Here is a 72,089-nt window from a genome sequence, read left to right as displayed (position 1 = left end):
AAACATTCTGGAAAAATTAGCAAACAGAACTGTTCTCAAAATTTCAGCTGAAAAAACAAAATTCATGACAAATAAAAAAAATGCACCAAAATACATAGAAACACAAATAGGTAAAATACAGCGAGTAAATAAATTTAAATATCTTGGAGAAACTATACAACAGAATGGACTAGAAAAATCTGCAATATATGTAAGAATTAACAAACTGGAAAGAGCATATGGTTTGACCAAAAATATTTACAACAAGAAATGTATATCTAGAAAAACAAAACTAAAACACTACACCACAATGGTACGACCAGAATATTTATATGGATCTGAATGCCTAATGATGAACTATAGGATGGACAAACTGGAGGAAAGAAGGATTATTAGAAAAATAATGGGTGCAATGAAAACTGCAGATGGTTGGGAAATAAGAAGTAATGAGGAGACCTACAGAAAAATAGAGAAAATATCTGAAGTAATGGTCAAACGAAGATTAACCTTTTTTGGACATTTCTACCGAATGGATGGAAACAGAATAACAAAACAAATACTCCTATATTTCTGGAAGAAGAAATCGAGAATAGCATGGATTACAGAAGTAAGAAAAGATCTGAAAAAAAAACAACATCAAAGAATCAGAAATTGCCGAAGGAAACTGTTTTAAAAACAAAATACTAAATTTGGAAGGCTTTCAAAGCAGAAGAAATAAAAAATCGGGAACAACATGGACAGCAGAAAGGAAGAGATTTCATGGGGAGAAAATGAGGGAATACTGGAAAAATAGGAAACAGCAACAAAGGAAGAAGAGGAACTGAAGTTCTTAATGTGATCCTAGTTGGTCAATACAATTGTAAAAAAAAAAAAAGATAATGAATGATAATAAACGATAATAAATGACAATGAATGATAATGAATGTTCATAAATGATAATGAATAATAATGAATAATGAACTAAAGTAAGGTTTTGCATCTTTTTTGTGTTGGAATTTGAATTTGGAGGGAATTTTCTACTGGACACAGGTCAATAATAACAAATAATAGTGAATGATAGTAAATAATAATAAATGGTAACAAATAATGATAAATGATAATGAATGTTAATAAATGATAATCAATAATAATAAAGACAAGTACGGTTTTTGCATGCATCATCCTGTTGGAATTCAAACTTCCCGCCATTTTTTCTTCTGAAGGCTTAGGTTAGTGGACATAGCCCAATTGGGCTATTTTCCCATCAAATTTCAAAACTGACGCCATTTTTTTTTGGAGATTAGGTTAGTGGATGTATCACAATTGGCCTATTTTCCCGCCAAAATTCAAACTTCCCGCCATTTTTTCTTGAGGTTAGGTTAGTGGACATAGCACAATTGGCCTCTTTTCCCGCCAAAAGCCGCCATCTTGGATGATGTCATGCGCTGTTGCTAAGTCTACATACCGCCATCTTGGATGACGTCATCGCCGCCATCTTGAATGAATTTGGCAACAATGCAGAGTGACCTGACACGAACCTTGTCCCACTACTGCGCTTGTGTAGAGAAACAGATAGTCGACCCCAAACCTTGAGATACTGATGTAAATAACGTGGTCCCAGAGTCATTTACAGTCAGTTCCCAACTCGAGTTAATGCGGTATCTTGGCACCGGTTGATATGCAGACCCACGTTTATTGTAGCTTTTCAGCTAATTTGGGTCTCGACTTTCCACATGTGAATTATTGACCAACAACTCTGAAACACCCCCTAGAAAAGAACAGACCAAATGTCGCTCATGAATTGCATGAAGAAAGCACATAATATTCCAACATGATTACAAATATTACAAATGTATTGATAATAACTAAGCTTTACGCTATTTAAGGGGGGGAAATCTGGTGTGCTACACTATGCAGCACTGGTAGATCTCAGATTCCGTAATCTATAATTCTGGACTACACTACTACAACAATATACTACACAGCACTACACTACACAACACTACACTACTGTACTTCGTATTATAACCAAGCTGGATCTCTCATTTGTCTGGATGGTTTGCCCTCAGTTCGTCGAGGTGTAACTCGGACTCAACAGGGACTGTGCTGATGTGCCACCCAAGGTGAAGGGATTGGAAGATGGCTGTCAGGTCTCAGGAAGTCCATGCTGGTCCTCCCAGAGCCTCACTCCCTACTGCTTCCTGAATGTTTTTCTAGGTGGGTGTTTTGCCTTGGAGAGTCTCCTTATCATGATGTAAGGCCCCTTCTTGATTGTCTCTCAGCTATATAAGCTTGCCGTTCAATTAGCTGATATCCTAGCTGTAAGCGAGTTCTTCTAGTGCCACAGTCCTTCAGTCCTTATTGTATTATAGACTGTTGAATTTCCTAATCCATTCCTGCCCTGGTCTGTAACGTCTTGTCCAATGGCACACTCCCAGACGATGTGATCTGGGGTACCAATTGCTTCACATTCGCAAGTCCCTGTGGTGTGCTATCTTATTTTTAGTACATAGCTGGGATATGGACAACGTCCAGACTGCTAGTACTGCTAGTACTCTCTTGGTCGTAAGGAAGTATGTCATTCTTGTCTTTCTTTTATGTTAGGAAGGAACAGGAAGGTTCTCCTCCCTGTTCTGCCATGCTCCAGGTTTTTTGTCAATCTCTATGCATGATTTATTTCCTTATTCGATATGTATCTTGTGCCCATTATCTCCAATACTCTATCATATTCGCGCTTTTTGAGCAAATATTGTACACCTCTCTTACTGCTAGGTCTCCAGGTAGCAAGCCCAATATCACCAACAACGTCTTAGTTGGTGTTGTTTATACACCCCTGCCTAGCTCAGGACTATACTCCTTTGCGCTCGCAGTACAGCCTGTGCTGGTTTTATGAGCCCAAACGCTCGATCCGTAGCCCACAATAGCGTGTAAGATTGCGTTGTAGTACTTTATTACTGCACTTAATGCCACCTGAAAACTTCTTTGGCCAGTTGTTGCTATTTTCTTTAGGATTTTAATTCCTCTATGGCAGACGATTTCTACATGTGCATGGAAGTTTTGCTTTTCGTCGATGTTAATTCCAAAGTACCTATGTACTTCTTTTCTTCTCATATATTGTCATTTATTCCGATTGAGGGATTTCTCGTTCTTGTTGGTATTCCTTTTAATAAGATACAGACTGTTTTATTGTGCTGTTATCGTTAGTTTGTTTTCTGCGCACCAGATGCTTAGTCTTTCAAGAACTACCCTACTGATATTCTCTCATTTAGCCTTTGTGTTAGCAGATACTGTAATGAGCAGGTCGTCTGCATAGGCGATGTAGCCTCTAGTGTTTGTTATACTCTGAATCTGGTTCAGTAATGGCTCTATGCCAACATCTCAGAACACTGGAACACAAGCAGAACACTGGGGACCACCTCTGGTGAAGTCTTTCACAATTATGTTTCCAAGATATTCTAACTGCACCTGACTGTCTGTCCAGTAATCTCGTAGACTGTTACGGAGGCTCCTTGGACAGTCCATCTGTATCAGTATTTTGACCAGGGCAAGCCACCACAAAATATCATATGCCCCAGCAATATCGACCATTGTGCTACAACATACTTGTCGACGCAGGTGCACACGATATTCACTGCGTGATTCATCGCATACTCGGTGGCTTTCTCATTCTTGAAACCGTACATCGGCAGAGCATTTACCAAGCAAATTGGCCTGTAAGATTTCGGTTATCTTGGGTCTTTGTCTTCCCCCTTTTTTAGTATAATGATATTCGAGATTTTCCAAATTCTGGTCACTCGACCCAGCAAAACACATTCGTTTATTAGCACTGTTACAAGTGGCATAATTTCGTCGACTCGCTGATGCAACACCTCTGCCAGTACTCTAGCACGTCCTGGTGCTTTCTTCTTCTTTAACTTCATTATTGCCGGTCTCACTTCCTCCTGGGCAAATGGAATCACAACACGGTTATTCACATGCTTCTCTAGTAATTCAGAGCGACGATGCTTATGGAACTCTGTCTCTTCCATCGTTATATCGTCCGGCAACAAAGTTCTGAGCAGATACTGCACTGCCGTTTCACAGTCTGTCAGCATCATGCCGTTGAATCTTCTCACGGTTGATAATACAGTGTGTGATTGAACCTTATTTATTGTAAATTTGTATGGAAAACCCCAAACATCTGTTACCATTTGATTCTTAATGCAGACCTCCCATCTTTCTACTCTTGTTTGGTGTAGCAGTTCTGTTTTTGTTTGGCTGTTCGATAGAAAATCAGCCTTGTCCGTCGTCCTGTTTCCCCTAAAAATCTTTGGTAGTATCGCCTCGCCTGCCTTTCTTTACGCCTTAAAGACCATAGGGTGAGACTCGAGGGAATTTTCAACCCTTTTGACTTCCTAACAGATGTTGGGATCGCCTTGTCTTGTGTCATCTACAGCGCTCGCTCCAATTCGTCTACTCTGGCATCAGCATCAAATCCGCTTCCTTGAAGCGGTTGTATCTTGAATTATGGCTTTAAAAGTTCCTACTTCGCTCTGTGTACATTCGGTAGTCGCTCTGGCTGGATGTTAGTGTCTAAAACTACCGTATCTAAGATAATGACTTAGATAGGATTTACAGAGGAAATTGAGAAAATCCGAACAAGGGCAGCACGTTTCGTTATAGGTCCATTGAGTTAGTGCGAAAACATCACGGGGATGCTCAGCCAACTGCAGTAGTAGATGCCGCAAGAGAGACATTCTGCATCACGTTATGGTCTACCGTAAAAGTCTGAGAGTGTACATTCCTGGAAGATTCAACCAATATTCTACTTCCACGAACGTATATCTCGCGAAAAGCACCCGAGGAAAAAAAGGCAGAGATATTCGAGCTCGCACGGAGTCCTATCTGCAATCGTCCTTCCCGCAGATCATATGTGACTGTTACAGGAGAAGGGGTAAGTGAGAGTGATAAAAGAAGTATCTTCTGCCACACACTGTAAGGTAACATTCGAAGTGCAGTTATATGAGAGGTGCCCAGAAAGTAATACACCGCATTTTTTTCTTCAACAATTCTTTAATAAACATAATGAGAATTACACACACAAAAGAATGGTGTTTTATCTACACACCCTATTTTTTCACGGAATCTACATCCCGTTCTATGCCTTCCTCCAGTGCTGAGAAAGGGCGTATATGCCCTGTCGGTACCAATCCTTGTCCTGGTGGCGAAGCCAGTGCTTCACTGTCTGAACTCCCATTTCTGACAGGCAGATGCAGCGCCAGCTGCCTAATCGCAATGCGTCTGTCCTCGTGAATGACAACATCAGCTCACCGCCACGTGTCAGCTGCAAATCGTGGAGCTCCGCCGAACCGCCTTCTGATGACGTCACCCACCGTACCCAGCGACTAACTGCACTCCTGTCGACAACAGATGCCTCATAGACTTCACACAAGCGTTTGTGAATATTCCCCAAAGTTTCTTTCTCTGCAGTGAGAAATTCAATGACGGCACGTTGCTTATAACGTACATCACCTTCAGACGCCATTTTCAATCTGTCCTGCAGCTACGCTATCTGTTGAAAGTGACAGAAGCTTGGCGCGTTCACTCAGGAGACTTCAAATAATACATACGTAACGTTTTGCTTTCCTACCATTGTTTTCGGCTGAGAAAAAAAACTATGCATTACTTTCTGGGAAACCCTCCTAGATTTAGTGTATAACACAGATATGTTGGTATGATGATCAGTATTGCAGTTACTACCCAATGACAATTTATAGAAAATTGTTATGTAGACTATACTAAGGGTGCTCTTTGCCACTCTACAGCAGAGTGTGTGCTTTTCTGTTTTTAATTTATTGATGCATGATAACTATGCGCGAAACGTACTAGAACCACGTACCCTACCTTTCGCGGGTAACACACTAATTGGCTCGGATATGTGGTCACGATTGACGGAACGTGCTGCCTCTCGTCGACATTCAGATCGCTTAGACATTGACTTTAACGTAATTGTACTGCAGTATGTCCTAAAGGTACTTGCCACAAGGAAATACATACGAACCTGCTCCACGACGCACGGCCTAGTCTCCCCGTCAGTTAGGAGAGCTGAACCTGCGGCGACATTGTAGTAAATCGGGTCAGTATTTAAATCACCAATATTTACGTCGTAGAGGCACAAGCCAGCGGTGAGGAGCCACGACATAGTGATAACACACATACTGCAGACGTGAAATCCATTCCTCTCTAGTGAACCCATGAATGGGAATTCCTCGATTGTGGCTCCTTTGCCGCCGACGATCCGATATTTTGCGTTCTCCCATTCTTCATGAATCTTCCTTACCAGAGTAGGACGGTTCGTGAATTTCTTCAGACGTGTACTATGGCAGCATGAGAGGTTCGACAGCAGCATTCCTCTGGGGAACCCTTCGGAACCGGTCCTGTCGATTAAGCGTGACGTCACATTTCTGCGACGACCGTCTCCAGCCCCCCTACATCCACTGGGCGCAATGCCCAATGTAGTGGTGGCTACGATGGCTGCGCAGATGTGTGTGAACAACCTGTAAGAAGCAACCAACGTCTTTCCCAAACACTAGCTTATGATGTGAACTGCTAAGTATTGTTTTTAAGTATCATAACCTCACAATTAAATGAAATGACCACAGTGTCGCTTCATTTCCCAAACTGATACACTCATCAGCACCTGAACAATAAATATCTCACTAGAAACGTGTAGCACCCAAATTACAGGAACTACATTAGATAATATGGACCCCACGGGACACTAGATGCGTTGTGGAATCATCCTGATTCAAACACCGCCAATATTCCAAGGAACTGATCGAAGGTGGGCCGATCGCACGCACATCTCGCATTACGGCGTCTTATATAGCAAGACAGCAGTGGGCGTTTCAGATATAGTGGGCGTCGCTGATAAGATAAAGAGGGTATGAGGCTAACATCCGGTGTCAGGTTACCCGCTTACATTCAAGGCGATCCTTCACTTCCCCACCCCTCCCCGGGGAGAAGCACAAGGAATTGATGAGGGACATCCAGGGTAACCTACACTACTGGCCATTAAAATTGCTATACCAAGAAGAAATGAAGATGATAAACGGGCATTCATTGGACAAATATATTAAACTAGAACGGACAAGTTATTGCATTTTCACGCAATTTGGATGCATAGATCCTGAGAAATCGGATTGTTCTAACCACCCCTGGCATTAATAACGGCCTTGATACGCCTGGGCATTGAGTCAAACAGAGCTTGGATGGCATGTACAGGTACAGCTGCCCATGCAGCTTCAACACGTTACCACAGTTCATCAAGAGTAGTGAGTGGCATATTGTGACGAACCAGTTGCTCGGCCACCATTGACCAGACGTTTTCAGTTGGTAAGAATCTGGAGAATGTGATGGCCAGGGCAGCAGTCGAACATTTTCTGTATCCAGAAAGGCCCGTACAGGGCCTGCATCATGCGGTCGTGCATTATCCTGCTCAAATGTAGGGTTTCGCAGGGATCGAAGACTGGTAGAGACGCGGGTCGTAACACATCTGAAATGTAACGTTCACTGTTCAAAGTGCCGTCATGCGAACAAGAGGTGACCGAGACGTGTAACAAATGGCACCCCATACCATCACGCAAGGTGATACGCCAGTATGGCGATCACGAATACACGCTTCCAATATGCGTTCACCGCGATGTCGCCAAACACGGATGCGACCATCATGATGATGTAAACAGAACCTGCATTCATCCGAATAAATGACGTTTTGCCATTCGCGCACCCAGGTTCGTCGTTGAGTACACCATCGCAGGCGCTCCTGGCTGTGATGCAGCGTCAAGGGTAACCGCAGCCATAGTCTCCGAGCTGATAGTCCATGCTGCTGCAAATGTCGTCGAACTGTTCGTGCAGATGGTTGTTGTCTTGCAAACGTCCCCATCTGTTGACTCATGGATCGAGACGTGGCTGCACGATCCGTTACAGCCATGCGGATAAGATGCCTGTCATCTCGACTGATAGTGATACGAGGCCGTTGGGATCCAGCTCGGCGTTCCGTATTACCCTCCTGAACCCACTGATTCCATATTCTGATAACGTTCATTGGATCTCGACCAACGCGATCAGTAATGTTGCTATACGAAAACCGCAATCGCGATAGGCTACAATCCGACCTCTATCAAAGTCGGAAACTTGATGGTAGGCATTTCTCCTCCTTAGACGAGGCATCACAAAAACGTTTCACCAGGAAACGCCGGTCAACTGCTTATCGTGTATGAGAAATCGGTTGGAAACTTTCCTCATGTCAGTACGTTTTAGGTATCGCCACCGGCGCCAACCTTGCATATCACAGCATCTTCTTCCTGTCAGTTAAATTACGCGTCTGTAGCACGACGTCTTCATGGTGTAGCAATTTTAATGGCCAGTAGTATAAAATCCCTCCCCTCCTCCTCCTCGCCCTCAACCATCCCACCACTCTGGACGAACGAGATTCGAGCATCCTCTCCAAATCTTCATCTTTTATAGCTAGGTCACTAAAGTATGTGCGTTAACTCTGGAAGTTGGCACCAAGGGTCAGGTTGTAGCTGAGCATATTTATTAATAACAAATTACTTGAGTCATGCCGTCAGAGGTTTATTTGTTAATAAGGGTTTAGCATTAGGTCATTTCAGATACCAGCAAAGACAGCACTCATTTAGATTTGTAAGTACTCTCATTCTTCGACAATTTTATATATTTATCCATAGTTTCCACATTTTTGTATTTTTCCTAATTCCGTTATGTTTCATCCACTTTCGTATTTTTGCAGTACAATTTTATGTATTTATATTAGGTTTCCTATATTATATCTGTGACAATTTAGTGGGTGAGGTTCGGTTTGAAGGAGGGTTGCTCAGGTAGAGGATCAGATTGTGTCTGCTTCTTAGTGAGAAACTGCCTCAAGCATGTCATTTGATAATTATTTGTTAATAACAATATAATGTTTCATGATTCGAGGCACCACATAGAACACACAAAAGCTCGATCCCACTGTTCTCCATGTCGCTTCGACATCATAATGCCCTCACCCAATTACAATGCGGCATGTTGCCGAATTATTTATCATTGCTAAGGCACCACTACTTTACTAGTGTGCGTGCGCGTGTGTGTGTGTGTGTGTGTGTGTGTGTGTGTGTGTTTGTGTGTGTGTGTGTCTAGTGAATGCGTTTCCGTGGATAAGTGATATCATAGGGTTGTTGTTGTTGTGGTCCTCAGTCCTGAGACTGGTTTGATGCAGCTCTCCAAGATACTCTATCCTGTACAAGCTTCTTCATCTCCCAGTACCTACTGCAACTTACATCCTTTTGAATCGGCTTAGTGTATTCATCTCTTGGTCTCCCTCTACGATTTTTACCCTCCACGCTGCACTCCAATACTAAATTGGTGATACCTTGGTGCGTCATAACATGTCCTACCAGCCGATCCATTCTTCTTGTCAAGTTGTGCCACAAACTTCTCTTCTCTCCAATCCTACTCAATACCCATCTAATCTTCAACATTTTTCTATGGCACCACATTTCGAAAGCTTCTATTCTCTTCTTGTCCAAACTATTTATCGTCCATGTTTCACTTCCATACATGGCCACACTCCATACAAATACTTTCAGAAATGACTTCCTGACACTTAAATCTATATTCGATGTTAACTAATTTCTCTTCTTCAGAAACGCTTTCCTTGCCATTGCCAGTCTACATTTTATATCCTCTCTACTTCAGTTATTTTGCTCCCCAAATAGCAAAACTCCTTTACTATTTTAAGTGTCTCATTTCCTAATCTAATACCCTCAGCATCACCCAACTTAATTCGACTACATTCCATTACCCTCGTTTTGCTTCTGTTGATGTTCACCTTATATCCTCCTTTCAAACACTATCCATTCCGTTCAACTGCTCTTCCAAGTCCTATGCTGTCTCTGACAGAATTACAATGTCATCGGCAACCCTCAATATTCTTATTTTTTCCCCATGGATTTTAATACCTACTACGAATTTTTCTTTTGTTTCCTTTACTGTTTGCACAACATAAAGATGGAATAACATCGGGGATAGACTACAACCCTGCCTTACTCCCTTCCCAACCACTGCTTCCCTTTCATGTCCCTCGACTCTTAATACTGCCATCTGTTCTCTGTACAAATTGTAAATAGCCTTTCGCTCCATGTATTTTACTCCTGCCACCTTTAGAATTTGAAAGAGAGTATTCCAGTCAACATTGTCAAACGCTTTCTCTAAGTCTACAAATGCTAGAAACGTAGGTTTGCCTTTCCTTAATCTAGCTTCTAAGACAAGTCGTAGGGTCAGTATTGCCTCACGTGTTCCAATATTTCTACGGAATCCAAACAGATCTTCCCCGAGGTCGGCTTCTACCAGTTTTTCCATTCGTCTGTAAAGAATTCGCGTTAGTATTTTGCATGTGAGACTTATTAAACTGATTGTTCGGTAATTTTCACATCTGTCAACACCTGCTTTCTTTGGGATTGAAGTTATTATATTTTTCTTGAAGTATGAGGGTATTTCGCCTATCTCATACATCTTGCTCACCAGATGGTAGAGTTTTCTCAGACTGGCTCTCCCAAGGCCGTCAGTAGTTCTAATGGAATGTTGTCTACTCCCGGGGCCTTGTTTCGACTCAGATCTTTCAGTGCTCTGTCAAACTCTACATGCAGTATCATATCTCCCAGTTCATCTTCATCTACCTCCTCTTCCATTTCCATAACATTGTTCTCAAGTACATCGCCCTTGTATAGACCCTCTATATACTCCTTCCACCTTTCTGCTTTCCCTTCTTTGCTTAGAACTGGGTTTCCACGTGAGCTCTTGATATTCATACAAGTGGTTCTCTTTTCTCCGAAGGTCTCTTTAATTTTCCTGTATCTTACCCCTAGTGAGATAAGCCCCTACATCCTTACATTTGTCCTCTAGCCATTTTGCACTTCCTGTCAATCTCATTTTTGAGACGTTTGTATTCCTTTTTGCCTGCTTCATTTACTGCATTTTTATATTTTCTCCTTTCATCAATTAAAGTCAATATTTTTTCTGTTACCCAAGACGTTCTACTAGCCCTCGTCTTTTTACCTACTTGATCCTCTGCTGCCTTCACTACTTCATCTGCACAACCTCTGGTTTAGTCAGTTTAGTCAGGCCCCATCTCCTTAAATTCCCAACTTTTTGCAGTTTCTTCAGTTTTAATCTACAGTTCATAACCAATAGATTGTGGTCAGAGTCCACATCTGCCCCTGTAAATGTCTTACAATTTTAAACCTGGTTCCTAAATCTCTGTCTTACCACTATATAATCTATCTGAAACCTGTCAGTATCTCCAGGCTTCTTCCATGTATACAACCTTCTTTTATGATTCTTCAACCAAGTGTTAGCTATGATTAAGTTGTGCTCTGTGCAAAATTCTACCAGGCGGCTTCCTCTTTCATTTCTTAGCCCCAATCCACATTCACCTACTAAGTTTCCTTCTCTCCCTTTTCCTGTCACCCATGACTATTAAATTTTCGTCTCCCTTCACTATCTGAATAATTTCTTTTATTTCATCATACATTTCTTGAATTTCTTCGTCATCTTCAGTGCTAGTTGGCATATACACTTGTACTACTCTAGTAGGCGTGGTCTTCGTGTCTATCTTGGCCACAATAATGCGTTCACTATGCTGTTTGTAGTAGCTTACCCGCACTCCTATTTTCCTATTCATTATTAAAGCTACTCCTGCATTATCCCTATTTGATTTAGTATTTATGATCTCGTATTCGCCTGACCAAAAGTCATGTTCCTGCTGCCACCGAACTTCACTAATTCCCACTATATCTAACTTTAACCCATCCACTTCACTTTTTAAATTTTCTAACCTACCTGCCCGATTAAGGGATCTGACATTCCACGCTCCGACCCGTAGAACGCCAGTTTTCTTTCTCCTGATAACGACGTCCTCTTGAGTAGTCCTCACCCGGAGATCCGAATGGGGGACTATTTTACCTCCGGAATATTTTATCCAAGAAGACGTAATCATGATTTAACCATACAGTAAAGCTGCATGCCCTCAGCAAAAATTACGGCTGTAGTTTGCCCTTGCTTTCAGCCGTTCGCAGTACCAGTACAGCAAGGCCGTTTTGGTTAGTGTTACAAAGCCAGATCAGTCAATCATCCAGACTGTTGCCCCTGCAACTACTGAAAAGGCCGCTGCCCCTCTTCAGGAACCTCGCATTTGTCTGGCCTCTCAACAGATACCCCTCCATTGTGGTTGCACCTACGGTACGGCTATCTATATCGCTGAGGCACGCAAGCCTCCCCACTAACGGCAAGGTCCATTGTTCACGGGGGGTAGGTGTCAGAAATTAAGGGTTTGTATTAATGATGTCATAGCTAAGTCTATAAGCCCTAACAGTTTTCAACCAAAGGTATTGTATTTATAAGAAGCACCTCACCACGATGGATTATTTCGCTGCTAAGCCACCAACCACCTTACGAGACTGTGTGATATGATAGCAAGATTCTGATGCTTTCAACCAAAGATAATGTGTGTGTGTGCGCTGCACAGTGCTACAAAACGCACACCTAGAGATAGAGATGAAAAGTGTCTGCGAAAAGTTTGTCACCTATTGCATAGTAGTGAACACTTCTCCAACCCAGCAGTAGCTAATAAAGTTGCATTATTATAGTTGTACTGCATTCTGACCTGGTTGCAGGCACAAAAGGGAGTGCTGCTACATCAGTTAAACCTAAAAGTTGCAAGTATTGTAGAAAGAGATAAATTCTTAGCAGAACCGCTTTTACATAGTCTGTCTGACACGTCACTCTGGTGGCAACAAGGAAATTTAATATACCCTCACTTGCAAATAATTTCATTGAAAATGTTGTACTCACCAACTATACTTGCGAACCCTATTTTTCAATAGCAGGTCAAATAATGACTCAGAAAAAATAAAGGTTACACACAAACAAATTACCTAAAAAACTCTATGTACAATACAGTGGTTATAACTTTGCAGCGTGAAATAAGGTAAATAATTTATTAATACTAGTAATATAAGTTTTTCTCTGTCTCTAATAATTCTTTTTTCCCCTTATTACATAGTTTTATTGTTTGTAGGATCTTATGTACGCTGTACCTACACGTTTATTTCCCATATTAAGAATTAATTTTTGTGAACTATTTAATTGTAATTAGTTTCTCCTTTTTGTGGAACTTATTACTTAAGAAAAAGAGCTGGGAAGTAGATTAACGCCTTTGGTGACGATGATAATAACTTAATCTTTATTGCTTCCCTCTAAGCAGGTTCCGCAATAAAGGCGTGCGTTTAAAACTGAAAGCGCTCAGCGCTTTCTATTAAAGAAATTGAACAGATTGCATACACAAAAATGTTTTTACGTACATGTGCACGGCATTTGTTCCTAAGAATCATTCATTTTTGTAGGTAGTAACATTTTGGTTTCTAATTCACTCATTTAAGAGTGCTCCTATTTACTGGTCTTTAACATTAAAAATGAACTACGCACTTCGTTTGAAATAATCCCACCTGCAAATAATTTCATTGAAAAGTTGTACTTACCAACTATGCTTGTGGACCCTGTTTCACAAAAGCAGGTCAAATAATGACTCAGAAAAAATAAAGGTTACACACACACAAGTTACCTAAAATACTTTTGTACAATACAGTGGTTAGAACTATCTCAAAAGGAATCGCTCCATAAAAAGAACTACTTTGCCCACCTCTAGTACATACATCCACACAAGTCAACAGAATTCACTTTTAATTGTCAGAATGATGCCGATTTAGACCCCACGTCGGTCTCCCTCACCACTCGTTGGAATCCATCTCAACATGGCAATATCTCAACCAACAGTTAGTGCTTTTTTAATAATGACGATCATTCAATGTAGTAACAAAAAGAAAGTTTCTGGTGAAGGTCGTGATAACAACACTACTAGTAGTGTGGTCTTCTGGTCATACCTTGTGTATGTCATTGGACTTGTAGTCAAATTACACCAATTGTGTGTGTTACAACATGGATATACCAGGGCTATAGAGTGGGGAATGGGTCCAGCAATGACATGCCACATACACTCTACATGGCAGCACTTTCGGTCATACCCTCTAAGCACAGCTGTAATTACACTCTTTTATGTGGCAGGGGTAGGGTGAATGCGATTTTTTTTTCTGTATGTATGCTGTCACTCACAATCCGACATACCGCAACTGACAGACCGCAGGGCATCTGCAACCACAGGTCCTCTTCACTAAGGATATACCTCCCTCTGCTAAGTCACATACACGGAAGGAGATCCAGAAGTATACCTTCACACACCGGCTACTTACTGGAGCCACTGAAGCGGGACCTCTCCAACATCGCCTCTAAGACGTATTTTTGGCCTGCTGCTGCCTAGTATACTCCTTTCCTTCCAATACGAAACTTCGAGGGATTAATCTTTATGTCCATTCAACTTACTTAACTTCGTTGTTTTCTATTTGGAAACCAATCGATTTCTGTGAGAATTTTGCATTATGTTTGTAAAAAGAAGATTTTCCTTTAGCTAATATCCTGTTGCATTGAAATAAACCCTTCTCTTGTTGATTTAGAAGGTGTTGTTTCTTAGGCATCTTACTATGTGAGGTGTAGGAGTTCGGCGATGATGTTTTCTTTGGACCCAGGTAGTCTTGTATGTTTTCTTCTGTTCTTTACTCCCTTTACAACATCAGATTGCCAGATCATCTTGGTTCTCTATGACTGAACACCCAGTTCCTGAACCTGTTGACGTGACACAACAAATGTTGCTCTTCCTGTAAGATATGCAGCTTATCATGCAGGAGCTCGTAAACACGGTGGTGGATATAACTGTAGCATCTGTTGATGGATCGCAACGCTCTTCCCAAATGGACTTCGTGGATAAAAGCCTCGGTGAAGTTCCTTCACCGTTTCTGGGCTTTGAAAGGAAAGTGGACCCTTCAGCAAATTATATGACACACCTCGAGCATTTTCTAGAGTACGGTATCTTCTCGCCCACATTGGACTGAAGGTCTACTGCGCCTGCAGCAATTACAGCCTGAACTTGAACTGTATGCCCTGCCATATGAGGAACCGAAATTTTGCTGACAAGAATACTTTGACCCTCACGTACATGTTGCGACAGCATGGCTGAGATTCCTTAGCTACCTTAAGCAACATGTGCAGTAGCATTTGGAATATATCGCGATACTCGAAGGTCCCAAGGTCTCTCTTGGGAATGCCATATTCGGTATTCAAATGATAACTGTCCAGAGTTTATGCCATGTCGCTCGTCAGAGACATTATCTTAGTGCATGCCCCAGACCAGGGGCTTCAGACAGATTGACTGGAGCTGAAGATACCTGTGTTGGATTCTTATATTTCAATCATTCAGGCATTTGAGGAGTTCCTTCATGCTTCAGCATCCCTGCAAGATCAATCCCATATCTACACGGCCTATCCCACCTGCCACCCACCAACCCAGCAACTCCCCCATTCTGTGAAGTTTTCCCTCCCAGTAAACCATAATTCTCAGCCCATGCGCAGCAGTAGCCCTCTTGCATTCACTGCTTCGCTACGCAGCCTAGGCACCAAAGCCAGTTTCGACACACCAAATGTGCCTCCTATGGCAAAACAGGTCACAAAGCAGAGATCTACCGTACCTCCTCCAAGCTGCACGTGGATTAGACTCAGCTGGACCCCTTTCTAGTAGAGGAAGCTGATGTGGCAGACCCAGAGTCCTCCACATCCACATACGATATAGTAGTGGTCGAAGGACAGTTCACAGCCCTCATCCAATATTGTGTCACAACTGCTGGATAAGCCTACTAGTCATCAAAACTTCTGGGGTGAAAGACTTAATGGAAATTGATCCCTTCGACACTTTGGGGCTAAAGTGCGTGATGCAATGAATAACATCCAGCCAGGCATGGACAATTCTCACTTCCACCTTCTTCACTTGAACTATCGTGCAGTTTTCGAGCCTTCTCCTAAAGATATCATGGGATTTGAAGCCCACATCACCCTCCTACCAACGTTTTTTCAAGGATCAGAATGTCTCATTCGTCCTGTGGGATAAGTTATGGGAGGAACTGCAACGTTTGCAGGATATCAGAATCTTTATGGCTGTTTCCAACAGTCAATGATCAATATCCATCGTGCTGGTCGATAGACCAGATGGCTCCCTCTGCATATGTGGTGACTTCAAGAACACCATTAATGTACAGTCCATTGTTAATTATTACCCAATCTCAAAGACGAATGAGATTCTTGCTTGGCTTACTTAAGTACAGTCATGTCGAAAATTAATCTCAAGGACATCCAATGGAAGCTGTAAAGCTTCCATTGGATGTGGCATCATAAGACTTGCTGGTGATAAATATATCCTTCAGTCTCTTCAACTACAGCTGCTTGCCCCTTGAGATTGTGAGCGTCCTAGCGTTACATCAGAGGTATTTGGAACACTTACATGGGATGTGCCAGGTATAGAAAACTCTTTGGTGTGCCGTCACAAGCGCGTGACTGCGTGTGAGATCGCTCTCTAAGTTTTAATATATTTTTAGGTTTCAGATACATATTTTAACGGTTTTTGTGATAATATTTACTATACAAGTGACTTATTAGTGGTTTCTTCATTCACCTCCGCATTTCTTGTGTTGTGACCTGATATTCGTGAGTGATTCGTAACGAGCAACTTAACCTCTTACCTGTGTTTATATTCCGCGCTGACCAGTTGCAGCTGTAGCGGGGCATCGAAAGCGAAGTACTAATTTATTGTTTGTGTATAGTGGTTTATTTAGGAACTTTTGTAGTCTTCAACCGGTGTTCTTGGTGTTTTCTGGTGAGATAATTTCAGAAGATATTTTTGAGAACTGCTTTCAGTTTCGTTCCTGTGTCATTAGACGTTTGATTTTCTTTCTGTGTTAATCTTTTGTTATATTCCCATTTGCTGTTGATTAATACTGTTAACAATAGTAGTTACTTCCCTTGTAGAGTAAGTTTATGATTATTGTAGTCAGTTTTTACTCATCTTCTTATTGTACTAGCGGAACTTGTATAAAGTAGTTTTCTCGTTTCAATAACTGTAAAATTTTACCATGAGTTTGAAGTGTGGGCTTTGCCTTAGGCTCGTGAGTAGTGGATTGCAGTGTCAGACTTGTTCGAAGTATTTTCACTGGGGGGGGGGGGGGGGGGGGGAATGCAGTGGGAAAGCCAGAGGGCATTCTGGTGAGATCCTCTCCTGGAACTGCAGGTTATGTAGCAGCAGTAAGTTGATAGAGGAGCAGGGGCGTAAGACGTGTGCCCTTCAGGTGCAGTTGAAAAACGCACAGGAGGAGCTAGGTAGGATGAGGAGGGAGAAGGGGGTTGGGGAATGGGAGCTGACTGTTGGCAAGAGTTCTGCAAGGAGAAGGAGATTTTCAGATAGTTTTACTATTGGTGTTCGCAATAGATATGACCAACTGTCAAAGTTTAGTGGAGAGGAATCTCTAGTACATGTGGATGTAGGAAGTATGCAGCAGACCTCAGCAGTTACCGTGGCTAGGACTGTTGCAAAGTCTAAGAGAAAGAAGAAGGTTCTGCTGTTAGGTTGTTCTCGTGGTAGAGGTATAGGGCTGCAGTTTCAGGAAGCGTTGGGGAGTGAGTACCAGGTCACCAGCATTGTGAAGCCAAATGCAGGATTGGCTCAGGTGACTGTTAACATAGGGGGGGTTATATAGGCATTTTACTAAAGAGGGTCCGGTAGTGATTGTGGGTGGGGCTTGTAATAGTATTGATAGGGATGGGGAGTATGACATAGATGATGACCTGGAAAAGATAGCCACTCAGACTGGCAACACGAATGTGCATTTCGTGGAACTGTTTCAGCGTCACGATCGGCCTCATCTTAATACAGCCCTCAAGCGTAATAACATGAGACTTGGGGGTGGGCTGATAACAGAAGGCATGGGTTGGGGTTGGGTTGGGTTGTTTGGGGGAGGAGACCAGACAGAGAGGTCATCGATCTCCTTTCAAAGGAACCATCCCGGCATTTGCCTGGAGCGATTTAGGGAAATCACGGAAAACCTAAATCAGGATGGCCAGACGCGGGATTGAACCGTCGTCCTCCAGAATGCGAGTCCAGTGTGCTAGCCACTGCGCCACCTCGCTCGGTACAGAAGGCATGAGTCACATTTCAATGGTGTCGGTGGAGTCTATCACCAGAACGGATTTCACTATACATGGCCTGCACCTCAACAGGTATGGAAAGGGGAGGTTGGCAAAGCTTATAGGTGACAGCATAGGTGGGGGTGGTGGGATCACTCATGGGAAAATTCCTGTACTAGTGGGTGTTAGAGCTGCACCTTTTTTAGAAGTCAGCTGATAAGTATTCCTGCTAAAGGGAAGTCTCTCTAAGGAAGATACCACTTTCGACAAAGCTTAGGTATCCGAGTAATGAGGGAATTAGTAAATTTCATCAAAATATACAAGGTATTAGAGATAAAGTTAGTGAACCGCTTATAGATATTGACTCTGAAATTATTGGTATATCTAAACACTTCTTAAATAAGGAGATAATTCAGAGGCTTCCTTTACCAGGATACAGGTTGGCTGGCAGCTTTTCTAGGAGCTCTTTGCGGTGTGGAGGAGTAGCCATGTATGTGAAAAACGGTATCCCATTTGAGTCAATTGATGTTTCAAAGTACTGCACTGAAAAGGTGTTTGAATGTTGTGCAGGTGTGGTTAAATTTAGTGGAGTTAAACTTCTAACTGTTGTTATTTATAGATCCCCAGACTCCGATTTCACAACATTTTTGCTAAGGCTAGAGGAGGTTCTTGGTTCACTTTATAGGAAATACAAAAAGTTAGTTATATATGGTGACTTCAATATTAATTGTATAAGTGATTGTGCAAGGAATAGGATGCTGGTAGACCTCCTTAATTCATATAATCTTATGCAAACCGTATTCTTTCCAACGAGAGTGCAATGGAACAGTAGAACAACCATAGACAAAATTTTTGTTCATTCCTCATTACTGGAAGGGCATTCTGTTAGCAAAAAAGTGAATGGCCTTTCAGATCATGATGCACAAGTTTTAACTCTAAAAGATTTTTGTGCTGCGACACATGTTAAATACAGTTATCAACTTCTTAGGAAAGCTGATCCAGTTGCTGTAGAGACCTTTGTAAACCTTATCAAGGAACAAGAGTGGCAAGATGTTTATAGTGCTGATACAGTAGATGATAAATATAACGCTTTCCTCAAGACTTTTCTCGTGCTCTTTGAAAGTTGATTTCCGTTAGAACGTTCAAAACAGGTTACTAGCACAAAGAGGCATCCTGGGTGGCTGACTAGAGGGATAAGAATATCCTGTAGAACAAAGTGGCAATTATATCAAAACGTTAGAAACAGTCAAAATATAAGTGCAGCAGCCCATTACAAACAGTATTGTTGTCGTTGTTGTTGTTGTGGTCTTCAGTCCTGAGACTGGTTTGATGCAGCTCTCCATGCTACTCTATCCTGCGCAAGCTTCTTCATCTCCCAGTACCTACTGCAACCTACATCCTTCTGAATCTGCTTGGTGTATTTATCTCTTGGTCTCCCTCTACGATTTTTACCCTCCAAGCTGCCCTCCAATATTAAATTGGTGATCCCTTGATGCCTCAGAACATGTCCTACCAACCGGTCCCTTCTTGTTGTCAAGTTGTGCCACACACTTCTCTTCTCCTCAATCCTATTCAACACCTCCTCATTAGTTATGTGATCTACCCATCTAATCTACAGCATTCTTCTGTAGCACCACATTTCGAAAGCTTCTATTCTCTTCTTGTCTATACTATTTATCGTCCATGTTTCACTTCCATACATGGCTACACTCCATACAAATACTTTCAGAAACGACTTCCTGACACTTAAATCTCTACTCGATGTTAACAAATTTCTCTTCTTCGGAAACGCTTTCCTTTCCATTGCCAGTCTATATTTTATATCCTCTCTACTTCGACCATCATCAGTTATTTTGCTCCCCAAATAGCAATACCTCTTTACTACATTAAGTGTTTCATTTCCTAATCTAATACCCTCAGCATCACCCGACTTGATTCAATTACATTCCATTATCCTCGTTTTGATTTTGTTGATGTTCATCTTATATCCTCCTTTCGAGACACTGTCCATTCCATTCAACTGCTCTTCCAAGTCCTTTGCTGTCTCTGACAGAATTACAATGTTATCGGCGATCCTCAAAGTTTTTATTTCTTCTCCATGGATTTTAATACCTACTCCGAATTTTCCTTTTGTTTCCTTCACTGCTTGCTCAATATACAGATTGAATAACATTGGGGAGAGGCTACAACCCTGTATCACTCCCTTCCCAACCACTGCTTCCCTTTCATGTCCCTCAACTCTTCTAACTGCCATTTGGTTTCTATACAAATTGTAAATAGCCTTTCGCTCCCTATATTTTACCCCTGTAACCTTCAGAATTTGAAAGAGAGTATTCCAGTCAACATTGTCAAAACCTTTCTCTAAGTCTACAAACGCTACAAACGTAGGTTTGCCTTTCCTTAATCTAGCTTCTAAGATAAGTCGTAGGGTCAGTATTGCCTCACGTGTTCCAATATTTCTACGCAATCCAAACTGATCTTCCCCTAGGTCGGCTTCTACTAGTTTTTCCATTCGTCTGTAAAGAATTCGCGTTAGTATTTTGCAGCTGTGACTTATTAAACTGATAGTTCGATAATTTTCACATCTGTCAGCACGTGGTTTCTTGGGGGTTGTATTATATTCTTCTTGAAGTCTGAGGGTATTTCGCCTGTTTCATACGTCTTGCTCACCAGATGGTAGAGTTTTGTCAGGGCTGGCTCTCCCACGGCCGTCAGTAGTTCTAATGGAATGTTGTCTACTCCCAGGGCCTTGTATCGACACAGGTTTTTCAGTGCTCTATCAAACTCTTCACTTAGTATCGTATCTCCCATTTCATCTTCATCTACATCCTCTTCGATTTCCATAATATTGTCCTCAAGTACATTGCCCTTGTATAGACCCTCTACGTACTCCATCCACCTTTCTGCTTTCCCTTCCTTGCTTAGAACTGGGTTTCCATCTGAGCTCTTAATATTCATACAAGTGGTTCTCTAATCTCCAAAGGTCTCTTTAATTTTCCTGTAGGCAGTATCTATCTTACCCCTAGTGAGGTAAGCCTCTACATCCTTACATTTATCCTCTAGCCATCCCTGATTAGCCATTTTGCACTTCCTGTCGATCTCATTTTTGAGACGTTTGTATTCCTTCTTGCCTGTTTCAGTATTGTAAGGTGCTTAAAAAAGCTATTAGGAAGGCAAAAAGTATGTGGTATGCAGATAGAATAGCCAAGTCTCAGGATAAAATTAAAACCACATGGTCAGTCGTAAAGGAAGTGGCTGGTCTGCATAGACAGGTCGAGGATATAGAATCAGTCTGTAGTGGGAATGTCCATGTTACTGATAAGTCACATATGTGTACAGTATTTAATAATCACTTTCTCAATATAGCAGGTGAACTAAAGAGAAACCTTGTCCCAACAGGGAATCATATAGTGCTTGTAGAAAAAAGTGTTCCGAGACTGTTACCTGAAATGCTCCTCCATGATACTGACAAGAGGGAGATTGAGTTAATAATTAAATCACTAAAGACCAAGAACTCTCATGGATGTGTTGGGGTATCTAGCAGAATACTGAGGTATTGTTCTATGTATGTTAGCCCACTACTTAGCCATATCTGTAACTTTTCCTTTAGGAGTGGTCAGTTTTCTGACCGATTAAAGTACTCAGTAGTGAAGCCACTTTATAAAAAGGGAGACCGGGATAATGTTGACAATTACAGACCTATTTCTATGCCATCGGTGTTTGCTAAAGTTATCGAGAAAGTTGTATATACAAGGTTACTGGAGCATTTAAATTCACATAATTTGCTGTCAAATGTACAGTTTCGTTTTAGAAATGGTTTAACAACTGAAAATGCTATATTCTCTTTTCTCTGTGAGGTTTTGGATGGATTAAATAAAAGGTTGCGAACGCTAGGTGTTTTCTTTGATTTAACGAAGGCTTTTGACTGTGTTAACCACAAAATATTACTGCAGAAGTTGGACCATTATGGAGTAAGAGGAGAAGCTTACACTTGGTTCGCCTCTTACTTTAAGAACAGAAAGCAGAAGGTAATTCTCCACAATATTGAGAGTGGTAGTGATGTTCAGTCCCAATGGGGCACTGTTAAGTGGGGCATTCCCCAAGGGTCGGTGCTGGGGCCACTGCTGTTTCTTATTTATGTAAATGATATGCCTTCTAGTATTACAGGTGATTCAAAAATATTTCTGTTTGCTAATGACACCAGCTTGGTAGTGAAGGATCTTGTGTGTAATATTGAAACATTATCAAATAATGTAGTTCGTGGCTTGTGGAAAATAATTTGATGCTAAATCACAGTAAGACTCAGTTTTTACAGTTTCTAACTCACAATTCAACAAGAATTGATAGTTTGATCAGACAGAATGGGCATATTATAAGCGAGACGGAACAGTTCAAGTTCCTAGGCGTTCAGATAGATAGTAAGCTGTTGTGGAAAGCCCATGTTCAGGATCTTGTTCAGAAACTAAATGCTGCTTTATTTACCATTAGAACAGTATCTGAAATAAGTGACAGTTCAACACGAAAAGCAGTCTACTTCACATATTTTCATACGCTTATGTCATATGGTATTATTTTTTGGGGTAATTCTTCTGATTCAAAAAGGGTATTTTTGGCTTAAAAACGGGCTGTTCGAGCTATATGTGGTGTAAGTTCGAGAACCTCTTGTCGACCCCTATTCATTAGTCTGGGAATTCTGACATAGCCCTCACAATATATATTTTCTTTAATGTCGTTTGTTGTTAGCAATATTAGCTTATTCCCAAGAGTTAGCAGCTTTCACTCAGTTAATACTAGGCGGAAATCAAATATGCATGTGGAATGCACTTCCTTGATTCATGTGCAGAAAGGAGTGCACTATTCTGCTGCATCCATTTTCAATAATCTACCACAAGAACTCAAAAATTTTAGCAGTAGCCCAAACGCTTTTAAGTCTAAACTGGAGTGTTTCCTCATGGCTCACTCCTTCTATTCTGTCGAGGAGCTCCTGGAAGAGCTGAAAAATTAAGCAAATTCCAGTGTTACATTGCTGATTTTCTCTATTTAAATTTACGAATTGTCGCCTGAATACATTTCTAGTATTTCGTTTTATCTGTTTCTAATATCGTGTTATAATTTCATGTATTGACTCGTTCCATGACCATGGAGACTTCTCCTTAATTTGGTCCCACGGAACAATAAATAAATAAATAAATCTGGACGACATCATCGTTGCATGCTTACGCAACACCTGGTAAATAACCCAGATACCCTCTACGCCATTCCAAACGCAACTAATCTTAGTTATAACTTGGAGAAGTGCCCCTTTTCCCCCTAGTCGAATATATAGGACATATCCTCAGTGCCACAGGTATCCAGCCACTGCCACAATATGTCCACGCTATGCAGAACTTGCCACCTCCGATGACTGTGATGCAATTTCGGTTCGTCTTATGCCAACTGAATTGCTATTGTAAGTTTATCCCCCATGCTGCCACAATCGCGGAACCACTTCACCATCTCTTACGTAAAAATTTGGCACGGAATTGGAACATGGCATTTGACTGCCCATTCCAGGACCAGGGGTTGCTTTGGCCCACATGTTTGATGGCTTACAATCCGTTTCTCCCTGTCGTTGTCACAGTACATATATCCAAGTATGGATTAGGGGCTGACCTTTCTTACATTGTATACAGCATGGAATATCCCATTGCTTTTGTCAGGAAAAGATTGGCATCACCCCAGTGCAATTATGAATAGATCGTAAAGTAGGCTGTGGCCATATTCTTCGCTTTTAAAACATTCCAGGACTATGTGTATTGCTGCCATTACCCTGTTGATGGACCAAAGCTATTTCTGCCTTTATTTCGATTTGATGTGAACATTCCCACAAAATCAGCCCACTGCCTTCAACGATGGGTTTGTTTCTTACCAGTTAGTCCTATAAAATCCAGTACCATTCTACGTCTCACCATGCTAACACAGACTTACTTTCAAGATTGCCAGTGGGTCAGGACTCCTTTTGACTCTCATCCGTAAGTATTCTGCTACTTGGACTATCTGTCCATGCCAGACTGGTGGCTCAGCGCTCGGGAGAACCCCCATTCTTTGCGAGCTCCTCTGTCTGTTCCAGTGAGGATGGCCACTGGATAACCAGAAGGTGCTCAACCCGAAAATCACAGATATGAATTCTCTGCCATGAGTAGTGTCCTGCGGCTCCAGAGCGAAAATGGCTGGACTCAGGTCATCCTGCCATCCTCCCTTTAGCACCAGATCGTATACCTGCTTCATGATGGTCATTAGGGCTTTGTGCTAAAGAAACGCCCTGCACATCATCACATCTATTGGAAACTGATTGATGCTGATATTACCACCATGGTGGCAGCCTGCACATCAAGCCAAAGCAAGCAGTTGGCCCTACTGCATAGCTGTTTTCCTGGCTGGAGGCATCAAGACCATAGTCATAGCTCTATTTGGATTTCATGGGCACTTTCCTGGGCTACATCGTCGTGGACGCCAGATGTTCTTCCTATATCTTCCAGGTGCCCTCTACCTCCTCCATGCATGCGATCCAAGCCTTGACTTAGATATTTCCGACTGAAGGTCTTTCTGAGACAGTGCCATATATTACCAATATGCTTGACTGACTAGCAACCCTGCAGATGGAGAAGTACTGCCTAATGTATGCCTCCTAGGCGTCACCTCTCAGCACTTTAGCCACCGGTAACTGTCATACTGCAGCCAATGGACAGCTGGGCAAATTCAACCAAAGGTCCCCTTCGCTGGGGTCTACATACCTCTGCCATGTCACACATGTGGAAGTACATCCAGAAGTATACTTCTCTGCACATGCATGGCTATTTATAACGATGTACCTCCGCTCCTCGGCAGTTCTCCGCAGCGCTCTGAACCACCTCATGTGTGCTAATAGTAGCCCTTCAGTCAGAGGCCGATTCGAGTCATTGCAGAGGGACTACAGAACCCTCCAATGTCGCCCCCAAAACGTATCTCTGGGCAGCTGCTGCTAAATATATTCTCCTTCCTTTCAGTAGGAAACTTCATTGGATTACTCGTAGATTTTATGTCCCTTCAGCTTAATGGACTTCGTTATTTTCTAGTCGAATGCCTGACCGATTTTTGTGAGACTTTTGTTTGAAGTTTGTAAGAAGAAGTTTTTTTCAGCTAATTTCAGTTGTTTTCTAATAAACCTTTCTCTTGTTGATTTTGAACATATTGTTTCTCAGGCTTCTCACTATGTGAGACAGGGATGTACGACTGCAAAATATTAAATGGGGGACGGCAACGTCAGTTTACAGGCAGGGAGTCAGAACTGTCAATAACCCTGTGCAATTCAGCTGCGTGAGAAACGTAACTTACTACAAAGTGCAGATGAGATATGTAGTAGTATCTACACTGACTGCACCTTCGATTGTGTACCTCGTTAACATACATTCATTCTCCACCAAAATATTCAGTATTATATGTGTCGAAGGAAGTAAATTTCCCAATACTTATGCTACTGGACAGAACAGTCGAAAATTGTTAAATGTAGGATAAATCATTTTCAAAATTGGACAAATGATGAGCATCACTATTAGGTGCTAATCTACATCATGTTGATGAAAATGGATGCTGTCAATATTGTGCAAATGAACCTTTTCATTCTTCATGAGCTGACTTCTCGTGATTTCATCTACAGTAATGTCGAAGAGCGAAATGTACGAAAAATGTACAATTTTATACTATATCCAAAAAATTTTAAGACTCCAAATACACATGACTTGCAGCTTGCATGTATTGGATGGGAGGAGCGGGAGAGGGCAGAATGTTACAGGATTCAGAATAAAATAACATTACCCTTTCTACATGCTCATGTAACTAGCGAGAATACGTCTCTCTATCTCTCTCTCTTTCTCGTGTATTGCCTTTCCAGTACTAAGGCATATATTCATTGAAGTTCCTCTACAGCAATTAACCCGTCCATCCACGATTTTTGTTAATCCTGTTGGGATGTGTGATGCTATGTCTCTTCCTTAAACTGTATAAATAAGTAAATTCATATAATTTTTTTCCAGGTGGGACTGCGACCTGTGTCACAGATATGTCGGTCAGTATGAGAGCTGATGGTGCCGTGACTGTAACAGTTCTTTCTTCCTCCTAGCTCTCCAGGAAATTATCCAAGATATCTCCATACACTATGATCAAGCGTATACATCGCAAAATTTTCGATTACTTCCTAAATGTAAACACAGTTATCTCTTAGGACGATGTCATATATGGTTTTTACAGAGTTTCTGACATTTGCCACATTTTCCCATATTCTATACATAAATGTAAAAATGTATATACTTGCTTTTATTTCTTACATCACCATGTGTGGTTCTTTTTATGATGCATGTGTGTTACAAAGTTCCAAGCCAACCAGTGAACCTACAAGTTACACTTCTTCCTCAAGTTCCAAAGCCAATGCTAAAACATGAACACACATATAGATTTCTGTGGGGGTTGTGAGGTAATGGGCTAGTTGTGGCATCCTGAGAATATTCTAAGTTCGAAGTTGGCGTGGCCACAAGCGCCACTTGGCCAGCTAGGGCACATCAGCAAGTACGTGGTGCCGAACATTAGCTGTAACAAGAGGGGTAGCCCCAGGGCGTTGTCCAGGCCGAATGCGTGGCTGCGAATTCCATGCTGACGCTGTGTTGAGGACTGTGCTTTGTGTCGATGAAGGTGATTTGTATGCCAGGAGTGCCAGGATGGCGGACTTTCTCAAAACATAATGGCAGACATTTCACTGTTCATGTAGAAATTAATAATAGCCAGATGAATCATAACACCTTAAAAAGAAAGATGTACATTACCATTATCTGCACGATGATTCTGATGGTGTAATCAGATTTCCAATACCTTTATTCGTTTAAAGTTTAGTATCTGGCTGTAAATTATACAAGTAACACCCAGCAACAAATTTCCAAAATCTAAATGGTTCATCCGATTTTGTCGATTGGCATGTCTTTAGAAATTTATTAGTGTAAACCTAAACTGGTGTGAATTACAGGCACGTAACTTGAATAGTACGTGGGTTATTGGAGGTCAAAGTGGCCGATTACTATTGATAGCGTCAGGCCACTAGTATTCTACAGTTACGCGAAAAAACGGTAGCAGCATGCCTACTAACATATTTATTGGTTTATGTCTTTGTTTATATCCGATATATACTATTCACGAATAAAATTGGTCAAATATTTACTATGTTTTAGAAAGCACAGAGATATTAGGCTACTGGCCTACTTTTGTTTCTGTTCCTTTGATATATGTTTATTTGATTTGTTTATGTATTTAATAAAGTGTGTTAGAGCGTGTTTATAGTCCAGCCGTAGTAATATTTACGAGGTGCATTCAAGTTCTAAGGCCTCCAATTTTTTTTCTCCGGACTGGAAAGAGATAGAAACATGCACATTGTTTTAAAATGAGGCCGCGTTCATTGTCAATACGCCCCAGAAATGGCAGCACCGTACGGCAGATGGAATTTTACCGCCAGCGGTGAGAATGAGAACTGTTTTAAATACTTGAAATGGCGACGGTTTCCTTTCTTGAACAGCATGCTATCATTCGTTTTCTGATTTTGCGTGGTGTGAAACCAATTGAAATTCATTGACAGTTGAAGAAGACATGTGGTGATGGAGTTATGGATGTGTCGAAAGTGCGTTCATGGGTGCGACAGTTTAATGAAGGCAGAACATCATGTGACAACAAACCGAAACGACCTCGGGCTCGCACAAGTCGGTCTGACGACATGATCGAGAAAGTGGAGAGAATTGTTTTGGGGGATCTCCGAATGACTGTTGAACAGATCGCCTCCAGAGTTGGAATTTCTGTGGGTTCTGTGCACACAATCCTGCATGACGACCTGAAAATGCGAAAAGTGTCATCCAGGTGGGTGCCACAAATACTGACGGACGACCACATGGCTGCCCATGTGGTATGTTGCCAAGTAATGTTGACGCGCAACGACAGCATGAGTGGGACTTTCTTTTCGTCGGTTGTGACAATGGATGAGACATGGATGCCATTTTTCAATCCAGAAACAAAGCGCCAGTCAGCTCAATGGAAGCACACAGATTCACCACCACCAAAAAAATTTCGGGTAACCGCCAGTGCTGAAAAAATGATGGTGTCCATGTTCTGGGATAGCGAGGGCGTAATCCTTACCCATTGCGTTCCAAAGGGCACTACGGTAACAGGTGCATCCTACGAAAATGTTTTGAAGAACAAATTCCTTCCTGCACTGCAACAAAAACGTCCGTGAAGGCCTGTGTGTGTGCTGTTTCACCAAGACAATGCACCCGCACATCGAGCTAACGTTACGCAACAGTTTCTTCGTGATAACAACATTGAAGTGATTCCTCATGCTCCCTACTCACCTGACCTGGCTCCTAGTGACTTTTGGCTTTTTCCAACAATGCCAGACACTCTCCGTGACCGCACATTCACCAGCCGTGCTGCTATTGCCTCAGCGATTTTCCAGTTGTCAAAACAGACTCCTAAAGAAGCCTTCGCCGCTGCCATGGAATCATAGCCTCAGCGTTGTGAAAAATGTGTACGTCTGCAGGGCGATTACGTCGAGAAGTAACGCCAGTTTCATCGATTTCGGGTGAGTAGTTAATTAGAAAAAAAATCGGAGGCCTTATAACTTGAATGCACCTCGTATTTAATTTTAAGTTATTTAAATGTAAATCCAGTATTTCGTATGCGTTTCAATATGTTTGTGAGTGTATGTTGGCTTGGAGACATGGCGGGAGCGCTCTAGTCAATCACAGCGTTACTACGGTAGGAGAGATTGTACGGAAGTGGGGGAGGAGCATCAGGTCGCACGGCACGGGGGTGCTGGACGTGAAGACACGACAGGCGATCTCAGAAAATACTTGGAGAGTGTTGAGCAGTTTGCACATGGTCACGGAGATATTTCGTAGTGCCGACTTGTGCACTTGTGAGATCTCCGTGGCTTCTGCAGTGAAGACATAGTATGTGCTTAGAAGTGAATCTCTTGTGAGCTACGTTGTTGCTCACAACTAATTACGTGAAGTAGGAATCTATTGTTTCCCTGTTATTCAACTTATATTTTATTTAACTTCTGGGCCATCGACACTAGTAAGTATAAATGGCATTCTTAAAGGTACTTGTGCTATCGTACTCATCATTTAAAGTCGTTAAAATAGTTCCTGCAGATTTTATTTAATAGCAATCTTTCATTTATAAATATCTATCTTACATTCAAAATACATAATTACCGAGTGATAGGAAACTTAGACCATTCGATTCGTGTGTATATTCATATTGTATACTGTAGAATCGGCAGTATTTGACTTGTGATGCGGCAACTACGTGTCCCAGCCCTTAGACTACGAAACCAGCCAAAACTTTTAATATTTCAACTCTGAGTCTGAGGACGCGTAGTTAAGGGTCTCATTTTTATTTGAAAGCCAGCAGGGTTCAGTGTTGACATTATTTTGTTGTAAAAACACACACATACCAGAGTTACGCTATGCCATGTCTTAGCTTCCTGCAGGGGCGCCCTATCCCTGTTACCACCACCAGCAGAGCTGTTGTCAGGGGCAGAGGGGAAGGGGGCAGTGGCAGGCTGTGGGCTGGAAGCATACAGCCGCAGCAGCACCACACCTAGTGCAAGAAGATACACCTTCCAGACATTACCCTGGATAATACTTTGATGGATCAATGCTGAATGATATGCGGACATTGTTCTGCACATGGATCCACCCTAAACATTAACCCAGGTCACATGTGGTTGGACCCACACCAAATATTATCCAGGAATTGTTGCACAGACTGATTCCCACAAACCGTCATCCCAGAATTTTCACAGGTGGATCTGCCCAAAACAAAATTCTTGGAGACATTGCCTGGTGGATCTAACTTAAGTAATGTTCCCATTCATCGCACATTGTCAGTCCACCACTATAAACAATATAGTGAGTAAGGTCATTGTAACGGTTGCCACTAAGGTGTTGTTTGAGGTGGAGGAACAGATGGTATTGCTCGGCGCAAGATGAGGATTGTAGGGTGGGTGGTGTCCACCACCATAAACAATATAGTGAGTAAGGTCATTGTAACGGTTGCCACTAAGATGTTGTTTGAGGTGGAGGAACAGATGGTATCGCTCGGCGCAAGATGAGGATTGTGGGGTGGGTGGTCTAAAACTTCCCAGCAAAAACTGTCCAATAAATCGCGTGTGTGACCTGCAGTGTGAGGTCTTGCGTTGTCACGGAGAAGAACAATTCCCTTTGTCAGCATGCAACGTCTTTTGTTTGAATCGCTCTGCGTGGCTTTCTCAGGGTTTGGCAGAATGCTTCTACATTGATAGTGGTTCTTCGTTGCACGAAGTCGACCAACAAAACACCATGCCTATTCCAAAACACCCATGCCATGATTTTGCGCTGGGACAGTCTGTTTGGTCTTCCCCTTTACAGGCAGGTGTGTGTGTCTCCATTCCATGCTCTGTTGCTTCGATTAGGGCGTGATATGCGGAACCCACGTTTCGTCCCCAGTTACAATCTGACACCAGAAGCCATCAGCTTCTTAGTGATATCGAGTCAAGAACTTCATCGCGCCATCAAATCTTTGGTTTTTGTGGTCGTCTTTTAGGAGTTTCTGGACCCAACGGGAGCACAGTTTCCTAAACTATACGTGTTCAGAAACAATATTGTAAGGCACTGATCTCGACACGTCAGGAAACTCGTTTGAGAGACCAGTTATCGTGAAGTGCGTGTTCTCACGAATCCTCGCTTCAACTGAAGCCACCGAATCGTCTGTAATCAAAGAAGGGCGACCGGAGCGGTCCTCGTCATGGACGTTGTCACGGCCATCTTTGATTTTTCTCTTACCCACTTACGCACTTTGCTGTCACTCGTAACAGCTTCACCGTACACTTCGCAAATCTGTCCATGAATTTCTGCAGGTTCCTTGGTAACAAAAACCGTATTACTGAGCGAACCTCACACGCGGCGGGCGAGTTGGTAGTGTTAAGCAGAATGAGATTTTCACTCTGCAGCGGAGTGACTGCTTTTTATCTACCAAAGTTTTCATTTTTTCGAATAACATTACTGCCGCTTCAAAGCAGTTCCCTTCGGCTGTTACACCCCGGTGGAGTCGTTGTTCCCAGCCTCTGTAACAGCGCTGAAAGCCTTCAGCTGCCAGGGCCTTTAACGTTTGTGTCACATTCTTTCGGATGTTCTCCATAGCCTCAAAATAGCGTCCTTTCAACGAGTTATCAATTTCAGGAAAGAAAAAAGTCACCAGGACTCAGACCAGGTGAATAGGGGAGTCCGTGGAGCAACAGGAATGCTTTTGAAGTCGATAATTCCGTGATGGAAGTGGTCGTGTGACATGCGGCGTTGCTATGATGCAGCATCGACTTCTCTGCAGTGTTGGTTCTCACTCGATTCTCCCTTTTCCTTAGCTTTCAAGGGCGTCTATGTAAAACACGTGGATTACAATCTGTTCTGGAGGAACAATCTCACAAGAGCACGCACACTTTCAACGTTTTCGTTGTTTTTTGAAGCAGATGGTCTCCCTGAGCGAGTTTCATCGTCAACGTGTTCTCGGCCTTCCAGAAATGATTTTTACCTGCGAAATACTTGTGCTCTTGACAAAGTATGTTCCCCATACAACTGTTGGAACTTTTCAAAAGTCACACTCGTGGATTACCCAGGTTTATACCTGACGGCATAACTTTGCTCTAAATTCCACTGTTACAGTTTCGTAACACAGAGCTTCACTGGTGGCGCTCTCACACGATGGCTATACGGAGCTGAATCTAGGAGTGAGCATGTGGAAAGGAAAAACATCGATCTACACAAGTACAATAACACAGCATTGCCAGATCGCTGGCAGAGTTGTCAGTCTCATTATTTTTCTCACACATCTCGTATACATGGCATAGTAGACAACATCGGAAGTACCATGAAGCTTATCGCAGATGATTCTGTTGGATACACAGACGTCGTAAGGCTAGAAAATCGTTGCGAAAACGCAGGAACACCTGCAGAGGATCGAAGCTCGGTGCTAGTAGTGGCAACTGACTCTCAAAATAAACAAATGGAATGTAGTGTATTGCGTGTATACAGACAGGAAGATCCGTCACTGTATGTTACACCATTGCAGACCAATCACTGGAAGCAGTTGCTGCCATTAAATATTTGGAGCATGTGTATTGATCGATTTAAAATGGAAAGACTGAAAGGTCTCTGTTGGATTCCTTTCATGTTAATTTCTTAAATCTGTTGTCATTTACGGCATAATTTCCTCTTCTAAATTTACTGTGGTGTTTCTGACTATCTGGGAGGAGACTGAGCAGTGAAACGTGTTACTTTTACACATAAACAAGAACGATCTGTCACACTACTACACTTTAAAACACAGTTTATATGTAATTCATGTCACACAGTCTCATACGGAACCTACATCCGCTTTCTTTTATATACTGTATATGATAAGATACTGTCATCCCCCTTCCCTCCTCTGTGAGAGGATGAATGAGCAAATGTATTTCTAGTTGCATGCTTGATGGTAGCAGACAAGCCTGTCTGCTAGAGAACAGTAGCACCAACGTCGGAACAGGTAGCTACGCTTTCTAAAAGCAGAGAGGTTTCTATTCTTAGTATGGTCCTGTGCGTCCCTTGTCATGTTGGTATAGGAAGCTGCCTCTCTGGTCACTTCCTTTTGTATCTGTTAAGCACGCTCGGTAGGGGTCCTGGTCGGTCTGTCTGTGGCGAACGTCTGAAGTGGTAAGATCTCTGGCTAAGCGTGTGTCTGCTAAGTCCGTACGACAATGAATTTCTTAAGTTCAGCCTAACTGAAAATTTAATCACCTTTATTTCAGGTTTAGCTCTAAAATATCTAATGTTATCTTAAATTGCAACGCAGTGTAATTCGAGTGTGAAGTTCAGAATATCTTCCGGTAGTTGCTTTGTCAGTACTTTGTGAGTAAAGTGGAACCACGTGTTGATCAGTAACTCTAACTAAGATCATCAATCTTAAATGCGAATGTGCGTGAGATTATAACGTCTCGTCTTGACAATATTTTTCAATATAGCAACTTTTCTTTATGTTCAACCCACGTGGGGTGTACTTTGTGAGACCAGTTCCACGTACGTATACAATTGTTTGACCCATCAGGTTAATAGTAACACGATAGTAACCAGTTCGAGGTTTTTCTTTTGTAAATTGCGTTTCGATGTAATTTATTTTAATTATCAAAATTATTGTGGCGTTGCACTCTTTGTGTAAACCAAGTTGACCACGTGAAGCATGTGGTGTAAGCATCAAAGTAGCCCTCAGATATTCTTTTCGGGAAGATTTCACAGAGAGTTAGTATGAATTTAGTATACCAGTGTGTGGTAATTTCATGATGGACAGGATTGCGCTACGAATGTAACTTCTTTGGGTGAAAATTGAATCTGTTGGTTGTGGTTAATTTCCTCCTGCATATGTTTCAACGTTCTTTGTGTGTTATTTTATGAATGCAGTGTTGTATGTAGTCTCCCAATCTTGGCTCCCTATTTGATGTGTTCAGTAAGATTACAAACTCACATTTACACATTTCTAAATAAGGCACCAGTTTAGTTATGAATCAAGTTTGATATGCTGAAATTTTAACGGAACAATGATCAATGTTAAAATAAATGTCCAAATATAAACTGATTTATTTCTTTTTATTTAAATTGTCTTATATATATATATATATATATATATATATATATATATATATATATATATATATATATATATATATATCACCGGTCATCGTAAGATGAGTACTACAAGATTATAATTGATGTTAGTCTGGTTGGGAATTTGGTAAGCTAGACTGGATACCTGGTGAAATAGTTGCGCAGTAATGCAAGGTTAACTTCCTCAGATAGCTCACAGCTTTTAACCCACTTTTATGGTCTTGAATATCAGCACCGCTTTCAGAACAAATAAATGCAAAAACATTACAAGACTAAACAAAATTTATCGCGGACAAGGCAGATTCACTGGAAGAATCCTTAGGAAATGTAATCTGTCAACAAAAAGTGGCTTTTAAAAAACTCAGACGACCAAATCTTGAGTGCTGCTCGTCAGTCAGGGTTCCGTACAGGATAGGACTGATAAAGGAAATACAGAAGATCCAAAGAGGACCCGCACGTTTCGTTACAGGTTCATTCAGTAATCACGAAAGTTCACGGAGATAATCAACCAACCCCAGTAGCAGATGTTACAAGAGAGGCGTTCTGCGTCACGCTGCTCAAACGGAAGCTAAACGACAATCGTTCATCCCGCGAACAATTCCGCTCCCCCACATACTGTAAGGTGACTTGAGAAGTATAGATGTAGATGAAGACCACTGAGTATATTTACTACTACCTCATTAACTACTGCGGTTTTTCACCGCTCAGTCATGCTGGGTTTCAAAGATAACCATATAAAGACAGGAAACAACCATTTCAAAAGCGTTGCATATATAATACATTGAAAAGTCATCCTCAAACACGTATCTTTCTTCAATCGTAATTAACTGGGAAATAAATTACAACAGAGGCAGGAACATGGACACTGATAGGAGAGATCAGAAAAAGCTAGAAGCGTTTGAGAGGCTGATGTCGAGGAAAATGGGGAAGATAGGCTAGATGGAAAGAGTAAGTAACGAGAAAGGAAGAAAACTGGATAAGACGTTCGTCGAGAAGGGAGCGCTTGCTAACAGACGCTTTCGAAAATCTAGTTCGAAGGAGAAGACTGAGAAGAAGGAGGAAATACAACATATAGACGACATAAAGGGAAGCAGGAATTACTCGGACCTAAAGACAGTGGGAGAAGACAAGAGGGCATGAAGAGTTATCATGTGAAAACTTGATTTTTGGTAGAAAACTAACGATGATGATGACGATGATTATGCTGTAATATAAATGAATACACTAAAGCCGGTAAACATTATGATGACACATCTGGGAGGTTTATGTCCAACTCCAGTCAACCTCTACTCTGAGCATTGCAAAATCAACACGTCTGTCTACATTTCAGATGAGAATAATCAATTAATTAATGAGGATAATATTAATTCATTTCTGCCACAATATGCCCATGAATGGAAAGAAAATTAATATTACCTGTAGATTAAACTGCTCCCGCAAAAAGAGAGTTGACCACTAGAGAGTAAATTTAAGTATACAGTGGGTGCTCTTGATTTCAAATAAGTAATTACGGGAGTCTGCAGTATTCTCAATTGATCGCTGAGAAGTCTGTTTTCTATAGGAGACTGTACTCGCTAGGTAAGGAACAAAAAGTGGGAAAGAACAAGAAGAATTTTAGTCTCAAAGGGTCCATGTCAAACCCAAGACAAGGGTTGACCTCGAAACGTAGTAACTGTGTTGCGGAAGAACCAGAGAGCCAGACACTAACAAGAAGTCCTGATGCAGAAATCGTTATGAGTACCGAAAGCTAAAGCCATAGTTAAGTTCAAGCAAAATTTTTACAAAGTAACTAACTGTTCAGAAAGGATTGATTAAAAACAGTTGGCATACTACTATACTTGGTGGTGACTTCTATCTATCCTCGACAGCCGCGTGGGATTAGCCGTGCGGTCTAAGGCGCTGCAGTCATGGACTGTGCGGCTGTTCCCGACGGAGGTTCGATTCCTCCGTGGGGCGTGGGTGTGTGTGTTTGTCCTTAGGATAATTTAGATTACGTAGTATGTAAGCTTAGGGACTGATGACCTTAGCAGTTAAGTCCCATAAGATTTCACACACATTTGAACATTCTACCCTCGACATATTGCGAAAATACGCGTTTAAATTTAGTGGTAGGCATAAATGCCTTCTTCAAAACTTTCTTCAAAACTTAATTTGATCAATTAGTTCAGGATCTCATTCAAAGTGTAAATAGTTGCGAAATTATACTCTCATGCTCCACCTCTTAGCAACAAATAATCCCGAACAAACAAGAAGCATTATGACGGATCCAGGGATTAGTGACCACAAGGATGTTGTAGCGAGACTGAATATCGTAAGATCCAACCCACTCCCCCACTCCCACACGTAAACTGAAAATATGTCTACAGAGTGCTCTAAAATTCCCCTTACAGTCTTCTAGGACGTGTGGAGAGGACTGAGTAGACAATATTTTGAATAGGAACCCATGCCCGAAAACGTGTGGCCTCCGTGCCGCAGCCGTTTGAAAACATGTTTGCTAGGGCAGTCATTGTTGGAGCGTGCTTACGTCGGATAAGCTGATATCATTTGACGTCTGTCTACCTCTCTGGACTTGTTTAAGCCTCACTCACGTGTCTGTGAGTATTAGACTAACAGGGTTGAAAACACGTTTGTAGAAGACACCGACATGATCCTTCCGTATGGCGGCGTCACGGTAACAGAAGAGCTGCCCGTCGCCTTTATCAAGATCGTTATCCTCGAAGTCCGACTCCATTGTATACCCCTCCGACACAATCACGCAACGGTTTCGAGAAAGGAGTACCTTCGCTGTCACGAGAAGTGACCGCGGTGCTCTAAGGAGACGCCGTACACCCGAACAGATTAAGTTTCCTTTTTGTTTCTTTGGTTATTAAAAAGTAGACTTGTAAAACAGGTGATGTATTGGGTCACACATAATAAATTACACTACTGACCATTAAAATTGCTACACCAAGAAGAAATGCAGATTATAAACGGGTATTCATTGGACAAATACACTATATTAGAACTGACATATGATTACATTTTCACGCAATTTGGGTGCATAGATCCTGAGAAATCAGTACCCAGTACAACCACCTCTCGCCGTAATAACGGCCTTGATACGCCTGGGCATTGAGTCGATCAGACCTTGGATGGCGTGTACAGGTACAGCTGCCCATGCAGCTTCAACACGATACCACAGTTCATCAAAAGTAGTGACTGACGTATTGTGACGAGCCAGTTGGTCGGCCACCATTGACCAGACTTTTCAATTGGTGAGAAATCTGAAGAATGTGCTGGTCAGGGCAGCAGTCGAACATTTTCTGTATCCAGAAAGACCCGTACAGGACCTGCAACATGCGGTCGTGCATTATCCTGCTGAAATGTAGAGTTTCGCAGGGATCGAATGAAGGGTAGAGCCACGGGTCGTAACACATCTGAAATGTAACGTCCACTGTTCAAAGTGCCGTCAATGCGAACAAGAGGTGACCGAGACGTGTAACCAGTGGCACCCCATACCATCACGCCGGGTGATACGCCAGTATGGCAATGACGAATACACGCTTCCAATGTGCGTTCACCACGATCTCGCCAAACACGGATGCGACCATCATCGTGCTTTAAACAGAACCTGGATTCATCCGAGAAAATGACGTTTTGCCATTCGTGTACCCAGGTTCGTCGTTGAGTACACCATCGCAGGTGCTCCTGTCTGTGATGCAAGGGTAACCGCAGCCACGGTCTCCGAGCTGATAGTCCATGCTGCTGCAAACGTCGTCGAACTGTTCACGCAGATGGTTGTTGTCTTGCAAACGTCCCCATCTGTTGACTCATGGCTCGAGACGTGGCTGCACGATCCGTTACAGCCATGCGGATAAGATGCCTGTCATCTCGACTGCTAGTGATACGAGGCCGTTGGGATCCAGCACGGCGTTCCGTATTACCTTCCTTAATCCACCGATTTCATATTCCGCTAACAGTCATTGGATCTCGACCAACGCGAGCAGCAGTGTCGCGATACGATAAACCGAAATCGCGACAGGCTGGAATCCGACCTTTATCAAAGTCGGAAACGTGATGGTAGGCATTTTCCTCCTTACACGAGGCATCACAACAACGTTTCACCAGACAACGCCGGTCAACTGCTGTATGAGAAATAGGTTGGAAACTTTCCTCATGTCAGCACGTTGTAGGTGTCGCCACCGGTGCCAACCTTGTGTGAATGCTCTGAAAAGCTAATCATTTGCATATCACAGCCTCTTCTTCCTGTCGGTTAAATTTCGCGTCTGTAGCACTTCATCTTCGTGGTTTTGCAGTTTTAATGGCCAGTAATGTACTTGTAAAAGTGGTCGGGTTACCAACACGTTTGCAAACGATTGAAGCAGGGAAATGGTATGTTTCCGAACATGGGTTCAAATTCAAAATATTATCTACCCAGTCTTCTGTACAAGTCCTAGAAGTTTGCAAGGGGGATTTTAGAGCACCCTGTTATTAGAAAGGCAGATAAAAAATTCGCTTGGCGGCTACCTAAGAGACAACCCCCATTCGTTCCGAACTGTGAAAGTGTAGTCCAGACGTTGCTTAAATTCAATGACATATTACTGACTGCGAGGGAGAGATTTGTACCAAATAAATTAATAAGAGCCCCCCCCCTCCTCTCCCCATGGTACAAAACACAGATCAGAACACTGTTCCAGAAGCAACGGAAAATGCATGCCAAATTTAAAAGAACGCAAAATCCCCAAGATTGACGTAGGTTTACAGAAGTTCGAAATTTATCGCGGATTTCAATGCGAGATTCATTTCATACTTTTCACAACGAAACTTTGTTCCAAAATTTGGCAGATAATCCAAAGAGATTCTGGTGATATGGGAGGAAATACAAATGGTTCAAATGGCTCTAAGCTCTATGGGACTTAACATCTGAGGTCATCAGAACTACTTAAACCTAACTAACCTAAGGACATCACACACATCCGTGCCCGAGGCAGGATTCGAACCTGCGACCGTAGCAGCAGCGCCGTTCCGGACTGCAGCGCGTAGAACCGCTCGGCCACAACGGCCGGCTGAGGAAATACACATACAATACTTTTACAGCCCGATAGCGATGATAATGTTACCGACGACTGTGTCACTAAAGTGGAGTTATTAGCTACGGTTTCCCGAAAGAACTTCACCAAAGAAGACGAAGTAAATGTTCCAGAACTCGAATCATGAACGACTGCCAACATAAGTAACTTAAAAGTAGATCTTCTTCTTGTAGCAAGGCAATTTAAATCACTTGATAAAGGCAAGCCTCCTGTCGAGATTGTACAGCAATTAAATTCCTTTCGGAGTATGTTGATAGTCCGTGCTTAACAATCACTTTAAAAGGCTGTCTCGACGAAAGACCGGCACCAAAGAAACTGGTAAGTTACACTACTACTCAAGACAGAAGATAGGAGTAATCTGATGAATTACAGATCTCTATCACTGACGTCGATATACAATAGGTTCTTATAAGTTGTATTCTGTTCTAACAGAATGAATAACTCGAGGAAAACGCTGTGTTGACATACACAGTCAGCACGGATTCGGAAAATATCGTTCGTATGTAACACAATTAGTTCTATAATCACACGAGGTAATGAGTGCTATGGACAGGGGAACCCTGATTGAATCCGTATTTCTAGAAACCCAAAGTGCTCTTTGTACCGTTCCTCGTAAGCGACTCTTAATGAAACTGCCTGTCTATCCAGTATCGTTTCAATTATGCCACTGGATTTGTGATATCCCGCCAGAAAGGCCACAGTTCGTGATAATATACGGTAGGTCACCGAGTAAAACAGAAATTATACCTGGCGTTCCCCAAGGAAGTGTTGTTGGCCCTCTGCTGTTCAACATCTATATAAATCATTTAGGAGACAGTCTGAGCACCTCTCTTAGACTGTTTGCAGATGATGCTGTCATTTAGAGTCTAGTAAAGTCATCAGAAGGTGAAAAAGCAATTGCAAAATGATATAGACACGTTATCTGTCTGACGCAAAAAGTGGAAATTGACTCTAAATAATGAAAAGTGTAAAGTAATCCACATGAGTACTAAAGGGAATGCCCGCATCTCGTGGTTGTGCGGTAGCGTTCTCGCTTCCCACGCCCGGGTTCCCGGGTTCGATTCCCGGCGGGGTCAGGGATTTTCTCTGCCTCGTGATGGCTGGGTGTTGTGTGCTGTTCTTAGGTTAATTAGGTTTAAGTAGTTCTAAGTTCTAGGGGACTTATGACCACAGCAGTTGAGTCCCATAGTGCTCAGAGCCATTTTTGAACTAAAGGGAATGTGTTAAATTTCGGTTACATGATAAATCACACAAATCTGAAGGTTGTAAGTTCAGTATAATACCTAGGAGCTACAATTACGAACACTTTCATTGGAACTATCACACTGATAGTGAAGTGGGAAGGCCAACCAAAGAATGCGTTTTATTGGCAGAACCCTTAGAAGAGGCGACAGGTCTATTAAAAACACTGACTACGCTAAGCTTGTCCGCCGTTTGCTAAAGTATTACTGTGGAGTGTGGGATCCTTACCAGATAGAATTGACGGTGGACATCGAAAAGATTCAAAGAAGGGCAGCTCGTTTTGTTTTACCCCGAACTAGAGGAGACAGTGTCACTGATAGATGATACACACTACTTAATCTAACTTAAACTAATTTACTTAAGGACAACACACACACTTATGCCCGAGGGAGGGCTCGAACCTCCGACGGAGGGAGCCGCGCGGACCGTGACAACGCGCCTTGGACGCGCGGCTACCACGGGAGGCAAAATGCAAAAATATTTTGTTGACACACACCCACATAGAGGGAAACAATCATTGAGACAAATAAGAGAAACCAGTGCTCGCATGAAAAATTTAAGTGTTCGTTTTTCCCTCGCGCTGTTAGGTAGTGGACCGGTAGAGAAACAGAGTGAAATAGTGTTCGATGCCTGTGCCAGGAACTTAAGTGTGAATTGCATAGTAGTCATCAAGATGAACAGAATTCAGAATATAGATAATCCCAGAGGAGTATACATATGATGGGCGCCCCCTCCCCCTTTGCGGGGCCGCCAGCATTGCCACCAGCGCCACCTCCCCCCCCTCCCCCCCCCTCCTCCACCCTGTCGGCTTCCACGCTATTCGGTCGTTTCTTTCGTCAGTCGACTCGACTGAATCAAGTTATCGGGTAAGAAAAGTCGCGGCCATTCTAGTGATCTCCAAACGTTATTCTTTCTGGCATTTGTTCGAGAAAAGTCTCGAAGATTCTACTGTTTTCTTGTACACAGAACCTTCGATACGCAGCGTTATAAATACGGACTTTCTTAAACTTTGCATGTGACGTGATTATTTTTTCTCATGGTAAAAGTAAAGGTAGCTCAAGATATCTTTAGCGCCCCCTCCTTGAGGTTTTTCTGTATACGCCATTGGATAATCGTAACGAAACACATAACGACTTGTACAACATTTCCACTTAATGTAATAGTTACTAGCTCTCCTTTAACGTGGATAAATGCAAAATAACGTCCACAACAAGAAAATATTACCTCCTAGTATCACATTACAAAGACGGCGGTAAACTTCTGCAGCCTTACACAGAGCTTAAACATCTGGGGTGATCAATAAGATGCGAAACGAAATGAGTCAAACATATATAATTAAGTAGAAATGAAGGTGCGTGGAGAGCTTTTGATTTATGTGGGAATTTGGGAAAGTGCAACAAGATCTTGGTGAGAGCAGTTTACGAGTACAGGTCAAGTGTATGGAACCCTTATGAAGCAAGTGGGATACAAAACATCAAACTAATTTTGAATCACATAAGAGCATCACAACAGATCAGCACAGTACATACAGGCGTATAAGGCAGTTTTAGAAACAGGAGACGAGACTGTCTTCTCGCGAAAACGTCATCACCAATTTTTGACAACCAGTAGTCAAAGAAGATTATTTAACACTTTTACTGCCTGTATCATTTTTCTTGCTTAGGAACTATGATCACAAGAGAGATCAGGGCGCGTTACGCAATACAGACATTCATTTTCCCGCTTTCACTAGCAAATGGAGTAGGATAATAAATACATAACACTATGCTCGAACTACTTTCCAGTGGCTAGTAGAGTATTTGAGTAGAGGGAATTATATTTATTACAATAAACTCGAAACAAAGTACCATTATGAGACCCACTCCGTTCCGCACTAAATCTGAACTTCACCTGCTTACACAGGAAGAAGAATGGTTACTCGACTGAACTTTTCTAGAGGCTGACGTCTAATCCATGGAGAAACAGCACGAAAAATATTTCGCAGACAAAATTAATACGATTACTGCGGGTATGGCAATCCCAACATGGAATGCGAAACACACACACACACATATATACACAACAATAGCATCAGCAGTAAAATTATTACATATTCATAAGGCTCATCCTTACCTACATTTTCATGGTTGTCCGTGTACCAGCAATTCAGTGCCACATAAGCTGTTCTTGAGGAGGTCGTTTACAGCCACATCAGTTTCTCCCATCCACTGAACAAAATTTTTTATGACAGTTTTAAAGAAAAACCTTGTTACACACTACGTCCATGGAAGAAACCAGAGGTTATAAAGAGAACTTTACAGAGTAAACATCGGTTAATTGTTATCTCTGGTGTTTTCGTAAAGAGGTTGATTTGTAAGCATACGTGACCGCAGAATAGGAATATCTATTACAGTGAATTTCAGATGTTCAGGTTCAGTATGGAATTTTTATCGTTGACGTACACGTCCTCGCAGGACACTGGATTTTATAGTACTTTTCAATGAAAAATATTGGTCCTCTCTTTCGGTAAACGTTTTGAATAGGGCCAGTGGTGAGCTTCCGCCTTTCCTGCAGGAATATTGTCAACGCTTGTCGTGATGTATGATGGGAACAGAATAAGGTGTTAGCATTTCATGCTACGCAGTCAATGAGAGAGAATCAGGCGGACGACGTGTTTCGACGTAACGTATTCGGAAGACGGAGTGAGACATTGCTGTGAACGAGCATTATTAAATGCAGTTGCTTCTGATTTGAGTCGCAGCTGTTTAAATTGTGCTAACGTCAGCAAACCAGACGACAGCATCGCAACCCATGATCTATCGAAAAAACAGTGAAACATTTTTAACAATAAAGACAACAAATACAATTGATGCGCCTCTTGGCTGCAACAATTTAAAATGTCTTTGCAGCCTCAAAGCTGACCCTAACTTCTTAATTCCTAACATATTCGTAAAATGCCAGTGATATAGTTGTGACAACGAAAATGATGAAATTCATTTCCGCTAGTTTCACACAACAATTTAAGCTTTGAATTTAGAACGCAACGAACCACAATATGGTGATTGGTGACATGAATTTGTAGTGAAAGATTCATCACAAGGAATGTTATTATTGTAATTGACGCAAATTTCCCTGTCAAAAAGGTACAATATGTTATGAGGGGGACCTATTAATTCGTAATTTGTTTTGAAAGTAGGAATGATACACTTGTGATGACGAATACAGTTAATGTAGTTTTCTCTTTTACTTGCAGTAGGAAATGTAAGCTGCATTAATAGGTCCTAATGTTGGTACAATGCTGTAATTCGTAACATGGTCGAAGGAAAAAAGCAATGAATATATCTTAAGAGCAATATTATAAATGTAATTTCTGTTAGTGAAACTGTAAAATCCGAACCTAACCTAGTCCTGCAGATCAGCCTGTCACTACAACCGGAGTTTTTTGTTTGCATGTTCGTTGGCTTCGCCAACTCACTACCAAAGTGTTGCTTCCAACCTAAGCTAGGCTTCGGACTACGCTACATATCAGCCTGTCACCCAACCAGAGAGATTTTGCTTTCACATTGGCTGATATCACAATTATCGAATTATATCTGCAGCAGCAACAATTGCTGTTCCTAATAAATAAAAGTGTAAAACAGAACAGATAGCCTGACGTTGAAGTTTAAATTTAATATTTAAACAGCATCATGCTAGAGCCACGTGACGATTCTGAGAAGCTCAAAATACCATTCCACATATATTCTTACTCTGTAGATAAGATTAGTGATCTAATTTGTGAGACCGAATATAGAACAGTTGCCTTCTGAGCAATGCGGACGAAAATGCTCGTACTTCGCTTCTCGGCTAGTTACTCAAAACGAAAGTGATTCCGATATGACATACAGATTAGGAAATTGATTCTGCTCTAGATTTGCTTTGGATTTAGACCCTTATGCCAGTGTCCTGCACAATAACGCTATGAAGTACAACAGAAACAGATAAATCAGATATTCTGTTAGACCCATCTTTAACTACATCGAATCTGTAAAGTGAAGGAGGGCCTCCCGTAGAGGGGGAGCAGTGTGGTCAGCCGCTCATACTGAGAATTCATGAAAAGGAGCGTGTAAAACAGGGCCAGCATTTGTATGACTTAAAGTACACGGAACGTTATCACTAAAATGACCTGAAGATACCTATAAAAGGACCTAATAATGAAATAAAAAAGTAAAGTGTGTTCGACCGTTCGTTTAGGACAACATGTGATTGTAATTAGAAATTCTTCTAACATTTTCTAAAACAACTGAAGTGCGCACTTTCAAAAACAAGACTAAAAAAACGACAAACGGTTATTGATATTTCACAAATGGACATTACATTTGGTACAGTAGCGATAAAACACATCGATATTTTCGTTTCAGTACCTTTACACGGTAAAAGTTAAAAAGACTGATACGACAATAAGCAGGTGAATTATCAGTTTATTTTCAACATGTACGAATACATTGTTGAGCAAAATTGTTGCGTTTTTTCTAGAGGCAAATGCATTGTTAGTTTTCACCAATATCAGAGGAACGAACCGTTGGGTCATAAATAGACGATATGCATGTAAACGTGCAAATATTTAAGTAAAGCCGTAAAAATGACGTCACCCTTGAAAAATTTATTGTTGTATCGTACCCATAAGACGAAAAACACAAAATCAAATTTACATTTTTATAACCAAAATATTCGGGATTTTAGTACTTGTGAACGACACATAGCTGATAATAAATGAAAGATTGCATGCCTACAGACTCTCACCATTGAAATAAAAATGATATGAAACTGACGATCCACAGAGTGACGAAACTGCTATATGTGTACGTGGTCTCATTAAGAGGGATGTCCGTGGCCAGAGTTCTGTCTCGAAACTGTTGCCTTCTTTGAGAGCGAGAGAGTCACCGTCAGAATTCTCACATCACTAGGTGTGCATATCTTCATGAACCTCAAATGTCTATTGGTGTACCAAAATAATTGCACAATAAAACACTCGACAACAGCTTACTCTGTAATAATTCACATAATGGGAAACAACCATTTTTGATTTTCATTCCTCATTTTCTTTGGGCCTTTGTCCCACTTCAACGCGATGTTGGCCTTGTTACTGTGGATTTGGCAATGTTGGTTTCAGACGGTGGCCGGATGCCCTTCCTGTCGCCACCCTGAACCCCCCCGTGACTGAATTAGTGTGCCCCAGCTGCCTGCGTCTAGTGGAAGCCATGAAACAGTGCGAACATTTTCAAATGTCTGCCAGTCGTGTAACTAAAGCGGAACTTGGGGACCATCCCAGTATTCATCTAGCGGGATGTTGAAAACCGCCTAAAAACCACATCCAGGTTGGCCGACATACCGGCCCTCGTCGTTAATCCGCCGGGCGGATTCGATCCGGCGCCTACCCGAGTCCAGGAAGCAGCGCATTAGCACTCTCGCCAACCCTGGCGGGTGGTTAACAACCGTCAGGTGTTAATTTAAAGTAGTATCTTTAGTTATATTTCTTTTCATTTGCTGAAAAGGTGTTCATTTGTACTACACTGACCGACACAAAAAATGCAACACCCAATAAATGATGTGTAATCATTGTGTAATTACCTATTTAATCAAAGTGAAGCACTTCGAACAATGTTTTGAGATGGGGTATTTTATTGGCGTCGCTTTGTGAACAAACAATGAAGCGTTGATTGTTTATTGCACTAGTCTCGACAGCACAGAAAGATACGTATATAGCTTCTTTTCTGTGTTTACTTCGTAGATTCTTACTTACATTGCGTGTGAGTTTCGTATAGGAGGTGTAATTTCGAGTTTTAGTTACTGTAATCGCAAATTCAGGCAGGTTGTAGCGCAGTCGTTAGGCATTTGTTTTGGTTTGGTCAGCGGCACTTGTCTGTCTAGTAGGCTCTCAGAGACCAGTGTGGCCTGAGCTCCCAGTTGGTGCACATCGACAGCGCAAAAAGATACGTATATAGCTTCTTTTCTGTGTTTACTTCGTAGATTCTTACTTATATTGCGTGTGAGTTTCGTATAGGAGGTGTACTTTCGAGTTTTAGTTACTGTAGTCGTAAATTCAGGCAGATTGTAGCGCAGTCGTTAGGCATTTGTACAGGTTAGTTCATACATTTTTTGCGTGTTTCCCTTGCATTATGTAGGCACAGACTCGTGTTTCAGTAACTGTTGTTCAACATCGATTAGAATGGACAGGGACTTTGATTGCTGTGTTCGGATGAGGGCTGAGTTGGCATCCCTTCACTCACAGCTGTAGGTGGCGCTGACTTCGGTCACGCAGCTTGAGGCTGTTGCCAATGGGCACCACTGTGGGGAGCCGGAATTGGGTATCACGGGGATGTCAACCTCGTCCCGTCTGTCCCAAGATCGGTCTGCCGCTGTGGTTGCCCCGGTTGCTGCCCGCAGTGGGGCTGAGTCTTCGCTTGTGGTTGATTGGGAGGTCGTTCCAAGGCGTGGCAGGCAGCGAAAGACGTCCCCGGAGGCTGATCAGAAAGCCTCCCCAGTGCGTCTGACAAACAGGTTTCAGGTACTGTTTCTGGCTGAGCCAGATGCAGCTGCCTGCCCTGTTCCAGAGGATGATTCTCAGCCTCCAAGGACCGGGCAGTCGCAGAGGGTGGGCTTATTGGTAGTTGGGAGCTCCAATGTTAGGCGCGTAAAGGGGCCCCTTAGGGATATGGCGGCTAAGGAGGGGAAGAAATCCAGTGTGCACTCCGTGTGCATTCCGGGTGGAGTCATTCCTAATGTGGAAAGGGTCCTTCCGGATGCCATGAAGAGCACAGGGTGCAGCCAGCTGCACGTGGTGGCACATGTCGGCACTAATGACGTGTGTCGCTTTGGATCTGAGGAAATTCTCTCTAGATTCCAGCGGCTATCTGATTTGGTGAAGGCTGCCGGTCTTGCTTACGAGATGAAGGCAGAGCTCACCATCTGCAGCATCGTTGACAGAACCGCCTGCAGACCTTTGGTGCAGAGCCGGGTGGAGGGTCTGAATCAGAGGCTCAGACGGTTTTCCGACCGTGTTGGCTGCAGATTCCTTGACTTGCGCCATAGGGTGGTGCGGTTTCTGGCTCCGCTGCATAGGTCAGAAGTTCACTACACTCAGCTGGCGGCTAAACGGGTAGCGGAGGCTGTGTGGCGTGGACTGGGCGGTTTTTTAGGTTAGAAGGCCTCGGCAAAGTACGGGGTGGGCTGCAATCTCAAAGGGTGCATTGCAAATACAGGACGTGCTTGGATCAAGGAACAGACGGAATTGTAGTTGTAAATTGTTGTAGTTGTGCTGGGAAAGTCCCTGAGCTTCAAGCGTTAATAGAAAGCACAGAAGCTGAAATCGTTGTAGGTAAAGAAAGCTGGCTAACGCCTGAAATACGTTCTGCAAAAATTTTTACGAAGTCTCAGACGGTGTTCAGGAAAGATACATTAGGCATAATTGCTGGTGGAGTGTTTGTGTCTGTCAGTAGTGGTTTATCTTGTAGTGAAGTCGAAGTAGATACTCCGTGCGAATTGGTATGGGTGGAGGTTATACTTAACAGCCGAACTAAGTTAATAATTGGCTCCTTCTACCGACCCCCACACTCCGATGATATAGTTGCTGAACAGTTCAGAGAAAATTTGAGTCTCGTAACCAATAAATACCCCACTCATACGGTTATAGTTGGTGGGGACTTCAACCTTCCCTCGATATGTTGGCAAAATACTTGTTCAAAACCGGTGGTAGGCAGAAAACATCTTCCGATATTGTCCTAAATGCTTTCTCCGAAAATTATATCGAGCAGTTAGTCCACGAACCCACGCGAATTGTAAATGGTTGCGAAAACACATTTGACCTCTTAGCCACAAACAGTCCAGAGCTAATAGAGAGCATCATGACTGATACAGGGATTAGTAATCACAACGTCGTTGTAGCTAGGCTCAATACCGTTTCTTCCAAATCCACCAGAAACAAACGCAAAATAATTTTATTTAAAAAAGCGGATCAAGTGTCACTAGAAGCCTTCCTAAGACACAATCTCCATTCCTTCCCAACTGACTATACCCGCGCCGGCGAAACATTGCACTTGACAGTTCGCTTTTTGTCTAGTTAGGTTGGCTATACTGTAATAGCGATGTTGCAACAGCAGCCTCTATACACACAGCAGACGATACAGTTTTCCGTCCCGTCTCGTAAATGCAAGCGATTGAGCAATTACAGTGTATATAAAAACTCGTTTTTAGTTGTACTACAATGACAGGAAGTAAAGAACCGTATAATAATGCATGTAAAAGCATAACAATGCACACCCTTTCGATAACGGAGCAAAGCAATACAAAAAACAAGCATCTGACGACTGGTACTTTAAAATCAATAATGTACGTAATTTACAAAATAAATAATAACCGAGATTGCAATAAATAACCAATATTAGTAATTTTTGACTCACAAATTTACAGCGATAATGGCGCAATTCCATCCAGCTCGCCATCGTCACTGTTGTCCGATTCATCGCCAAAACCGTCTTCATCGTCGTCATCAGCAAGACAAATCATTAATTGTTCATGGCCACTGGTAATGCCTTCTATTGTCTGTGCTGCTCGTATAAGCTACTCGGCATGCTCTACTTTTTTTCTCCATGAGGCTGCATCCACAGTCACAAGAGCTCCACGCAACAGCTTTTCCACCTCTGTTATTGTAAAGGACTTGTTGTTGTTGTTGTTCCTTACATACATTTTTACATCACTCCTTATTAACACAATAGGGTTGAAATGGCAGTGATATGGTGGCAGCCTTGTTACAGTATGACCCTGCGATTTGGCAATTTCGTCTACTACATATGTAGGTGTAGTAGGCTTATTTTCTTTAACAAGAGAATATAATAAAACCTTTGTCACACTCATATCCGCTGCAATATTTCGAGCCTGTAACCACTGCACCATAACTTCTTTCCGATCATTTGTGGTTGTGGCTTTGTTTCTGTATCACCGAATGATATGGAGCATTGTCCATTACAATTGTTGTAGGGACAGGAAATTGTTTTAAAAGGTTCCTGAACCACTCAACAAATCGTGTGTGATCCATAACTTCATGGTAATCACCAGTCTTTTTTTGATCTAAAAATTAAAAGTTCGTCAGGGACAAAACCACTGGAGGAGGCTGCATGGACCACAATTAATTTAGCTCCTCTTCCCGTCGGCTGATGGCCGCTACTGCTGGGTGTGTTATCCGTCCAGCATTTACTAACAGCTTCCCCGGCATTAACCCACGTTTCGTCTAGCCAAATTATGGAATGAATGTCTCTGCCCACAATTTTGTGCAACAAAATGCTACGAGCGGTAACAATATGTGCCCTCTCTAACAGTACTTTGCGTCCTTCTAGCGTTTTGTAACGGAAACCAATATTTTAACACAATTTTTAGTGATGTTTTACCACCCCTGAAGAGTTCACTTTCTTTTAAAGAGACTAATAACTTAGCTACAGTCGGATACTCTTTTCTGCTGTAGTACGCATAAACATGCCTACGAATTGCATCAGTCTGGAAAGAATCTAAATCAGTGATAGGACTAGGCTGCTTTTTCTTCTTTCCCGGGGTTGTTAAAAATGTATATTTTGATCCAGACAGCTCGAAATCATTAAGGCTCACTTCAGTATCTTCCAAGTTTTGTAGTAATACTCCCTTAATTACTACGGTTCTTGCACTAATTCCAAGAGTTTTCGACGAACGGTCCACCACTTTATCGGCAGGAATTGATGGCTGTCCTTGAATGCTTACGTAGTTTTCCTCCTGCTCGTAAAACTCACGAGTTCTGCGTAGTAACTCCAGTGCCTGGCTGTTTAGCGGCACCCCTCGACGCAAAGGATTGTCACTAGGTGGACAAAGTCTTTTCGGTGGCATTTTCCAAGTATGTAAACTCAGAACGTAACAAAAGTCACAACGATATAGCACACAGTACCACAGTACAACGAAAACACGCGGTAAACAACGTACAATTCACGTTGTATACACATTCACTAAACAAAGCCGGCAACGTGGGAACTTTGACGTCACAGCACGTGAGTAACAGCAGTGCTCACTGCGCTGCGATTGGCTGGCGCCCCACGCTGAACGCCTAGCGCCTATCGTTCTTCACTTTACTCTGTTACGCTGCCAACTTCATACGCAAACGTCAAGTGCAATGTTTCAGCGGCCTGGGTATATACAAATGTAGACGAGATGTGGCTCAAATTCAAAGATATAGTAGCAACAGCAGTTGAGAGATCCACACCTCATAAATTGGTAAGAGATGGAACTGATCCTCCATGGTACACAAAACAGGTCCGAACGCTGTTGCAGAGGCAACGGAAAAAGCATGCGAAGTGCAGAAGAACGCGAAAAGTAGATACCTTAGGGGTTGCGAAGCAACTCATATCGCTTGATACGGGCAAGTCTTCAGGTCCAGATCGTATACCGATTAGGTTCCTTTCAGATTACGCTGATACAATAGCTCCCTACTTAGCAATCATATACAACCGCTCGCTCACCGATAGATCTTTACCTACAGATTGGAAAATTGCGCAGGTCGCACCAGTGTTTAAGAAGGGTAGTAGGAGTAATCCATCGAACTACAGACCTATATCATTGACGTCGGTTTGCAGTAGGGTTTTGGAGCATATACTGTATTCAAACATTATGAATCACCTCGAAGGGAACGATCTATTGATACGTAATCAGCATGGTTTCAGAAAACATCGTTCTTGTGCAACGCAGCTAGCTCTTTATTCGCACGAAGTAATGGCCGCTATCGACAGGGGATCTCAAGTTGATTCCGTATTTCTAGATTTCCGGAAAGCTTTTGACACCGTTCCTCACAAGCGACTTCTAATCAAGCTGCGGGCCTATGGGGTATGTCTCAGTTGTGCGACTGGATTCGTGATTTCCTGTGAGGAAGGTCGCAGTTCGTAGTAACAGACGGCAAATCATCGAGTAAAACTGAAGTGATATCAGGTGTTCCCCAGGGAAGCGTCCTGGGATCTCTGCTGTTCGTCATCTATATAAATGACCTGGGTGACAATCTGAGCAGTTCTCTTAGGTTGTTCGCAGATGATGCTGTAATTTACCGTCTAGTAAGGTCATCCGAAGACCAGTATCAGTTGCAAAGCGATTTAGAAAAGATTGCTGAATGGTGTGGCAGGTGGCAGTTGACGCTAAATAACGAAAAGTGTGAGGTGATCCACATGAGTTCCAGATGAAATCCGTTGGAATTTGATTACTCGACAAATAGTACAATTCTCAAGGCTGTCAATTCAGTTAAGTACCTGGGTGTTAAAATTACGAACAACTTCAGTTGGAAAGACCACATAGATAATATTGTGGGGAAGGCGAGCCAAAGGTTGCGTTTCATTGGCAGGACACTTAGAAGATGCAACAAGTCCACTAAAGAGACAGCTTACACTTCACTCGTTCGTCCTCTGTTAGAATATTGCTGCGCGGTGTGGGATTCTTACCAGGTGGGATTGACGGAGGACATCTAAAGGGTACAAAAAAGGGCAGCTCGTTTTGTATTATCACGTATTAGGGGAGAGAGTGTGGCAGATATGATACGCGAGTTGGGATGGAAGTTATTAAAGCAAAGACGTTTTTCGTCGCGGCGAGATCTATTTACGAAATTTCAGTCACCAACTTTCTCTTCCGAATCGAAAATATTTTGTTGAGTACAACCTACATAGGTAGGAATGATCATCAAAATAAAATAAGATAAATCAGAGCTCGAACAGAAAGGTTTAGGTGTTCATTTTTTCCCGCGCGCTGTTCGGGAGTGGAATGGTAGAGAGATAGTATGATTGTGGTTCGATGAACCCTCTGCCAAGCACTTAAATGTGAATTGAAGAGTAATCATGCAGATGTAGATGTTGTTTCCTGCGCAACTTGCAAAACACATCACTGAATGTGAGCAGATAATGTTCCCCACTCTTTTAGCCCGTAATGTTGTACCTTGAATTCTTCCTGTCAACCAAACGTGTGTGTAGGATCTTTCTGGAGTAAACATTCCGTTAAGCCTTGAACAAGCTGCGAAAGCTGTTTGGTGGAAGATGGTTACATCATGCACTAAACTGCCGAATTGTTGAGGACTAAATCTTCCACAGTTTCTAGAACTGTACGAAAATACAAGGAACTGGAGGCTTTGCAAGGAGCCCAGGAACAGGCCCAAGAAGATCAACTTCGGATAGAGATGACCGCTTCTTACAACTTTGAGTTCTCCACAACCATCACACCACAATTACTGAAGTACAAAATCGACTCCACCAGTTTCGAGGAAGACTGGAAGAAGCCAATCTACAATCCAGAAGACATGCTACAGGTCCGGAACTCACCAGATAGCATTGAACAGCACGACTGCGTTTCACAAGGGAACATCTTGACTGGACAGTACAACAATGGGATCAAGTGTTGGTCACTGATGAGTCGCGATTTGGTCTCTGATCACCTGACGGAAGAGAGAGGGTCTAAAGAAGGCCAGAGGAAAGGTATTCCCCTTGCAAATTCTCATCCAGGACGCCTTTTTAGGGTTGTTTTGTGATGGTGAGGGCAAGAACCAATACAAGTGAAAGGACGGATTTGGTCTCTGTGGAGCATGGGAGCCTTACCGCACATTCTTTTGTGGAGTAAATCTTTCTGGAGCATGCTTTGCCATTCTCTCCATTTACTGGTGATGATTGTACTCTAAATACAATGCACGTGTTGCGAGAATTGTGTAAGAGTTCTTGGATGAAACAGGGATTCATGCTATGTGTCGGCTTGCTCGAAGTCCTGATCTGAATCCTACTGCGCACATTTGGGACTGGCAGGTGAGAAGAGCCCATCAGCACTCTCCAGAGATACTACAGGACTTACGAAACGCCCTCCTGGAAGAAGGGGATATGATTCATCAATAGGACGTTACCGCATTAATCAGGAGCATGCCAGAAAGGATGAATGCCATCATTGGCGCAAGAGGTGGCAATACATGCTTTCGCAGATATGAACAAGTGTCTCAGAGATCATCTCCAACGCCTATGAAGAAAAGTGCGAAGTGTGTAACATCAAAATATATATGGATTACCTTTATGAACTTACTCAAAATTACCTCTAGGTATGCATCTCTGGCTTAATTCGTTAATAACTGTCTTTTTTTTCATTGTTGGAAACTTAGATGGGACCGTATCACACTATTCCATCATAAGATAGTGGATTAGAGTCGTAAAAGTGTAATAAATTTAAAATAAATTTCAGTTTTTATAAGAAAATAAAGCGTTGCGTTTTTCATGCCAGTCAGTGTACATGGCCGCTGATGGGTTGAAGTAGGAAGCCGTCGTATTGGATCTATTGCTAACCTCAGAGGTCTGACAGTGGATTGTGCTCGCTGAGTAATTGTTGCACAGTAGTCATCACTGAATTAACTTCATAATCTCTACTACAAATTAGCAGCACATCTCATTAAGAACTACTCTATAACCCGCTGTCAGAAAATTCAACTCATGGGACGACGTGAGGGAGTTGTCGGCAGTGAATGAAGTAATTTCTCAATTTTTCGTAGACTGAAATACGTTGTAAGTGAGCAGTGATGTAAGAACGTGATTTTATCTACATCTACATCTATATGACTGCTCTAAAATTCACAATAAAACCGCCTAGCAGAGGGTTCTTAGAAACCATCTTCAGACTATTTCTCTGCTGTTCCAGTATTTATCAGCGCGTGAGAAAAATGAACGCTTAAATTTTCCTGTGAGAGCTTTGATATCTCTTATTTCATTATGATTATCATTTCTCTGTAGATTGGTAGCAATAAAATAAAAGGAAAACTGGTGATTAAAATTTCATGATAAGATCTCGCCGCATCGAGAAATGCCATTCTTTGAACTTTCTTGATGTCCTCCGTCAATTCTATCTGGTATGGGTCCCATACAGCGCAGCAGTACTCTAGCAGAGACGAACAAGAATAGTGTAGGCAGTCTCTTTAGCAGACCTATTGCATCTTCTAATTGTCCTGCCAATAACTCACATTCTTTGGTTTGCCTTCCCTATAAAATTATCAATGTGCTCGTTCCAACTTACGTTGTTCAGATTACAATTCCTAGGCATTTATTCGAATTGACAGCCCATTGTGGTCATGCGGATGACCTCGCAGTTTTTCTTACTGAGAGACAACTGCCACTTTCGCTCCATTCAGATATTGTGCGTAAATCATTTTGCAATTGATTTTGATCTTCTGGTTACTTTACTAGAGGTACATGAGAGTCTGATATGCAAGGCACCTAAAAGAGCTGCTTAGATTTATCTCCTAAACTATTTATGTAGGTTAGGGATATCAGAGGGCCTATACATCTTCCTATGGGAACGCCGGCTATCACTTCAGTTTCACGCGACAGTTTTCCGTCGATTATTACTGTGACCTTTCTGAGAGGAAATCTCGGATACAGTAGACAAGCTTAAGCGATACTCCAAAGGCACACAATTTGATTAGTAGTGTGTTGTGAGTAATGGTGTCAAAAGCGTTATGGAAATATTGGACTCAGTCTTCGATCCACTCTCGATAGCACAGAACAGAGTGAAAAATAACAGATATTCGTAAGTATTTTGTATCTCATAAACGAATGTAAACTGAAAATGGGAGTGAGGGGACCGAAAATATGCTAACGGTACATGCGATGAAGAATCATAATAAAAGGTTGAGTCAAATTCGTATATCTCTATTAAAAATCCCGGTAATTGTACTGATGGAGTAAATACAGACCTAGCCAGTACCTCTGCCGCTTTCAGTGCTTTGGCGAAAGGGGCAGCAGTCTCCTGGTCATTATACCTGTGTCTAAAGCTACGTTGAAGAAAAGGAGATAGACGATCCCCTAAAACAGTGTTGGCCAAGCCGCGACCCTCGGCCCGTGTGTGGTCCACGTGCCTTCTCCTTGCGGCCCGTGACTATTTAATAAACAAAGGTTGTATCATTAGGAATTATATCACTTTCGTGTCAAAACTGAGTTAGTAGTAACGGATGACCAGTGAACGAAACGCCAGCTGCGACGACATTTACATCCCGTGCGCAAACAGCGCCGGAGGATCGGGCGAAGCAATTTACAGGGCGTACACAAAGCTGTCCGAAACTAACAACTACTTAGTTTTGAATTTAGTTAAGTGGGAGAGTTTTCTTTATTCGACACACTTGAAACCACTGAGCCAAATAGCGTGTACGCAACATAATAATACTTTGGTTGTTGCAGCCTCTACTCTGGAAATTGGAAATTTGTGGTAAGTTCAATGGGACCAAACTGGTGACTCATCGGTCCCTAGGCTAACACACTACTTAATCTAACTTAAACTAACTTACACTAAGGACAACACACACACCCATACCCAAGGGAGGACTCGAACCTCCGACGGGGGGAGCCGCGCGAACCGTGGCAAGGCGCCATAGACAGCGCGGCTACCCCGCGCGGCTCTCTAGTCTGTGTTGTAGGCTTAATAACTTCCAGCGATGGCTTCAAAGAAAAGCAATTTACTGGAAGAAAATATTGTGCTTAAGATTCATGGACACACTTACACGTTGTTGTTGATTGTGAAGGAAAACCCCTACGCTTGATATAGTTTCGCCGCGTGCACGTATAGCATCAGCTCCAACAAATACACTCCTGGAAATTGAAATAAGAACACCGTGAATTCATTGTCCCAGGAAGGGGAAACTTTATTGACACATTCCTGGGGTCAGATACATCACATGATCACACTGACAGAACCACAGGCACATAGACACAGGCAACAGAGCATGCACAATGTCGGCACTAGTACAGTGTATATCCACCTTTCGCAGCAATGCAGGCTGCTATTCTCCCATGGAGACGATCGTAGAGATGCTGGATGTCGTCCTGTGGAACGGCTTGCCATGCCATTTCCACCTGGCGCCTCAGTTGGACCAGCGTTCGTGCTGGACGTGCAGACCGCGTGAGACGACGCTTCATCCAGTCCCAAACATGCTCAATGGGGGACAGATCCGGAGATCTTGCTGGCCAGGGTAGTTGACTTACACCTTCTAGAGCACGTTGGGTGGCACGGGATACATGCGGACGTGCATTGTCCTGTTGGAACAGCAAGTTCCCTTGCCGGTCTAGGAATGGTAGAACGATGGGTTCGATGACGGTTTGGATGTACCGTGCACTATTCAGTGTCCCCTCGACGATCACCAGTGGTGTACGGCCAGTGTAGGAGATCGCTCCCCACATCATGATGCCGGGTGTTGGCCCTGTGTGCCTCGGTCGTATGCAGTCCTGATTGTGTCGCTCACCTGCACGGCGCCGAACACGCATACGACCATCATTGGCACCAAGGCAGAAGCTACTCTCATCGCTGAAGACGACACGTCTCCATTCGTCCCTCCATTCACGCCTGTCGCGACACCACTGGAGGCGGGCTGCACGATGTTGGGGCGTGAGCGGAAGACGGACTAACGGTGTGCGGGACCGTAGCCCAGCTTCATGGAGACGGTTGCGAATGGTCCTCGCCGATACCCCAGGAGCAACAGTGTCCCTAATTTGCTGGGAAGTGGCGGTGTGGTCCCCTACGGCACTGCGTAGGATCCTACGGTCTTGGCGTGCATCCGTGCGTCGCTGCGGTCCGGTCCCAGGTCGACGGGCACGTGCACCTTCCGCCGACCACTGGCGACAACATCGATGTACTGTGGAGACCTCACGCCCCACGTGTTGAGCAATTCGGCGGTACGTCCACCCGGCCTCCCGCATGCCCACTATACGCCCTCGCTCAAAGTCCGTCAACTGCACATACGGTTCACGTCCACGCTGTCGCGGCATGCTACCAGTGTTAAAGACTGCGATGGAGCTCCGTATGCCACGGCAAACTGGCTGACACTGACGGCGGCGGTGCACAAATGCTGCGCAGCTAGCGCCATTCGACGGCCAACACCGCGGTTCCTGGTGTGTCCGCTGTGCCGTGCGTGTGATCATTGCTTGTACAGCCCTCTCGCAGTGTCCGGAGCAAGTATGGTGGGTCTGACACACCGGTGTCAATGTGTTCTTTTTTCCATTTCCAGGAGTGTAGTAATGCACAGCAACAAGGAAATCAGTACGTACAGAAAACACACTATTTCAATTCCTATCGCGCTGCACCGTATAGAAATGAGTATCATGACAGACGTAAAAATAATGAACACAATTTTCAGCGTACATTTAATAACAGTCGATCTTATCAGCAGCAAGAACATCAGCAACAACATATTATCATGAATGAACCAGACAGTAGGTATCATCCCGAACGTAATACGTCATCATCATAATCATCATCATCATCATTTAAGGCTGATTATGCCTTTCAGCGTTCAGTCTGGAGCATAGCCCCCCTTATATAGTTCCTCCATGATCTCCTATTCAGTGCTAACATTGGTGCCTCTTCTGATGTTATACCTATTACTTCAAAATCATTCTTAACCGAATCCAGGTACCTTCTCCTCGGTCTGCCCCGACTCCTCCTACCCTCTACTGCTGAATCCATGAGTCTCTTGGGTAACCTTGCTTCTCCCATGCGTGTAACATGACCCCACCATCTAAGCCTGTTCGTCCTGACTGCTACATCTATAGAGTTCATTCCCAGTTTTTCTTTGATTTCCTCATTGTGGACACCCTCCTGCCATTGTTCCCATCTACTAGTACCTGCAATCATCCTAGCTACTTTCATATCCGTAACCTCAACCTTGTTGATAAGGTAACCTGAATCCACCCAGCTTTCGCTCCCGTACAACAAAGTTGGTCGAAAGATTGAACGGTGCACAGATAACTTAGTCTTGGTACTGACTTCCTTCTTGCAGAAGAGAGTAGATCGTAGCTGAGCGCTCACTGCATTAGCTTTGCTACACCTCGCTTCCAGTTCTTTCATTATGTTGCCGTCCTGTGAGAATATGCATCCTAAGTACTTGAAACCGTCCACCTGTTCTAACTTTGTTCCTCCTATTTGGCACTCAATCCGTTTATATTTCTTTCCCACTGACATTACTTTCGTTTTGGAGATGCTAATCTTCATACCATAGTCCTTACATTTCTGATCTAGCTCTGAAATATTACTTTGCAAACTTTCAATCGAATCTGCCATCACAACTAAGTCATCCGCATATGCAAGACTGCTTATTTTGTGTTCACATATCTTAATCTCACCCAGCCAGTCCATTGTTTTCAACATATGATCCATAAATAATATGAACAACAATGGAGACAGGTTGCAGCCTTGTCTTAACACTGAAACTACTCTGAACCATGAACTCAATTTACCGTCAACTCTAACTGCTGCCTGACTATCCATGTAATGGCCTTTAATTGCTTGCAAAAGTTTGCCTCCTATTCCATAATCTTGTAGAACAGACAATAACTTTCTCTTAGGAACCCGGTCATATGCCTTTTCTAGATCTATAAAGCATAGATACAATTCCCTGTTCCACTCATAACACTTCTCCATTATTTGCCGTAAGCTAAAGATCTGGTCCTGACAGCCTCTAAGAGGCCTAAACCCACACTAATTTTCATCCAATTGGTCCTCAACTAATACTCGCACTTTCCTTTCAACAATACCTGAGAAGATTTTACCCACAACGCTGATTAAAGAGATACCTCTGTAGTTGTTACAATCTTTTCTGTTTCCATGTTTAAAGATTGGTGTGATTACTGCTTTTGTCCCGACTCCCAGGCCATTTCAATTATCCTGTGTAGCCATTTAAGACCTGACATTCCACTGTATTTGATGAGTTCCGACTTAATTTCATCCAACCCAGCCGCTTTATTGCACTGCAATCTATTGACCATTTTTTCCACTTCCTCAAATGTGATCCTATTTCAATCATCATTCCTATCCCATTCTACCTCAAAATCTGAAACATTACTGATCGCATTTTCACCTACATTGAGCAACTCTTCAAAATATTCCCTCCATCTGCCCAAGGCATCCACAGGATTCACCAGCAGTTTTCCTGACCTGTTCAAAATACTTGTCATTTCCTTCTTCCCTCCCTTTCGAAGACTGCTATTTACACTCCAGAATGGTTTTCCAGCAGCTTGACCCATAGTCTCCAACCTGCTTCCAAAGTCTTCCCACGATTTCTTCTTCGATGCTGCAATTATCTGTTTGGCTTTGTTTCTTTCTTGAACATAACTTTCTCTGTCTACCTAGGTTCTGGTATGTAGCCATTTTTGATACGCCTTCTTTTTCCTTTTACAAGCTGCCTTGACTGTATCATTCCACCAAGCTGTTTGCTTCATCCTACTTTTACACACTACTGTTCCAAGACATTCTTTAGCCACTTCTAGTACTGTGTCCCTGTACATTGTCCATTCCTTTTCCAATGACTGTAATTGACTACATTCAACTAACTGGTACCTTTCTGAGATCGCTGTTATGTACTTGTGCCTGATTTCCTTATCCTGAAGTTTCTCCACTCTTATCCTCCTACATATGGACCTGACCTGCTCCACTTGCGGCCTCACAATCCCAATTTCACTGCAGATTAAATAATGATCAGTGTCATCAAAGAATCCCCTGAATACATGTGTGTCCCTCACAGCCTTCCTGAATTCCTGATCTGTTATTATATAGTCAATGACAGATCTGGTTCCCCTGCCTTCCCACGTATACCGGTGAATGTTCTTATGTTTAAAAAAGAAGTTTGTGATTACTAAGCCCATACTGGCACAGAAATCCAAGAGTTGTTTCCCGTTCCTGTTGGCCTCCATATTTTCTCCAAATTTACCCATAACCTTTTCATACCCTTCTGTTCGATTTCCAATCCTGGCGTTAAAATCACCCATGAGCAGAACACTATCCTTGTCCTTTACTCTAACAACTACATCACTGAGTGCCTCATAAAAACTATCTATCTTATCTTGATCTGTCCCTTCACAATGCGAATATACTGACACAATCCTAATTTTCTTGCTAGACACTGTCAAATCTATCCACATCAGTCGTTCGTTTACATACCTTATTGCAACTACGCTGGGTTCCATTTCTTTCCTGATGTAAAGCCCTACACCCCATTGTGCTATTCCTGCTTTGACTCCTGACAGGTAGACCTTGTATTCTCCCACTTCCTCTTCTTTCTCACCCCTTACCCGAATGTCACTAACAGCTAAAACGTCCAGCCCCATCTTACTTGCAGCCTCTGCCAGCTCTACCTTCTTCCCAGAGTAGCCCCCGTTGATATTAATAGCTCCCCATCTCAATACCATTTGTTTGCCAAGTCGTATCTTAGGAGTCCCTGGTTTGTCAGTTACAGGTGGGACTCCGTCACCTCCAAAGGTCCGAGGCATTTTGCTCTGATTATTGCCAGCATCATATTTAAAGTACCAGGGAAGCAGGTTGCTAGCCTTACTTGCCCCGAGTCCCATTGGGTTTTACCCCTAACGGCTGAGGGACTAACCGGTGGATTTGGTAGTCTTTGCCGTATGAGCACAAAGGTGACCACGACTCAGAATATGTCCGAGATGCCCAGCCTTATTCCAAAGTAACTGGTATCCCGACTGTCGGGACCACTTACTTGGCCACTCATACGTTGCCCGTGGTTCATGAACTAGGACATGACTACAGGAACCCACACCATGAACCACACGTAATACGTCAGGAAGAAAAAACAGAACCGTACAAATAGTTGAAATGCCACAGCATCCTCCCGAAAATAATAGCACGTCAGATAGAATTTGAGTAGATACATTAACGCAAGCAATACTTTTGACACACAGAATCTTGTTCACGAGAATGTTATTTGAAACATGCTTTGTTGAATGCACCACTTTTATCGCACCCAGATCTTACCAGAAATTTTTCCATTGCCACCGACAGTTCTAACACCGCTTTAGGCGTACATATTTATCAGGAAATTGAAAAAGATGGTTGTACAGTAATTAAAAACATCGCTTTTGCAAGTCGCATTCTGTCACCTGCTGAACGAAATTATTCTGTTACAGAACTTGAAACATTATGTGTTGTTTGGGCATTTACGTGTTTTCGGCATATTCCTTATGGAAGACACACTACCGTTTACACAGACCATAGAGCGATACAATTTTTACTTTCGGCGAAATTTACACACGACAGATTAGACAGATGGAAACTTTATTTGCAGAAATTTAATTTCACAATTGTTCACATTCCCGGCACACAAAATATTGTAGCAGACGCACTATCCCGTTCTCTCAGCAACAATCAGCAAGACATCGCAACCAACTTCTGCAAAGCAAATTTCAGCCTCATGTACATTCAACAAGTTGCATTTGAAAATTTCATTTCGTCGTCATTACAAGACATAGCACAAGATCAGAGTAAAGACAACGTGTGGAAAGAAATTAAACACCTTTGGCAAGATACGAATAATGTTACCATTAGAAACCATTACACTGTACGCAATGACATTCTGTTTCGCCGCTCTCATCCTGACAGCAACAATTGTTTATTATGCATTCCTGATGAACTTGTTAACAAATTAATCTGGTATACTCATTTAAGTTACGCACATTACGGAGCCAGAAAATGTTTTCTTATACTGAGACAGAACTGTTATTTTGCCAACATGGAGAAACGTATACGACGAGTTTTAGCGTCATGCAAAATCGGCCAGAAAGCTAAGTCAGACACGACTTCACATGTTCCTCCATTACATCCCTTTGTACCTGTTAAATTTAGACATATGGCCGCTGTAGACATTTTTGGTCCGATTCCCAGAACTAATAGAGGTTTTTGCTACATCTTTGTCGCTGTTGAACTCGCTTCAAAATTTGTTACCTTCACTCCGTTACGCAAAGCTACCGCTAAAACTGTTTCGAAAGCATTTGTAAAACATTTTCTATTTCAGGTAGGGCATGTGTTGAAAGTAATTTCCGACAATGGATCACAGTTTCGATCTGCTATATGGACATGTATGTTACGAGCTAGAAATATTTCTTCGATCTACCATGCTTCTTATAACGCTTGTGAACGATTAATGAAAGAAATTGGTAAACTGTGTAGAATATACTGCCATAAAAAACATATTGATTGGGACACACACATACTCTCATTCCAGGATGTAATTAATTCCATACCAAATGAATCTACTATCCTATCTCCGTCTGTTATACTGAAAAATGTTGAACCGCCTAACAAAATTAAAGAATTAGTAACCTTTCCTAAATCGCGTCGACTACGACACCATGAAATAATTGACATTGCGCTGAACAACATCAAACGTGCCGCAGAGCGCCGGAGAAGACAGCAAAAACAGGTTTGTACACGCCGTGACTTTCACATTGGACAGAAGATATTAGTACGTACACACTATTTATCCAACAGAGGAAAGAGTAGATGCAGTAAATTTGAGCTTCTATACGCAGGTCCATATCGGATTCGCAGCATTCCTCACCCCAGTGTAGTACACGTCGAAACTTTGAGAACCAGAAAAACCAAAGGGAACCACCACGTGTCCAACATCAAACCTTTTATTGAATGAACATACGTTATGATTTGTCATACTGTAATGCCATTTCCTAATTTTTTTATGATCACTTATGCAATTATATTCACATGAACACTTACTGATGATTGTCGTATTTTTTCTTGGCAAGTGCCCGGCAAGGTAAGGCTAGCAGGTCGCTCTTCTTGTCGTTACCAATCAGACCGTGCACATTTTTCCAGATAAACTTACGTATCTTATGAATAATTATGCAATTTTATCTAGTGACATATTAATTTTATTAAATTCTCTCTCCATTAAAGTCTTCAATTCTCGCCTCTATTAACTACACAACATACAAACTGAACACAAAGGAGGTCACATTTCTTGTCATCATTTTTATGTATGTGTGATTGTTTTCCTGTTTTGTTTGTATGCACTATGAAATATTTATGATATAACAAACACCAGTTGACTTTAACATTTTTGCCCTATGATATCTCAACATCGTGACTACTTTACTTTTTTTTTTTTTTTTTTTTTTTGTTGCTACATTGTGATACACTTTGTACATTTTTGCCTCTGAACACTGTCTATGTTTTTGACATAATACGTTTTCTGTCATGCTATGCTGTATGCTCAATTATGTTACTATAAACCAGTTTTTATTTCGTGGGTACATGATTCAAATGCAAGTCATTAATCTTTGTTCATCATTTTCAGAAAGCAATAATGTGTAAAAAAAATATATATAAATTAAACAGACATGGGAATTTCACCTTCGGAATGAACGAAAGAAGATGCAATACCTCGTGAGGAAGAGTAAATGGATCAGAATTAACAAGCATTAACAAGAATATACTATACACATTGTATAATAGCAGTCTTAACTAATTTTTTTCTTTCAGGATACGAGGCGATTGATGCAGGCTGTCAGACAGAACTACACATCTTAGTTTTAGTGATGAAATATGCTAGAAATAAGGAATAGTTGTGTAATGAATAATGAAGTAACTTTTTTTGCAGATGATAATGAATGGTGATGAATAATGATGAAGAATATGCTACTATGGATAATGAAGTTTTTCTTTACAGGTGATGATAATAATGGAGTTATGATAATATGGATAATGAAGTTTTTTCTTTACAGATGAGGATAATGTTGAAGTTTATGTATTTATGCTATGTAGTTATTTAAGTATTTGTTGCAGTTCGTTTTGACAGTATGTCTTATATTGCATAGTACAATGACTGAAGGTTTTGGAAAGGACAGCTAGAGAACATATATATATTTTTATACACATTTCACTACCTGTTAATTCGAAGTTCACTACTTTTCAGCATAATATGAGTTTCTTCTTTCAGTTTAATAATCCATTTTTGTATATTTTGCAGGAGAAATTATTTATGAAATTAATGTGCTATAAGCAGTTGTTCATTAAACCTATGTCATTTATGAATGTGATCACATATACTCTACTTGTTTCATAACCTTGCTACAGCTGACTCATGACGAATGACGTTACACATCTTCATTTGCAGCAATAACTCAAAAGCAAATATTGTTATTAATTATCGATCCCAACGCAATGCATTGCTAGCACAAAAAAAGCCTTGTAACTGGACAGTGAATGCCACTGATTATTGTAATAAGATGACCTATGATGCCAATGATAACTATAATTAGATTAATTATGTATAAATCCTATGCCAATAATTAACTCATTTTGAATGATGACCTCTGAATAATGCAAAAAAAATGCTTTGTAACTGGCCAATGAATGCCACTGATTATTGTAATAAGTTGACCTATGATGCCAATGATTACTATAATTAGATTAATTATGTATAAATCCTATGCCAATAATCAACTCATTTTGAATGATGACCTCTGAATAATGCAAAAAAAATGCTTTGTAACTGGCCAATGAATGCCACTGATTACTGTAATAAGATGACCTATGATGCCAATGATTACTATAATTAAGTGAATTATGATAATACTATGCCATTTATTATCTCCTGTTTTGAATGATGACTTCTGATGGTTTGTAGCTGGGTAATGAGTGCCAATGTTCTCTGTAAACAAACGATTTATGAACATTATTCTGTAATACTACATACATGGTACAGAAATGTTCAGTAACTGGGTGATGAGTGCCACCAATTACTCAAATCAGTTGTGAGACTAGTGTAATTCTCAATGAAGACTATTATGTGACTTAATGTCCTTCACCTTCTGACCTAATTACCATAAATTACTGCAATATCCTTTTGTCCTGTCTATCCTCATGATCATGGAGCACTATATTTGGTTTTTGCCCTAATTCTACGTTGCTGTACTCTACAAGAACATGGTGTTGACACGACATGCTGTCCCCCACCTTGAGCGATGGAAATGGTATTATGGTCCCACCAATTGTTGTACCTAATGTACTACCAAAATGATAAAATGATAACATGAATATTACTACGACAGTTCAGTGTCTTGGCTACACTAATTAATACTTCAAGGAAAAGAACTTCAGATGTCTCACTTGGTGTTGTGCTTCTGTAGAAAGATCTGGACTTTCAGTGCAGCTGCGTGCAACCTAAAGTGCTACAACCATGACGCAATCCTTCCCATTCCTTTCCTAGTTCTTGTAAAATGGTAAACACTTATACAATGCGTTTAAATTCATGTAAAATGATAAAGACTTATACAGTACGTGTGCACTTTCTTTCACTCCTTGATATGTTTATTTGTTGTAAAAATGCTAAAGAGTACTACAGTGTGTGTGCATTTTATTTCATTCCATGATATGTTATGTAAAAATGCTAAAGACTTCAACAGTGCGTGTGCACTTTCTTTCACTCCTTGAGATGTTTATTTGTTGTAAAAATGCTAAAGAGTTTTACAGTGCGTGTGCACTTTATGCCGTTTGTACTCATTACGTATACATTTTGTAATTCCCAGATATGTTCTGTACTACAGTGCGTGTGCACTTTCGTCATTTTGTTAATATGTTTTGTATTCATTGTGTATACATTTTGTCGTTGCCTGATATGTTCTGTACTCAGTGCATGCGCACTATATTTTATTTCATGTTCTGCACCTATATATATGTATATATTCTGTGATTGTAAAGCTAGTTAGTTAAGAAAAATTTGTTGCTCATGGCAAGTCCAATTGACTCACCATCGCTGCCAAATTTTTGCCCCCCCCCCCCTCCCAGTGGAGGGTTATGAAAGACGTATACATTGCCGGCGATGGGCGAGGCATGACAGAATCTCTGACCAGAGAGTAGTTTATCGTTAGTTGTTGCTTGTGCTAGTCTGCGTGAGTCGGCAGTGGTAGTCAGTCAGTAGTAGTTGTCAGTCGACAGTAGCAGTCAGTCAGTAGTAGTCGGCGGGAGTTGGCATGCGTCGGCTGTGTGCTCTGGACTCTGGAGGATGAGTATTGTTGTAGAAGGTAAAGAAGCAGCCTTGCGCATATTTAATAATGTATGTTAATTGTAATTTAATTTGTTCCAAAAAAATACTCCAATAATAATTTTTATAATATAAAGCAACTCTTTTAAAGAAAAGCATTCATTTCAATTTAAAGAATATTTCAAATGCATGATCATTCCTTCCAATAATAATAAAAAAAAAATACGCCAGCATTGCACGAAGCTGTGTCGAAAAATTCCAACTTAAGAGCAGATATAATTGCAGTTTTATTGAGGTAAGAATTTTTGCTTTTTTATTCAGAATACAGGGCCGAAGGTCAGCGCTGCTGTCCTCATAAAATTCATCAGGTTACAAGAGTTTTTTTTATTATTTTGGTGTTTAGGAATTTTTCTGTTTCGAACTTGACATTAAATGAGAAAAGAATTTTGTGGGAATAGTAAGTGTGAATGCATTTCTGCGCACAGACTATAAATTGGAGCCAACTTTGTTCAGAGGTTACGTTAAGATAAATTTTGTTCAGAGGTTACAATATTAGAAAAATTCATTTAATTATTATTGTTTTTTATGGCGAGGCTACGCTTGTCTCCATTTCCATTTCCATTTAAAATATTTTGTGGGGAGGTTACATAGTAAAAAGCTATTGCTGTCCAAAATGAATATGATGTCAAACTCCATTACCGTGATATCGACTAATCGACCGAAGATAATGGCATGATACCAAAGTCGACAACACACATCGATACAACAGACATTAGTGATATATCGTTGCAATCCGCAATGACGAATGAGAGAGGCTGTAGAATACATGCCCTCTCTCTCTCACTGCCGCAGTGCCCTCGCAAGGACGTCAACACGCGTAGAGCCGAGCATGGAAGCACTGTACCCCCCGCCCCCCCCCCCCCCCCCCGAACCGTGACCTCGGCTGAAGCAGTTAACATCATCGAGCAGAAATAGTATTTTAAAAGACTCAGAGAGAAACGTACTTTTGTAAATGTTGAACATTGTACTTCAAGAAAAGAGTTTATTAATTAGTGCATCAAATGATGCTTCAATTGTCAATTACAGTTGCAAATTATCAAGCACTCCTGTGGCAAAGGATTGTATCAAGCTATGTCCTTTTAACACTGGTGTGATAAAGTGAACTAATACTTCACCTGTTGTAGTTCCGAGGAGCCATCCCCAGAGCAATAAAAGATCCTACAGTTATGGGCCGACGATTGTAGTTTCGAAATAGTAGTGTCTGGTTTATTAAGAAGTACGATGTGACATTCCTTCGAACACGCGTGCATGTAGTCTACCATCGGCAGTGACTGCGCGCAACGTGTAAACATCGGCTGTGCATCGGTGTGTGCACCACAGCTTTTTACGCCGATTCAGCCAAACGTGTTGGACGTGTTGTGAGTAACGAATGCAATGACATATTCGTATAGAAGGCTCCCGTTAAAATTCAGTGTCAATGACGTTAAATCACGACAGAGGATTCATACGATAGAACGGTTCATCGGAGATAAAGTCAAAACACATCCGCAAGAATGGGTGGTGATACATGTATTCATTGCTTCCAGCATTGCCTATACGAAGCTTATAAACGACGGTTATCAAAAGACGTTTATTGATTCTGCCATGGTGAAGTGAAAGTTTGCGCAGTCACAGTGGACTGTAATTAAAAAAAAATGGGGGTTCCTATTTTGACCTATGGCAGCGCCATCTAGCGGGCCAACCATAGCGCCATTTGGTTTCCCCTTCAAGCTTCGTGAGATATTTTGCCCGGTCACGATCAATGGACCACCCTGTATAGTTAAAGACTACCCAGCCATTGACCTTCGTCTGTGCGAATGTGTACAGGTTGCCCGAACTCTTACGGGAATCGTCACCTTATTGTGCACGAGTAATGAGTGGATGGGCAAATATGTATTAGGTACATTACGTATGTAGATTGAGGACAGGTGGGAATGTGGGTCTCACGGGATGCCTGCAACGGATAAGTCCCTGCAGTCGCGCTATTTATCTGTGCCCTCGGTGGCTCAAATGGATAGAGCGGCTGCCATGAAAGCGGAAGATCCCGGGTTCGAGTCCCGGTCGGGGCACACATTTTCTGCTGTCCCCATGGAGGTATATCAACAACTCCTATCGGCAGCTGAGGGTTTTAATTAATTATCTCTTATAACAGTGTTCTGCACTGACCTTCCTGCCTAGCTCACAATCCGGCGAATACTTAAGCAGACACTTCCGTGACAAAAGGACTAGCGCCGTGTAGCGCCAAGTCCAAAGTGAACAAACGCGAATTTTGCTTACGATACACCTGCAACAATGAAAATGTTTCGCGCTCAAAAATAGTTAATTCTTATGTATTTCCGACTGCTGAATTAAAAAAATAGCTATAAAAATGACAGATTTGCTTTGGAGATAAAGTGACATTTCATTTTTATAGTCAATATTTTCAGTTTGGGGGAAATTTTTAGAATTGGCAACAAAACACAAACCATCTTACGCTGTTTGTTAAGTCATAAACAGATACTGTTACTGCGACTGTGAGTTTCACATAGTTTCTTCTGTGATTAAAGCAGAATTACTGGTCTGAGAGTGCTTTTGTAGTGTAAAATTCATAAAAATGCCGCGAAAATGTGTAAATAAGATTAATAATTTTTGTTACACTTCTGGTGAAATAACATTTTCCTCATAGAAACGCAATCTGATCCCTCTTGTGAGGACTGCCTATCAGCACTATTTCGGTATGAAAATATGGGACCAGGATAAATCTTGGGCTCCACATATACGTTGCAACTCATGTTCAGTTATACTGCGAGAATGGCTGAAAACTAAGAAACGATCTATGGCTTTCTCTGTACCTATCGTTTGGCGGGAGCCTACAGATGACTGCTATTTCTGCTTCACACCACCTACAAAGGAAAGACTGTCTGTGAAGAAAAGAAGAGCAGTTCAGTACTCGAATCTTCGATCTGCTAATCGACCCATTCTGCATTCAGGTAGTTTACCGTTTCCTACTCCACCCAAAAATTGTGTGTTTGAAGTATAAAATGAAGACAGTGTGGAACAAAAAGAAGAAGAAGAACCAAACAAGCCTTCCACAACCCGTGACCCTGATTTTGAGAGAAAAGATGATAAACCACACAGACTGAGTCAAGCGGAATTGAGTGATCTCGTTAAAGACACTGAGCTGTCAAAGGTGAAGGCAGAAATTCTTTGGTCTCCACTATAGCAATGGAATCTGTTCGAAAGTGATGTTACAGTGTCACAGTACAGACAACGTCACATGGAACTGCTTCCCTTTTTAGAGAAGAAAAAATTTGATCCATGATACAACTGAATGGATGCTATTCATAGACTCCTCCAAGATTAGTTTGAAAGCAGTGTTACTTCACAATGGCAATCCTCTTCCTTCTATTCCTGTTGGTCACGCATTTCACATATATGAGACATTTGCAAATATGACAACCCTCTTAGACTCAATCAAATATCATGAACACAAATGGAAAATATGTGGTAATGTACAAGTCACTGGCGTACTGTTAGGGATGCAACTGGAGTACACAAAACGTTGCTGCTTGTTATGTATGTGGGACAGTAGGCATAGGAAATCGCAGTATATTACAGCGGACTGGCCTGCAAGAAATCTTAACCCTAACGAGAAGAATTTCGTTGCCGAGCCTCTCGTAGACGCAAAAGATGGTTCAAATGGCTCTGAGCACTATGGGACTTAACTGCTGTGCTCATCAGTCTCCTAGAACTTAGAACTACTTAAACCTTACTAACCTAAGGACATCACACACATCCATGCCCGAGGCAGTATTCGAACCTGCGACCGTAGCGGTCACGCGGCTCGAGACTGTAGCGCCTAAAACTGCACAGCCACTCCGGCCGGCGCAAAAGATATTCTTCATCCACAACTGCATGTCAGGCTGCGTGTGACGAAAAATTTTGTCACAGGCATGAACCAAGAAGGACGGGCCTTTAATTACACTCCTGGAAATGGAAAAAAGAACACATTGACACCGGTGTGTCAGACCCACCATACTTGCTCCGGACACTGCGAGAGGGCTGTACAAGCAATGATCACACGCACGGCACAACGGACACACCAGGAACCGCGGTGTTGGCCGTCGAATGGCGCTAGCTGCGCAGCATTTGTGCACCGCCGCCGTCAGTGTCAGCCAGTTTGCCGTGGCATACGGAGCTCCATCGCAGTCTTTAACACTGGTAGCATGCCGCGACAGCGTGGACGTGAACCGTATGTGCAGTTGACGGACTTTGAGCGAGGGCGTATAGTGGGCATGCGGGAGGCCGGGTGGACGTACCGCCGAATTGCTCAACACGTGGGGCGTGAGGTCTCCACAGTACATCGATGTTGTCGCCAGTGGTCGGCGGAAGGTGCACGTGCCCGTCGACCTGGGACCGGACCGCAGCGACGCACGGATGCACGCCAAGACCGTAGGATCCTACGCAGTGCCGTAGGGGACCACACCGCCACTTCCCAGCAAATTAGGGACACTGTTGCTCCTGGGGTATCGGCGAGGACCATTCGCAACCGTCTCCATGAAGCTGGGCTACGGTCCCGCACACCGTTAGGCCGTCTTCCGCTCACACCCCAACATCGTGCAGCCCGCCTCCAGTGGTGTCGCGACAGGCGTGAATGGAGGGACGAATGGAGACGTGTCGTCTTCAGCGATGAGAGTCGCTTCTGCCTTGGTGCCAATGATGGTCGTATGCGTGTTTGGCGCCGTGCAGGTGAGCGCCACAATCAGGACTGCATACGACCGAGGCACACAGGGCCGACACCTGGCATCATGGTGTGGGGAGCGATCTCCTACACTGGCCGTACACCACTGGTGATCGTCGAGGGGACACTGAATAGTGCACGGTACATCCAAACCGTCATCGAACCCATCGTTTTACCATTCCTAGACCGGCAAGGGAACTTGCTGTTCCAACAGGACAATGCACGTCCGCATGTATCCCGTGCCACCCAACGTGCTCTAGAAGGTGTAAGTCAACTACCCTGGTCAGCAAGATCTCCGGATCTGTCCCCCATTGAGCATGTTTGGGACTGGATGAAGCGTCGTCTCACGCGGTCTGCACGTCCAGCACGAACGCTGGTCCAACTGAGGCGCCAGGTGGAAATGGCATGGCAAGCCGTTCCACAGGACTACATCCAGCATCTCTACGATCGTCTCCATGGGAGAATAGCAGCCTGCATTGCTGCGAAAGGTGGATATACACTGTACTAGTGCCGACATTGTGCATGCTCTGTTGCCTGTGTCTATGTGCCTGTGGTTCTGTCAGTGTGATCATGTGATGTATCTGACCCCAGGAATGTGTCAATAAAGTTTCCCCTTCCTGGGACAATGAATTCACGGTGTTCTTATTTCAATTTCCAGGAGTGTACATAAGAGAGAAATTTCCGAAATCAAGTGATGCAAAAGCTACGGAAGGTATTTTTATCGGGCTACAAATTCTAGAACTTGTAGAGGATCCTCCATTTGTCGTAGTTTTGGAGGGAAAGGAAAGGAAGCTTGGGAAGTCTTCAAGGGAGTTGTTCGTGGATCTTTAGGCAACAAAAGAGATGCTCCTGCAAATAATACCATAACCTTGGATGCAACATGTCCCTTAAAATGCATTTTCTCCGCTGCTACCCAGACAAATCCCTCCTAGTTGTGGTGCTGTCAGTGATGAACATGGAGAACTATTCCATCAGGACATTACAGTTGTGGAACAAAGATATCAGAGCCACTGGAATGAAGATTGCTGTTATTCCTTGTGCAGGGAAGCTCTGGACCTCCTTCGAGACCTTCCAGAGACAAACTAAAGGACGACGACCTCATGCACCCACCACAATATTCTCTTCAGACCCAACCCTCTGAGAGGTATTCTTCCAGCAATTTAGAACTTTTAAAATGTAATTACTATTTTTTTAAAAATGTAATACACTTTAAATGTTGTTAGCATATGTAATTAAAACGTATTTTTTTCTCTTAATCCATTAATATTAAATACTTTCACCTAGTGTGTATCACAGAAAGTAGAGTTAAGAAAAATTTTTCATTGTAATATAATATTCGTTTTTCTTCAGCCAGGATTAGTACGAATTGACTCGTTACG

Source organism: Schistocerca cancellata, chromosome 2 (assembly GCF_023864275.1).
Source record: "Schistocerca cancellata isolate TAMUIC-IGC-003103 chromosome 2, iqSchCanc2.1, whole genome shotgun sequence".
NCBI classification, from domain to species: Eukaryota; Metazoa; Arthropoda; class Insecta; order Orthoptera; family Acrididae; genus Schistocerca; species Schistocerca cancellata.
Note: the sequence above shows the minus strand (reverse complement) of the source record.